A 71029-nucleotide genomic window follows, 5' to 3' on the forward strand; every position below is an offset into this window, starting at 1 on the left:
GTACATTAATTCCAATCAAATTAATCAAACAAAAAATAAGCTCAACTTAACTCGTGTTTTCCAATAAAAACTTATACTGCATTATCAAAAGCATCAACAATGAGTGCAGTTCTAATTCATGCATGAACGATTTCAAGTAGGATAAGTACAAAGTGGGAGTTTGATATTACCTTCTTTTTATATCTTAGGAAATTTCTCCAACAGAAAGTGTGCTTCCTACTCCAGCGGATCATTCCCAGGTCAAACATAAGCATCTTTGATAGGCAAATAGCTATTCACTGATGTCTTAATCTCATATATACTAGTAAAATCTCAACATACAAACTTCTAATACAAACACTGGAATCTTGTTAATTTAATAACACAGATAGCAAAGATAGCATTCCATCACTACTGAACAATACGATTTCAGTTGACCTATACGAAAACAAAGAATGAGACCAGTTGCATACAACTCATAAAAGGAGAAATCCAATTAAATGTGCTACTATTTAAGTATTTGCAGTAACCAACAACAACCAAAAAAATGTAGTTTAACTTTCGTATATTTAGAATGTGCACATATGTGGTTCAGTCTTAATCAATTCATAAAACGCTATAACAAGTTTGAAACAGTATAAGAAGTTTGCAACTAAGTTAAGTTCACATAAAAGTTGACATAAAACTATCATTGAAGATATACCTCTTAGATAATTATATTCATTAACAGATAAAAAAGAGATTAAAATGACAAACTAGTATTGAGACAGAAAGCAAAGGGAGTACAAAGTCATAAACCTGATTGAGTCGCAATAGTCCATAAGTATGCTCCTGAGGCACATGGTTTATAATCACTGATCCCACAATGCACGTAACCACTACAACAAAAGGGGGCAGCAGACACCATTCTGAATAGTGTCCCCTGAGTCTGAACACACTTTCCTTTGGTGTGTATGACCTATAGCTAGCTGAGAAATTGACAAAACAATCTTGTAGTTTAAGTCAAGACACAAGTGTATGAGAAATCAAAATAAGCAAACTAACATAACTGAAAGTCTGAAACTAATAGCCTAACCTGCAGAGTTCAAACATGTACGCACAAATATCTAGTACTCCTCCAGGCCTGAAGAAATGAAATTTAAAAAAAAAAATGCTTATTCCATATTTGCAAATGGATTGAGTTCTGCAGGTCAAGCAAGAGAAAATGAATGAAGAAAGCGGATATCTCGGGAATTTTCAGCATATCATTAATTAAATGTCTGTTCTTCAAGGCATGCAACCCTAGTAAGCGGATATACCATCCCATGCTTGAATAGTTTGAACCTTCGTACCACTGATAGCATATCGTGCATCCTAGTGAGCAACTTTGTCTTTAAATCTCTGACAAGTACCTGGTTTTGGAAGATAAGAACACAAAAAGGAAATTTATATGTGCATATACATATATATATATATATATATATATATATATATATATATATATATACATATATATATATATATACACATATATATATATATAATACATGTTGCATACAGCAGCATAATCCATGTATAATGCAATTTCATACAGCCACTCTTAATCTTAACCTTGTCATCCATTCTGGAAACAACCATCAAGAGAAGGCTCAAATACAAGATAATATGAGCTTACAATCCATAGAATATTTTCTGGCCCTCTTTCATATAAATCAAGACCCTTATCTCTTTTCCTCTATGTTTTTGTAAACCTTTAAACATAACTTTACCCCTAGCTAGCAATCATATATAAGTTTAATTAGTCCAAATCCTAACTTATGTCAATGCGTTTTCATGACAGAGGTTAACCAACTGGACTAGAAGGCAAAGATCAATAAAAAAGAGAGAATAGAGAAGCGAGTACCTTGGAGAGATCTATTGGAGGAGGTATGATTGTGGATCTAATCTTCAATAGACACCTTTCTGACATATCCCTGTCTCTCTTATCAGAGCTAAGAAATCTTCTATATATATATATATATATATATATATATATATATATATATATATATTGGAGGTGCCCATATATGAGACAACTCTCTCATGTTCTCACTCAAAAGAGTTGCTAGCTTAATAACAGCCTGTCATATTGACATAGAACATAAGTACTAAAAACGACATTGTCAACTTTACTGTAACACAGCCACAACCTTACAGCTCATAAAATCAGAAGACTTGTAAAATCAAAACCTCAAATAATGCACGATACTTGCGAAAATTGTTGTAAACTGAGAATGTGATTACTGACTGCACATACCCAAATTTCAACAACCACATGCAACAATGCAAGTTTATAGATGGAAAAGATTATCAAGACCACACGACATTACATACCATATTCACCAAACTCGCGACAGAGGTGGAGGGTAACATGTGCTACTGCTGCTTCGATCAAGTGCTTCCACACGCCGTTCGGAAGAGCCCGACACGAGAAACCCTGTTGTTGAATTTCAAGCATTGAGTTGAATCGGGTTCGACAAGAGACGAGATTGAATTGAGATACCCAAAGCGAATAATCCCTAAATCCAGGTCAACCCAGTGGCCACCAAGTTCTTCGAAACTCAATTTGGTGGGTGACATTGAGATCGGTGATAAAGGGAAGGAGGGGTTGTGGGAGAAAACGAGCGTTTGAGAGAAATAGGCATTTAATCATGAACCAAAGCATATAGATCTGGCCAGAAGAAAAGGCGAGAGACAGATGGAGAAGGAGAGAGAATCACTCACCACGGGTGAGTCAATTTGTTTTCCTCAGAGCTAAAGAATCTGAGCTCCAATTTGGTTCGGTTCATTCGACTAGGAAGAGATGCAGATGAGAGAGAATGAGAGAGCGGTCAACTAAAATGTGAATGTGTGTGGGAAAACGAAAATTGAGAATTTTAACTTTTGGCGAAAAAAAAATGGGCGGGGCTAGCTACTCCTGTTTTCTTCAACTAGAGTCCTCTTAAGATTATTAGGATACTTCAATAAAACTGTGTCCTTATAGGGTGTCCTAGTAGCCCATATTTGTAGTAGTGTGAGTTTTATGATTTTTTTTTTCACCAAGTGTGGGAAAGCACGTGGCCGGGTCTAGGTCTATTAAAAGATAGATAAGTTTTAGTTCAGCCAAAAATAGGTTTTTGTCCACACAAGAAGAAATAATTTCTTCATTTACTCAGACAACAGAATTCTGTTGTCTGAGTTTTCTAAATTACAACAAACTTGAAAAAATTGATCTAGTATTGATTTTGATACTATTTAGACAACAGAAATAGTTAAAACTGTCGTCTGAAGACGTTCAAAAAAATCAGACAACAGAAAAAACCTCTTCTGTCGTCTGAGGGGTATGGTCTGAAGCATTTTTTGGCATAGTGGGTCTTCCCAGACAGTACACTTTTTGTGTTATGTGGTTTGTTTTCTGTGTGTTTGATTACAACACAGCAGTTACATTATGGCTTCTGATAATGCTTCTAGTCTGATGAAAAGCTCCCCTATATAAATCGAGCCCATCGGCTTGCCTGGAATGTCTGGTTCTCATGAAGGAATTAAGGGAGACTTCGTCTCTCTCCTACTAGATGATTTCCAAGATAACCTGCAGATTATCACGTTCGAGTCTCGACATTGGTGGCGGTCCAGTTTCACCGGCGAGAGTAGGAACGGTTGCAGGAAGATTCGATGCGGTTACTCGCATGAAGTAACTGACCCTATTTTGCGGGAGTGGACGAATGTTGCTGGTTACACAGCAGTTGGTACATGACAACTGTCCAAAGCGAGGGAATTTTTTGGGTTGGAAAGAACAAATGGGTCTATTGTTGTCCAGAAGGGTTCTTTGGTCATGAAGCATTTTTAGAGACATCGATCACAAGACCAGTTTGGATTGCTTTCAAGTTTCGGAGGAATACAATTGTGTTCGTGATGTATCCATATGCCATGTTTTCCTTGTCGGTGGTACTCTTTCCTCAGTTCGGAGTTTTTCCCATTGGGTTTTATCCGAACAAGGTTTTAACGAGGCCACCACTGTCTGTGTTCCTTCTGTAGAATCGCTATAAATCTGTATATAATTAGGATTTTATTTAATTAGGATATCCTGCAATTATGGAAAGATTGTTTCCTATTAGAGTTAGACTACTCCTTTGTACTTGTATATATACACCCATTGTGGGATTTCCACTGTGACATCTGTGAACTGGCCAAGAGTCACCGTATTTCATATTCACCAAATCTTAATAAAAGTCCTGTTCCTTTTATGAAGATTCACTCCGATGTCTGGGGTCCTGCGAAAATTCCTTCTCTTTCTGGAGCTCGGTATTTTGTAACGTTTATTGATGATTGCACTCGCATGACATGGGTGTCATTACTGAAGAATAAGAGTGATGTATTTGGAATGTTTACCGAATTTCACAAAATGGTGGCAACTCAGTATCAACAATCCATCAGAGTGTTTCAGTCTGATAATGGTGGAGAGTTTGTGAATGGCCCTATGATTGAATTTTGCCGGTCACATGGAATTCGTCATCAAACCTCCAATTCTTATACTCCTCAACAGAATGGTTTAGCAGAACGGAAAAACAGGCAGTTGATGGAAGTTGTTCGTGCTTCCTTGTTTGGCATGAATGTACCTCGGTCCTATTGGGGCGAAGTAGTAAAATCAGCAGCATATCTTATCAACGGTACTCCTTCACGGGTGATTGAGTTTCAGAATCCTTATCAGAAGCTTCATACACTTTTGACCATCCCTTCTATGCCTAATTTGGAGCCCCAGGTGTTTGGGTGCACAGCTTACGTTCATATTCCCAAGCCTCAACGCAGCAAGCTTGATCCCCGTGCCCGTAAGTGTATATTTGTTGGTTATGCTGACTTCCAGAAGGGCTACAGATGTTATGATCCACTCACTAATACAATACATATATCTCTTGATGTCTCATTCCGTGAATCTGAGCCATATTACTCAGGGGGAGCTTCTCAGTCTTCCCTTCAGGGGGAGAAAGGTTGTGAAGGGAATCCTTGTTCTATTATTGACTTTGATGTCTTTGAAGACTTGGAAAATTTGGAGGAACAATTTGAAGGTAGAAATTCTGGAACAGAGAATGCAACTGCCGAACAGAGTGTTGTGACTTCCGAAACAGAGAATGCGACTGCCGAACAGAGTGTTGTGAATTCCGAAACAGAGAATGCGACTACCGAACAGAGTGTTGTGAATTCCGAAACAGAGAATGCGACTGCCGAACAGAGTGTTGTAACTTTCGAAACAGAGAATGCAACTGCCGAACAGAGCGTTGTGAATTCCGAGATAGAAGAGACGACTTTTCTGGATAGTTTGAATCAAAATCGAGATGTATCTGAAGCTCACACACAAGATATTCCCCTTTCTGCATCACCAACTGAAGATCCCGGTCAGAATGATCCACCTCAGGTACCCCTAAACTTTAATGAGTCTTCTGGGTTAGAAAGTGTCGAACCTAGGAAATCACAAAGGGTTACCAAGGGAATTCCTAAGAAACAATATGAACCAGATATCAAAGCCAAAACTAAATACCCTATAGCTAATTTTATGTCTAACCATAGGATTTCTGGGTCACATGCACTTGTTGTTGATCAATTATCTACTGTATCTATTCCTAGTAACGTGCAGGATGCATTGATGGATCCGAAATGGACAAAGGCGATGAATGAAGAATTGGAAGCTCTTCAAAAGAATGCAACATGGGAGCTAGTATCTATGCTGGCTGAAAAGAAGACTGTAGGATGTCGTTGGGTATTTACTATGAAGCTTAATGCAGATGGAACTATTAATAGATACAAGGCGAGGTTGGTTGCCAAAGGATATACACAACGCTATGGGATTGATTATGAGGAGACTTTTGCACCTATGGCAAAGATTAATATTGTCCAGATTCTAATCTCACTTGCAGCAAACAAAGATTGGCCCTTACACCAGTTTGATGTGAAGAATGCGTTTCTTAATGAGAATTTGGAGGAAAAAGTGTACATGGATGTGCCCCCAGGTGTTAAGAATTACCCAAGTGACGTTGGCAAGGTGTGTAAATTGAAGAAGTCTTTGTATGGCCTGAAGCAGTCTCCAAGAGCTTGGTTTGGAAGATTTTCAAAGTCCATGAAAGCCTTTGGATACAGACAGAGCAATTCTAACCATACCTTGTTTATCAAACGCAAGAATGGTAAGATTACAGCTCTTATTGTGTATGTTGATGACATGATTGTTACAGGGGATGATCCGAAAGAGATGAATGAATTGCAAAAGTATTTGTCAAAGGAGTTTGAAATGAAGGATCTGGGACAACTGAAGTATTTTCTGGGTATTGAAGTTGCGAGGTCTAAGAAGGGGATTTTGCTTTCACAAAGGAAGTATGTCCTTGATTTACTTGCTGAAACGGGGATGCTGGACTGCAGACCAATGGAGACACCTACTGAGATGAATCACAAACTTGCTATTTATCCTGATCAAGTTCCAACTGATAAAGGGAGGTATCAACGTCTTGTAGGAAGGTTGATTTATCTTTCACATACGAGACCTGATATTGCTTATGCTGTGAGTGTTGTTAGTCAATTTATGCATTGTCCTAGTGAAGAGCATATGGATGCAGTCTTTCGTATTTTGAGGTACTTGAAGATGGCACCAGGTAAAGGGTTACTGTTTCAAAAAAAAGATGAATTGGAAGTTGTTGGGTACACAGATGCAGATTGGGCTGGTGATAAAACTGACAGACGTTCTACATCTGGGTACTTCACCGTTGTTGGAGGGAACCTTGTCACTTGGCGTAGCAAAAAGCAGAAAGTTGTTGCCAGATCAAGTGCATAAGCTGAGTTCCGAGGTATGGCACACGGAGTCTGTGAAATGTTGTGGATTCGTAATGTCTTGAAAGACCTGGGTTACAAGCTTAAAAAGCCTATGGATTTGCATTGTGATAATACAGCTGCCATTGAGATTGCACATAATCTAGTTCAGCATGATAGAACAAAGCATGTGGAGGTTGACCGTCATTTTATTAAAGAAAATCTTGACAGAAAGGTTATTCGCTTTCCATTTGTAAACTCAGAGGAGCAATTAGCTGATGTTCTTACTAAAGGAGTGTCCAGGAAGGTATTTGACAGCTCAGTTGACAAGTTGGGCATGATAGACATCTATGCACCAACTTGAGGGGGAGTGTAGAATCGCTGTAAATCTATATATAATTAGGATTTTATTTAATTAGGATATCCTGCAATTATGGAAAGATTGTTTCCTATTAGAGTTAGACTACTCCTTTGTACTTGTATATATACACCCATTGTGGGATGAATAGAATCATTGAATTAACCCTGAATTGAAGTATTCTTTTCTACTCCTTCAACCAATTGACTTCTAGATTAGGTTTAAGAGAAGAAATGAAGACATTTTTCCACTTCTTCCGCTTTCTGGTTATAAGTAAATATTCTTGTGAAAGTTATAGACAGCGTAGCTAGTTAGTAGTGAGTGCGCTTTTGTTTCCTGACTTTCATATTAGGTTGTGGATTGTCATTTTTGACTCTCCCATACTTATATCATATACTTGTATCTCAATTGCGTATAAATGCAATTCATTCTCTAAAAAAAACAGAGATGTGGGCGAAGACGCTTAGAAAAAGAAAAGGAAAAAAAAAAAAAAGATAGATCAAGACCTGAATAGACGAAAAATTTCCATGAAAAAATGATAGATGGCAGCCTCTGTAAAGAAGCTAACAGCTCCAGGTACTATTATTGGGTCAGGGTTAGAATCTCAATTACCATTCTGATATTTTTGAAACTTAAGGTACTAAAATTTATAACGGGCGAAATGCCAAGTACTGTACGGATGATTTTCCTATATATATGGAGCCCTTCGACTAAGAGATCCTGTTTCTTATTAAAAAAAAAAAAAAAGTATACCCTTTTTCAGCCATTTCAAGGGATTTCTTGTGGGATCCATATTTAGTTACACATCGGCATCTTGTGGGCTTTACTTGGTTTGATTCATCTCCTAGTTTCGTTAATCAATTTTGTTTAAGAGATAAGTTGGGTCTCCCTAATTTTCGTTTTAGATGATTTCTTTTGTTTTGGAAGGCAGGATGATGTCTGTCATTCCTCATCAGTAGTATTTTACTTCTGGAAGGTGCAGGATATGTCCTCTCCTCTTACTTGTATTTTCCTTTACTTTTAATAAATATTTTTCCTCGCATTTGTGAGGTTTGATTAAAAAAAAAAAAAGGTCTCAATGAGTAGATCACTTCTGCAAATTTTTCAGCCACATTGATGATCGTTTGGGTGTTCATAATCGTGATTTACCATTATGAACATGAATAGTTTAGGTTGGACAGGTTCGGTTTGTCCATTGATTTGATCTAGTTCGATACCTTAACGTTTATCAATTTGGCTAAAAATTTACAAAAGTTATCTAGTCATGGAGACCTAAAAACTGAACGATCGAGATACCGATATGTGACCAAAAAGTTGGTCTAATAAGTGATCCCTTAAAATGGCAAAAAAAAGGGACCCTTCACTAGAAGGGCCCTCTATATATATTTGGGTTTTCTAATTGATCAATTTCCTAGACTAGGACCGGGCCGACGTTTTTCTTCAACAGTTCAGTCCTCTGATTTACGAGTATTTTTCGTAAAAACTCCACCCTAAATTGGATCACTGGATGGTCCGGTCCAATTTTTTTGTGTTTTCGGATTAAAATGCCCAGCCCTAGTGAAATTTTCATCTACTTGTCTAGCTTTGTGTATTACAATCATATTATAGTTCGTATATGCATTCAAGAATGCATGGCAGGGGAAGATGGGATGCTTGGGGCCTAATTTTGAGTGTTCTCATTTTTTTGCTACTTAGGTTTATGGATATGAGACATAATAGTCCAGTCTATATTAATGCTATTTCCAACTGAAAGCTAAATGTGTAATCTAACTCTTTTCCTTATTCATACTTAAGATTGTCAATTGTAACAAGGATAAACAAGGGTCTCTCTTCTATCTACTCAAAACAATGTCAGAAAAGTGACCACTGTTCCTAGTAAATAGCAGTCAAAAATATAATTAATTACCTAACCTAAAATACTCATAAAATTATGAAATTTACTGGCTTATACTAGACACACGGAAGGACTAGCACACAAATTTTGGTGATTTTTGGATGTCATTTGGTACGGGAATAAAATATGGAGAGAAGGAGGATAGAAAGTAATGAAAACATAAAATAGTTTTTAAGTTGGTTTTGAAATCAATGGGAAAATTAAGCAAGCTAGCTAGGGAGATGCATACAGCCTCAACAATCACGTACAAAACAATTTGTTCAATTCTAATCCAATTAACTTAGATGAAGATGCTCATATTAGCTCAGTACACTTGAACACAATCTATTATATATCCTTTCTTACTTCGTACACTAGGCATAAAGTGCTCTAAATTAACCTAGGCTATTTTCTGACAATGAAACCTAAATGTATTCTTATTAGATTAAACAAGCATAGATCATTAAGGTCTAAAAGGTAAGACTTTCTGAGTTTTAAAAGTTGCTTGTGAAGTTGTGAAAACAAGTAAAAGTAAATAACAAATAATGAAATTGCTTAAGGTTCAAAATCAATAGAAAAAATAAAGTCAGGGAATGTATCCATCACCAATCAATCAAGTATGCAAACCATGTTTAACCTAGTCTTATTTATCTATGGATGAAGATGCTCAAGTTAACCCAACACCTAAATTAACGTATTGTTTTTCCTTACTTGTATGCTAGGTGAGAGACGCTCCACACCTAACATATTTTCTAAAATGCAACCTAGGTTAACGCAACTCTAGGTTTAACATATAGAAATCATTAAATAAGAAAAACGAAACATCACAAGACATCATGAGTGCGACGCGTCTCAATTAATCTAGGAACCTAATCACTTGTTTTATAGACAATTTACTACTCTAGAACTTTCAACAGAACCTTCTTAAAAGGAACAGGCAATGATCATTCATAGCAATAGAATCCTAAACATGCAATCTAAGTTGGCCACCAAAGAAAGCACATAAAGAAATCATCAATGTAAAAATAGTAATTAAGTTCTCACCATTGAATAAACAAAAACTAATTAAATGTCATAGCATGGCATACAATCATGATTAGAGGTTCAACAACCCTCAACTACTAAGAAATTAGGTGCACATAGTTTGAATTGAAATCTCACAAAGGTTCATAAGAAAGAAAATAGAAAAATCCTAAAACCGGAGTCCAAAAATGGGTTCGACTAGTAAAAAATTGCTCTGTTTTGATTCTTGTGCTTTAGTTCTCTGCTTGATTCTCGCGTGTAAGAGACTTCTCGTCATCTTTTCTAGCCTTTTTATAGTGCTCTGGAGTCCTCTCTCTTTCTTTTTTGGTTTGAGATTCCTTGAGGTGTAAAGAAAGCCAACTTCTTGATTCTCTGATTGAATTAGGATTTCTCCACATCACTCTGTCCAATGAGAATAAGCCATGTCATCATCAATATTTATGTGAATATCTCCTTAATTCGCTGCATCATCTTTATGGATTGGGCTCCTCGGTCCATCAAGGTCTCCTACTCGAGTCTAGACTCCAAGATTTTCTTTTTTATGCATCTTTCTTCCATATTATCTCCTTTTTTTTATATTCGCTATGAAAAACCTAATTAATAAACATAAAAATAAAGGGAAAATAAAGCAAACTAACAAAGATTAATATAGGGATTAATAATATAAATGTCGTATAAAATGCTCCTATCACATGCATACGTTGCGTATCAAAGCATACAAACACAGAATTCATCGATGAACAATTAGTAAACAAAAGCCTCATCTTAATTAATTGAAAAAATGAAAATTGAATGTCAAACAATTTTGTGGATCATGTCTAGGGGCTTCAGGCAACACCCTCACTAAGAAAAGTTTAGTTATTCATAGAAAGGAAAATATAAAAAAAATAAAGAAGGGGAGGAAAAAGTAATAGCAAAGGCTACGCATGAGAGAGGAGAGCTGATGCATATGATCCCCTTTTATATGCTTAAAAGTTGCATTCATCTTTCTTGTTGTGTAGAAAATCCAAAACCTAAAAGCATTAGGATTAGCGTGCTTAGGTGAAATTTTCGTATTGGCTCTTAAACTTGATGTCTCATTGCAACCTATCAAACAAATAAACAAAGTAAATAACTAGAAAATACTATAAACTAACAAAGAAATTATAGAGATTAACATTATTAACTTCGCAAATCATGTTCCTATTACAAACTGCTTATTTTTGTTAGCTTCATGGCAAGTTATCTCAGAGTTCATTTAATATGGTATACTGACCATTGTATGTCTTGGCGAGTGTTTATGTGATGAAGTGGTTATGAGAAGTCTAGGATAGCTCAGGTATATGTAATATTCTTGCATTGACCTTGAAGGAAAATTCTACAATATGTTAATATATGACATGCATACAATTTCCTTAAAAGTGGTAAAATGAGTCCTCAAAATAGTAATATTAGTCCTCAAAGTGGTAACATGAGTCCTTAAAGTGGTAAATTTTCTTAGTTACCACATGAGTCCTCAAAATAGTAATATTAGTCCTCAAAGTGGTAGCATGAGTCCTTAAAGTGGTAAATTTTCTTAGTTTACCATATGAGTCCTCAAAATAGTAATATTAGTCCTCAAAGTAGTAACATGAGTCCTTAAAGTGGTAAAAATAGTTGATGTATGAGAAATGTTAACATACCATAGCTTTACCCGACCTTGAAAGGTCATTGAATATATATTTATTTCTCTAAAAAATATTTCATGGCAAATAGTAGCAAAGTCAGACTCTCATGTCAGTTAACTTGTGTATACGTATTCTACTATGTAAAAACTTGTCAACATAAAAAATTAGGATATGTAATTATAAATAATAATAGGTCCCCAAGGCAGAGTTGTGCAATCATCATCGATCACTTGAGAAGAAATGTCAAATCCAACCCCAAATCCCAAAGAAAAAAGACAAGAAGGCCATAGTGGAAGTGATCCAAAAGTGCTTGGAACCAAAAGCCATATGTGTGAACTCACTAAGGTCTCAAACTAACATCAAGAAATTGTACCTAAGTTAGGCCCTAGACCCAAAATGGATCCAAACCACACACTACCCACTGAACTGGCCCCACTTTGAGCAGGTGAACCAGCACCACAAGTATTTAGCACACTTGACCACAGTCTGCACCAACAAGGGGCTGAAGGACATGATGACCACCGATCACCAGTCAAGATGAGCCTGGCTCATGCTCAAGCTCAGTCAATGATTAAGCTCTACAAAACCGAGCTTGAGCTTGGAAAAACACAATCAAACCCAAATGAGTTTCAACTTAAAAACAATAATTCAAGATGACTAATGCTAGGTGAACCACTTTTTTGGGTACCACCAGCATCTCACCTTATGTGATAGATAATGTAGCTTAAAACCCAACCTATTAAATGATGTGGTTGTGTGTGCCACATCAGTTGCCATGTTAGGAGAAATGCAAGTTGTACCCAAAAAAGTGGTTCACCAACCATTATGACCCGAGCCTAGTTCTGATATTGGATATGGTTTTGGCTTCAGGTATTAGCTCTAGTCTCTAGTGGCGTTTGCATGGATTTTGAATCTAGGGCTTGCTCTCTGAATGGTTTAGAATCGGTGGTATGTCTCGTTGTTAGGATGACTTCTCGCTTGGATGATAGTAGTATCTTCAGCGCAGAATGTTGACGAAATATCTCATGTCCATGTAAGCTTTGAATTTGGGTTAGGCTAAGCACATTGTGAGTCAAGTTTTTTATTCCATCTTCGGGACTTATAATTTCATTTGAGGAGTGGATTTCTATTACATATAAAACAACTTATTCATGATGAAGGTATAAATTATTGTTGGGAGTGGGGAGGGGAGAGGGAGGAAAGAAGTGTTGTTATTTTTATTTATCTCATCTTCTAATCTTCTATGAAACGATTAAGCGTCACAGGAGTAATACAATTTGATTTCTCATTTTTAAATATATTAGCATTACTCATGAATGCTCTGTTTTCGTATACCAATCTTGCTTTTAGGATAAAAAATGAAATGATAAAAAGAGCTGGAGGTTACTTGCAGGGTGTAGAGAGATGAGAAAGTTATCTAATAAATAGTTTTGTTTTTGTTATTTACCATAATGCTCTTCATTTGTTCAAATCCACTTATGTAAAGTGTTAGAAATTTTTGTGTCCTACCATAGAACCATGTCAGATTGACACATGGTCTGCCGCTCCAATAGGATAACACCACATGGATTTTTTTGACACCTCATATCATATCAAGATGTAGGGTAATCTACTGCAGTAAAACTACACAACGTGAAAAAAAAAAAAAAACAAAAACAAAACAAAAAAAAACGTGGAGTTAGCAGCTAGCGTTAACTATACAAAGAAACCCTAGAGAATTTTGTTTATCTCATCACCCAAAGATTTCACTGCTTCAATCTTCTTGTTTTTCTATATTGATTGAACTTCCTCTCTCCAATAATGAATATAGATGCAGACGATGATCATAATCAAGGTAAATAAAGGTGTTCAATCATGTTATTTAAAGTCTTATATATAGACACACACACACATGTACTACGTACAAGTTCATGAACTTGCTTATGTGTTTTTTGAATTGGGTTCCAAAGCAGTAAGTCAAAGTTTGCTGCTTTAATAGTACAAGTTCATGTACTTGCTTCTCTTTTTTTTCTTTTTTTTTCGATTTGGGTTTAATCTGTTGCTTCTATTGTTGCAATTTGCTGCCATAGTTTCTTGATTTGCTTGTCTTCTTTTGTTTGTTTTTTCTATCTATTATTTTGGCCTTCTTCCATGTTGTACTTGCTTCTTCTTCTTCTTTTCTTTTTTTTTTTCTTTTTTTTTTCCGAATTGTTATTGACTAGTATGAGTTGCCCCATTATCATGATCGATCTATATGTTTTCAATGAATATGAGATGCCTCCTAAACAATCAGGTTACATGAAAAGGATGTGCTTGTTAAACTTTACACACTCAAAATAGTGTCATATACTGCAAGTCTACAACCAGTCATTTTATAAAGTATCCTACTCCTAGCCCTACATCTTTTAAGTGTTATCTTCTGTTTTTGCTAGTTGCTGCCATAGTTTCTTGCTTTGCTCTTGTTTCCAATGACTGAAAAATCGAAAAAATCGGCGAAGTTTCGCCGAAAATTTTGTTTTTTTTCAAGGCCATATATCCACACCATACCATCACAATTTCGGCCGATATTTTCGATATTTCCCGATATTTAGGGATAGATTCGAAATATGCCCCAAAATTGAGAAAATTCCGGAACATTCCATCCCCTCTCGATCACATGCAAAGTTAACATCCGTGGGCCTATCACGTGGTGGATGAGTGGTTAACTTGAAATTCAATCCAAAAAGCCAACAACACAACACCAAGGATCGAACCTTGGTCTTCCCATTACCCTTTGAGAGGGTTTGCCAACTCGGCTAGACAAGCCTTTGTGTGTTAATCACAACATTCTGATATATATTCATTTGCCTACGAATCTGAAAACTTAGGTACATGTCCAATCAATAACTAACTTCAAACACTCGATTACTATCTTGAATTATTTTTTACTAAATGTTCAAAAAATTTACAACAACATTTCAAATTATAACTTCTATAAATAGTTGAAAATAATCTTCATACCTTGCACCAAAGAAAACTACTAGTTTCTTTCTTCACTTCTCATGGATACTACTTCTTCACTCTAAAATCTTAGTAAGTTAATTTTATTACCATTTAGTTCTTATTATTTATTTTATAGTTCTAATTAATGACATTTAGTCATTTACTGCTTTTACTTTTTGGTGTCTTAAATTAATACATTCCTACATTATCTCAATATACTCTTACATTATATAGGAGATTAATAAAGTATTGAGATATTAACAAAAATAAGTTAATCCAGCAGTTATCGGCGATTCAGCATTTACCGTTTCATCTTAAATTAATTACTATATAACAAGGTTTATTCAAGGTTTTCTTTCTATATATAATAGACAATTGATAAAATAAACATATCTAAAAGCTTCACTTAATTTCCATGTTTTTCTTCAAATTTCCATCATTTTTCTTGATTATTTACCGAAATCGATATATCCTTGATATTTCCGTCGAAATTTCCGTTTCCGGGACCATCGAAATTTCCTCGAAACTCGATATTTTGGTCCTTGGCTTTGCTTGTCTTCTTTTGTTTGTTTTTTTTTTCTATCTATTATTGTGGCATTCTTACAGTTTGCTATTTTAATTTGTTGCTTCTGTTGTTGTAAGTTGCTGCCATAGTTCATGTACTGACGGCCTTCTTCCCCTACAGTAATTGACATAGAAGACTATTGAGAACATAACAGGACAACTGATTTGGGAAAAGATTCAATGATTGTGAATCGTCAAGCTAGTAATGATGATGACTTGTATGGAGTGATTGTGAATAGTGAGGAAGAAGCATACAACCTCTATTGTGAGTATGGTGCTAGAATGGGGTTTAGTGTTCGGATAATGCAAAGGAGGAAAACCAACAATGTTGTGAAGCAAGTTAATTATTGTTGTTCAAAAGAAGGTTTTAAACTAGATAGTGACCCTTCAAAGTGAAAAAGGCTGATAGGCTGGACACTAGAACTGCCTGCACAGCAAAAATTCAATTTGGATTGCAAGATAATAATGTATGGAAAGCGATCCTCTTTTTCCCCGAACACAACCATAAGCTTGCAGAGCCAGAAGAAAGACCATTTTTGCACTCCAATCGAAAAGTTTCATATGCTTATCAAGGGGTGATTAGATCAATGAAAACTATAGGTATGAGTACAGTAAATACATATTCATATTTAGCAGAAGAAGTTGGGGGATCTCAAAATGTTGGATTTACAAAGACTGATTGTTATAATTTTGTAAGCAGAGAAAGAATGATTATGCTTGAAGCAGGGGATGCTCAAATCTTGATCAATTTATTCAAGAGAAAGCGAATTGAAGATCCTATGTTTTTCTACACCATGCAAGTGGATCAAGAATCGAATGACAAACTTTTTTTGGAGAGATGGAAAGCCGAAAACTGACTTTTAATGCTTTGGGGATGTAGTAGTATTGATACTACTTACCGAACCAATAAGTATAACATGATTTGTACTCCTTTCATTGGGGTTAACCACCATTGGAAAATGTATTGCTTGGTTGTGTATTTTTGCTAGATGAGACGACTGCTTCATTTATTTAGTTATTCGAAATATTTTTTAGAAACAATGGAAGGTAAGAGACCCAAGACTATCTTCACTAATTGATGTCAGGCAATAGAAAATGCCATTGAGGAGGTCTTTCCTAAGATACGCCATCGGTTATGTTTGTGGCACATATCAAAGAATACGGTACAAAACTTGTTTGGGATTCTAGTATTTGTTTTATTGGAGTATAATGCTTAGTTGAAATGAGTTTAGTTATGCTCAGTAGAATCCTACTTCTATCCTTTTATTGTTAATCTGTTCCATTAATTACTGATAGCTAAATTTAAAGTTTTGATTTTCCTTATTCTCTTGCAAATATATCGATTGTAGTGTAGAGAAATAAGGGTCTCCCACAGAGGATTAAGTTAAACTAAATGCTTCAACAACAGTCACAAAAACGTGACTGCAGTTCCTACTAAGCAGCAGTTGAAAAATAAACTAAAAACCTAATCAAAACAACCCAGAAAAATATGACATTTGCAGAGACGTACTAGACACACAAGGCGTCTAGCACACAAAATTTGGGAATTTTTGGATTTCGTTTACTATGAAAATAAAATACAGAAAAACAGAGAACAGAGAGAAAAACGAAACTGAAACAGATTTGAGATTGGTTGATATCGAGATGATGAAACTAGCTAGGAAGGAAGTATCCACCCCCAACAATCACACACAACACACTTTGGCCAATTTACTACTAATTAACTTAGTTGAAGACGCTCAGGTTGGCTCGGTACTCTTGAACACAACCTATTACTCTTTCTTACTTTGTACGCTAGGCAGGAAGTGCTCTACACCTAGACTATTCCCAAACAATGCAACCTAAAGGTACGTTTATTAAATTAAACATGCAGAGATCATTAAGTTTGAAAAGAGTTTGAGAAATCACTAGGCATCGCAAATAACTTAGCGCCTCGCTAAACCTAGGGTTTTGTTGACTTGCTAGTGAAAACTACCAATTACTTCTCTAGATAATTTGAGGAATCCAACTATTGATCTAGGCATCAACAATCAAAGTATTAGAACCCTAGCATGCATACTAAGTAGGCCTCCAAAGCATACAAACATAGAATTCATCAATGAGAAATCGGTAAACAAAACCTCAACTTTATTAATTGGAAAACAAATTGAATGTCAAAGCATGTTATGGATCATGTCTAGGGGCTTCAACTGCCCCCTAACTACCGGAAATTTAGTTACACATAATGGGAGTCAAGAACACAAAGGAGTTCATGGGAAAAGAAGACAACAAAAATCAGAAAATTGGGAAATACGGATCAGTGATCGATCTCTGGAAAGCAGCGATCGATCGTTTCTAGAGTGTGGTTTTGCAGTCTTGCTTCTTCTTGAGCTCTGGTGCGTCTCTGCTTCTTCGTATGTGAGATGGTAGGTTTCTTGAACGTCCAAGGAGAGATTTTATTCAGTTTGTAACACTTTTCTTCTTTCCTTTTGGGACTCTAACTCCTTGGCTTCAACGGAAAGCTCCTTGGTTAATGTTCTGATTGATTTAGGATTCATTGACATCATTCTATCCAATAGGAGCAGCTAAGAGAATTAATTGTTGAATATCTTTTTCTTCTTGTTGCCTTAAGCTTCCTTGATTCATCAAGAGTCCACAATTCTCCATCATTAGCACATATCTCCTTCATTTTTCTCTTATTTCTTTCCTTGCTTCGGAAAACCTAATAAACATAAAACAACTAAATTAACCAGAAAATAAGATAAACTAACAAAGTAAATATGAGAATTAACAACATTATTATCGCATAATTATGCTCCTATCAATTACCTTAAAAAAAAAAAAAAAAAAAAAAAAGAGAGAGAGAGAGAGATCATGAACAAACAGCAAATTTCAATACCCAAAACAAAATGAGATGCAATTCAGCATTAATTTCAATTTCATGAATTTAAAAATCAAATCACGGATTTATATGAAAAGCTAAAAATAGCATTTGCTAAAGAGAAGATGGTACCTGAGACGATTGGGTGTTGGTGTTGGTGTGCCTCCATCTGACTATTAAACTATAGCATACTCCTCACTTGGGTGTCGAAATCAAATCCCAGGAATGAAATACACAAGAAGGGAGATTTATACAAGTTTAATCAGTTTCATATTCTATTACGGAACTAATCGAAATCGTTCAATCGAATGATACTCACCTTTGTCATGGTGGGCTAGATTGCTCGATCCCTGCGAATTTTGTTTCTCTTTCTATTTATATGAATTTGGTTCTCCCATTCTCTCTGTGTTTACAGAGGTGTTTATAAGGATTTGGGTTGGAAATACGGATGTAAAACTAACGCTCAAGAGCACTTCGGACCTAGTCTCATCCATCGAATCACCCATCTAAACACATAATCTATCCAAAAGAGAATTGATAAACTGAAGGGGAAAATCGCAGGGTTAGCAAGAGTTCGGTATAATTTAAATTGACTCTAGCCATCTGTAAAATAAAAAATAAAATTAAAAAATTCAAGTCCTTATGGTCAAATAAAAATCTCAAGTCCTTATGGTCGATGGTCAACAATTTGGAAAACTACATTAAGCAGAGTGGGCCCTGACCCCCTCCAATTATTTTCAAAAATGCTATGATGTTATTGGTTGACTTGTACGTTTTTCATAATTTAAATGTTTGGCCGAAATCTTGGCTTATCGACAATTCAGCTCGGCTGAGCCGTACCGATGGCTCGTCTTCGGCTTAGCTACAGTATGAGATATTGCATACCGTCGGTATACAGTACACAATACCTCATACCGAATAATTAAACAAAATATATAAAACCTTGGAAGAGGTAAGGTTCAAACCCCCCACCTCTTTCACAACAGCTCAACTCCCTACCACTGGAGTACGAGCTACCCTCAATATAATACGTATAAACTTTATATTTATACCTTCTTAGGTGATAGATTAAACACAAAACAAAATCTCTCTCTCTCTCTCTCTCTCTCGTTCGTCACTTTTGGTCTTCAACCTTTCTTCTTCTTCTTCTGCATTTAGTTCTGCTTCATCTATTCTTCTTCTCATCTTTTTTCTTCCTCCCCAATCCCATCAAATTAACACAGATCATCATCAGGCCATCTAGTTACAATAAATTCCATCATCAGATCTTCTAATTACAACATATTCCATCATCAGATCATCCTCATCTCCAACATCAATGAATCTCCGCCAGCAAATCCACCCAAAACCGAAGGATACTTGCCGACAATCGGTATACCGATTATGTCGGATCGGTAGCAGTTTGAAAAAACTGATACCGACGGAGGTCGGTTCGGCAACGGTTTGAACAAAAATGAATCGGTTTAGTACTGAATCCATCCCTACTAATCATTCTTGCAAAAAGAAAATTATAATAATTACCTTGATGCATGCTTGATATATGGCTTCGAAAATGAAGAGAAAAAAAAAGTTTTTCTTTTCTTTTCTGTTATTCAATATTTGTTTGTATTTGAATTTTATAATAAATATTTATTGTAAAAAAATTAAACAATTGGCCCCTCCCCCCTCCAAAAGAGAAGTTTTCGATTGCGTCACTGTTCGCCACATCAAGAACCTAGCCTTAATCGCGTCCTCCTTCAACTTCTGTGCGGGTTCCACCACCTCAATCTTTATATTTTTGTTTGAAACGACACCACATCAATCTTAGCCAACCAAAGAAAACACAGGTTATACAATTCTTTTCCTCCTTTTCGGCTTTGACCTTTTTAACATGCACGTGGTGGCGAGTCGTCGATGACCGTGGCGCTTACGTAAATAACTACCACGCACACCAAGGCTCGTCGACTCCCAGAATTCAACCGGCACATTACTAATGATTCACTGAGAAAACCAATGTGAATTTGGTTTCTAGTTTTCATGGAAAAATATTTAAGATTCTTGTTGTGTTGAGGTGGTTTAAGATTTACAAATTTTCTTTTTTGGCTACTGCTCGGTTTTATTGTTGCATAGGATTTCCTCAATAGCCAAACATGGTTCCTAATTTTATTGCGGTTTGTTTTCCCTTTTTCTGGGGGCCTGCTTCTTTGTGTGAATAATGGATTTATTTTGGGGTACAGTGAACCTAGACAGGATTTGGGCTTCTTCTTCGATCTTCTACTTGTTCAAGGATTTCACCTTTTACGTATATAAATTGGGTTTCCCCCTGGCCTTTTATATTTTTAGCATTTTCTTCTTCTCTGAAACATTGAGGACCATCGAGTGTGGGAAGAAAGAGAAGGTGGAAACTCATTGCTGGGTTATGTCTTTTTCGTGTATATAAATATTAGTATTGCGCCCTTTTTGTGTGTCATTTAATTATTTATTTTGTTCTTTTTGCCTTCTGTGTACAGGAGCTTTGAGCTCAAGTGGAGATTTTCAGAAAGGGGAGACTTTTTGTTTAGGTGTGTAGATTGACAGATCGTACTTCCCACTATCAGTGGCTTTCATGAGAAGCATATGTAGGAGGTGAGAGCTAGACTCTTCTTTAGACTTTATTCTCTTCTCTGCCTCTCGACCAAACACATGTTAATGCAATTTGGATATGACCCATTTACCAGAAAAAACAGAAGAAAGACAAATATCTCTTGGTCTTTGCTTGTGCATATCAACATCATCACCATCTGTTCCTGATTTTATTCTTTTGCTTAATCTGTTGAACTGGCTTCAAGTGAAAGTGGAATTGTATACTGGGGGTGATGTTAATGCTAAAACCAAATAGTTTAAAGATTATGCATTTCAATTTGAATTGGTCAAGTTGGCTTCTATTCTTCTAAGGTATTTCAAAAAGGGCTTTTATGCAGAGGTTTAGATTTTAAGTGTGCTTTTAATCCTTTTTTGGGAATAGCATATTTTTGTGTGACACTAGTTCTAAAGCTAAAGCCTTCGATGCTGCTATTTCAGCATCAATCAACATTGTAAAACCTCAACGTTTAGCGTCTCCAACAAGGTGTTGCTTTATTTTTACAACTTGACCTCTTCTGTAATGAAAAATGGATACCCTTAATTTCCACTCCCTCATTCTGCTTCATTTTGTTTTTGGTCAATTAAATTTGGTTGTGGTCCTCGCATAATTCTTCGCATTAGGTGAAAAGCAAGTTAGGCTATAGGTTTCTGTTTCGGAATAAAAGAGGTCTATGTCAAATTGGGACCTTAAGTAAGAATTGTATTCCATGTTTTTTTGTTTCTTTCATTTCAGACACCAGTTAAAAACCAAAACTTGTACTTCTAGATAGACTTCACTGGTGTCTGGTTGAGAAGGACTTAAGGTTTGAAAAATGAGGCTAATGAATAATTATTTGAGACTGTAGAAGTTAGAAAGAGAGGATATATTATAGATATATAAATTCTTCTGGTTTTCTGGTTGCTACCATCTGCTCTAGCTTAGAAGTCAACACCATCTCTCTTTAACATATTATACTCCTAAGCACTGTAGTTAAGGAAGAGACGATGTGCACTTCGCTGACCTCAACTACCAGAGATTGAATAATCAATTCATGGGTCGGCTGGTTTGTGATTGAACTTTCTGCTTGATTTCTTATTAATCATGTACATGACTTGTAATATATCCAGATTCACACCTTAATAACTATGCTTTTTTATGCTTCTCTCTTTCATGTTGAAAAGCTTGACTAGAATTCCTTTTGAGGTGCTTATATAAGAGCTTCCTAGCTTCCTTCAGCATTCACGTAAGCCTCAAAGAATTGTTTGTGCAAACCTTCTCAAGCATCCCTTCGTTTTATTCGGTTAGATTCAGTCTCTACAACTATCACTTTTCGCTGAAAAGTTGTATTATGTTATCTTATTTGAACTGAATGCATGTTCACTCAGACCAATATCCCTATCTACTAGTTGATTAGTGAACCTTAAATCTTTGAAGGTAGATGGTGTGGAAATACATTCTGTATGAAATTATAGCCTACTCATGGTCGTTTATTTCTGTTTTATCACTCATTTTGTAATAAGAATCAGTTTGTTCTGGTAAGTCAGGTGACTGATTTGTTTTGCCTTTTCATGCATTACAGGTGACTATACATGGCTTCAGTTCATTCAAGCAACGAGGACCTTGATACTAAAGAGATGGATGATTCACAGGGTGGAACGTATATTCACAAAGTGGGAGTTCCCCCAAAGCAAAAGCTCTTTAAGGAGTTCATGAACACTGTGAAAGAAACATTCTTTTCTGACGATCCTCTACGGTCCTTCAAGCATCAACCAAAGTCACGGAAGCTTGTCCTTGGCATGCAGGCCATTTTCCCCATACTTGAATGGGGGAGAAATTACAACCTATCAAAGTTTAGGGGGGACTTAATTGCTGGACTGACTATTGCTAGTCTCTGCATTCCTCAGGTAACGTAGCAGCTTATTAGATCATGCATGGATAGAAAGTTAAATAGATGTATAGGACATTTATGTGTTCATAGCTCTTATCATTTTCTCAATTGGAAAATCAGGATATCGGATATGCAAAGCTTGCAAATTTGGCTCCCCAATATGGACTCTGTAAGTATCTATGCTACTCAACAGTACCTTCATTGGTTATAACTGCTTTTGTTCGATCTTGTGGTTAGACTGAGACTTGTCATCTGTTGGTCTAAACCTTTTCAGACTCCAGCTTCGTTCCACCTTTGATCTATGCTGTAATGGGTAGCTCAAGAGATATTGCCATCGGACCTGTGGCAGTGGTGTCTCTCCTGTTGGGTACCCTGCTCCGGAATGAGATTGACTACACTACTAACCCAGAAGATTACCTGCGTCTGGCATTCACGGCTACCTTTTTTGCAGGGATCACCCAAGCCACCCTTGGAATTTTGAGGTAATTGATTACTTTTCTTAAATGGTTTTACCGTAAGTCTTATTCTACCTCAGGGTATTTTATCTTTCTGTTCCATGTATTAACAATGAACTATTTTTTTAATTTTTTTTTTTGGCTATCAGGTTGGGATTCTTGATTGATTTCCTATCTCATGCTGCCATTGTTGGTTTTATGGGTGGAGCTGCCATCACAATTGCCCTCCAACAGCTCAAAGGTTTTCTCGGAATAAAAAAGTTCACAAAGAAAACTGATATAATCTCTGTATTAAACTCAGTTTTTGACTCAGCTCATCATGGAGTAAGTTATATGTACCTCTCCATCTCATTTGTCCATGTGCTTTTCCTCCACTTGTGTCTATTTCTTCTATATTGGGTCTGAAACCTGCAATATCAAAATACTGATTCACGTATTTCAAAAATTTTGCAGTGGAACTGGCAGACAATAGTCATCGGAGCATCATTTTTAACATTTTTGATAGTTGCCAAATATATTGTAAGAATCCCCAACACCTTACCATTACTTCCCAACTATGATTTACGCATGTTGATTCTTGTCTGACTGTTACATGATTTGGGGAACAGGGAAAGAAGAACAAGAAGTTCTTTTGGGTTCCGGCAATTGCACCGCTGATATCCGTTGTTCTTTCCACTTTCTTTGTATACATAACTCGTGCAGACAAGCAAGGGGTTGAGATTGTAAGCACTTTATGTTATGATATTTTCTTTATCCTGTTTTCTACTACTATAGTACTTTTAAATGAGGTTGTAAAGGGTGATAGCAGCTATCAGCAGAAGTACTAACTGCTTGTCTATGTATGAAGGTGAGGTATATAGAAAAAGGAATCAATCCTTCATCTGTGAAGCAAATATTTTTCACTGGTGACTATGTCGCAAAGGGTTTTAAGATTGGCGTTGTGGCTGGCATGATAGCATTGACAGTAAGTAATCTTACAACCCGTTTCTTCTTATCCAGTTTAGAATTAATATCACTTACATGCATCTAAACCCTTTGTAAATTCTACTTCTCTCTTATTGATGTGAATTATCAGGAAGCTATAGCAATTGGAAGAACTTTTGCTGGCATGAAGGACTACCAACTAGATGGAAACAAAGAAATGGTGGCTATGGGAACAATGAATATATTTGGCTCATTCACTTCCTGCTATGTGGCGACAGGTGAGAAGAAAAGAGCATATTATTTGAACAATGATGTGCAACAGTAGTTAGAAATAAACATTTTATGCTAGATAATGATCTATTCCCGTAGTTAGCAGCCATGGAGCTTATTTTTTTGGCAAAAGATGGACAATCAAATGTCCATTTGTACCTAAAGATCTTAATAAAAATTTGAGGATAGATTAGAATTACTGCATAATTACATGCCAAGATTAAAACCTATCAACTTGGTGGTTAGGTACTTAGGTGACACTCTTCGGGGTCTTAGGGTTTAGGGATTAGGGACATCTGACTTATAACATGAAAGAAAACTAATTATATTTGCTCATATTTGTAGGTTCATTCTCTCGCTCGGCAGTCAACTACATGGCTGGTTGCCAAACTGCAGTCTCTAACATCATTATGTCCATTGTTGTTTTCCTAACCTTGCAATTCATTACTCCTCTTTTCAAGTATACCCCAAATGCCATTCTTGCTGCCATCATTATATCTGCTGTGATCAACCTAATCGACTTCCAAGCAGCAATCCTCATATGGAAGATTGATAAATTTGATTTTGTCGCTTGCATGGGGGCCTTCTTTGGAGTGATCTTTGTATCTGTTGAGATAGGCCTCTTAATTGCGGTATAAATCCTGATTGTCAACTACTACCTTACATTCCAATACTATCATGTAGAGATCAGTAACCTAACTTATGTTTCCATCCAGGTCTCAATATCCTTTGCTAAAATTCTCTTACAAGTCACCAGGCCACGGACTGCATTGCTCGGGAAGATTCCTAGCACAACTGTGTATAGAAACATCCAACAATATCCAGAAGCAACCAAGGTTCCGGGTGTTATGATTGTACGAGTGGATTCTGCGATTTACTTCTCCAACTCCAATTACATTAAGGAGAGGTACAGATGCTCTCTAATTTCCTTAAATCGATAGCTGACCATTACTATGAGAACAAATTATGATTGAGAGGATTTAGATGTATGGTAATTCTACTGGTGGAAAGCCAACTGTACAGAAGAAGATGAGAAACAGTTGACTCTATAAGTAACTAATTGTGTTAGTTTCTAGTAGTCTATATGGCCTCATGCCTAGAAATAAGCTGATTTGTTTCTTAGTCCTAACTCAAGTTTTACTTCCTTGCAGGATATTGAGATGGCTGGCGGATGAGGAAGAGCAGCTAAAAGCAGCCTACCTACCAAACATTGAGTTTTTAATAGTTGAAATGTCACGTAAGCAGTTCTTTTACCAACACTTCAAAACCAGATTGCCAACTGATTCAGTACTTTTGATCTCATCTAAACTCATTGATCATGCTGTCTTGTGTTTGTTGCAGCCGTGACTGACATCGACACAAGTGGCATTCATGCCCTGGAAGAGTTGCATAGGAGTCTCCAAAAGAGAGACATTCAGGTATATACATTCACGCTTAATGGCAATTTCCTCTCAGTCACCACTCACCAGATATGTGGCATGTTAATTGTTAGACTGTCAATCTGGGAGCACAAACTTTTAGAGAAAATTCGACCTAATCTAAACCTCTAAGGTCTACATTCACGGTGTGGAAACTTGCAAGAGAACATTTCTGTCCATGCTGAAAAGATATCTTATATCTTCAACTTCTCTTAACGAAAAAAAAAAAACAATGCTATTGTATGTGATAATTGAAATTCTTCAAAGTTTCTTACCTCCAAGTTTCATGCGCAGCTTGTTCTTGCAAATCCCGGTCCAGTGGTGATCAATAAGCTTCATGCATCCCATGTTGCAAACTTGATCGGTGAAGACAGAATTTTTCTCACGGTTGCAGAAGCTGTCTCATCCTGTTCACCAAAATTGGTGGAAGAAGCTTGAGGATGAACACTATTGGAAATGGTTGTATTGAGAGAAATGGGATTGCCAAAACAAGTATGCAGCATTGTTGAAAATAGAAAGGGACCTGCATAACAGGTCCAGTTTAATCAGTTGGTGATGGTGGGGAAGCCAATTATGAAAGTGGTTTAAGTGAGAGCGCATGCCTCCTGGGTCCAGTCCAAGTAAAAAAGAAAAGAGGACATAAAAAGATGCGCAATGGTGCGCACTATGATAACTGTAAGGGTGTTTAAATTACAGATATGTGCATAGAATGAGAATTTAACTCTCGACTCTCTCTCTCTCTCTTAAGAAGACATAAAAAGATGCACAATGGTGCGCACTATGATAACTGTAAGGGTGTTTAAATTACAGATATATGCATAGAATGAGAATTTAACTTCTCTCTCTCTCTCTCTCTCTCTCTCTCTATAAACTAGTAACCTCAACTGTATTACCATATTTCTCTGTATAAGTAGTTTTCAACATCCCAAAAGCTTGTTTTGTATCCATGACGAAATGCAGAATTTTGTATTTTTAGTTGATAAATGCAGTTTTGTGGTTTTACTTGGAAAGCATAGATCATAGATGTATATGAAATTGTTTTGTTTTTCTCTGTTATACAATCTCTGGACTCCAAGACTTTGTGTGTGTGTGTGTGTGTGTGTTATTTATACACGTGTGTACATGTATGAGAGAATATTACTTTACTAAGCACAAGCTACATATCAAAGCTAGAACAACAAAAAGGAAAACGGAAAAGATATTTCTTCTTAGTACCACCGCCTGAACCCTTGATACGGAAGTCGGGTAGAAGACTTGAGGAGAGTATTGTGAGCATGCAGAAAGATTGAAGCAAGATAACACAAAAAATATATCATTTTTCCAAATGTATAATCTTCTTATTCTAATTCTATGTAGCTAGTTGAAAGGAAACGTACCTACCCTCCGAAATTGGATCCCTTTGAGCTAAACAAAATTGCGAGCTTTACCTGCAGAGTTGTTTGCTGCAAAAAATCTGCTGATCGTCCTCACAGTTGTAGAAGCTGCAGCTGGCTCTGTCATCCTACAACCAAATTGGTAGAAGAAGCTTGATGAAAATGAAAAGGGGTTGTAAATGTGTGAGAAAGAAGTGTAAGAGTATATAAAAGGTGGAAGAGAATGGAGACTTGGAAGTTGGAATGGAAAACCGAATAAGAAAGAGGAATAAGTCCAGCTTCATTGGTGAATGAATGGGGTTAAGGACTGACGACTAAATGCATGATTGCCATTTTAAAAAGCGGGCACGTTAGTGGGATCCTCATCCGAAACCAGTACCAGAAAGTTGAAGCAATTATTTTAATAAAGTATCAATTACCAGAAAGAGGCAGATCCATTGAGCACTAATTTGTTAAGAGATAAGATGGTGGCCTAAAAGTATAAGAATCCATATATGCTGACAGTGCACCCTGGAAGATATATATTGTCCAAGGTGTATATATGATGTTATTGGGAAAGTTTTATGGTAAGTAGACTAGGTTTCACAGAGAGATAGACTGACTCTATTTATTAATAAATTTTAGCTCGATCTCGAGTCCTGAAATTAATTCTATATTAAGTTAGCCTATTTTAGTATCAAATCTAGTTTACTTGATGTATCGAAACATTAATATGCCGTATATACACTCATACTATTGACTCCATAATCATGTATAAGAAATGTTTCTACTTTGCCAAAATCTAAAATTTCAAGGATATTGGAGAAATTTCCAAACTTTGAAAATACCCATCAAACAGATATATACATTGTACAAATTAAGTTGATATCTAGCTATCAACATAGCTTGCGCAGTATCATTTGATCTAGTTGCATTAGTCGTTCCTTTAATTTGTAAGTGGGAGATTGTGAGTTTGACTCACAAAAAATTAATTATTGTAATTTGAGTTTGTTGAAAGAAGAGACGATCTCCTTCCAACACCATATACCAAAACTGCCAGTATACGTGTAGGGGCAGACTCTCCATTACATTGACAACGAGAAAACATCAAAATTAAAAACAACTAGTCTCTGAAGATGACACCATAACAATGGCATAACAACTAGACCAAACCAAACAACCCTAGTTCAAAACGAGTAGGGAGTTAGGGACTGATTAAACCTAAACCAAAATAAAACCCTAATAAAAAAAAAAAACCAAGTAGCCGCGAACCACCTCGCTTCCCGAAAGAGCCGACATCTGACCGTGAATAGCGATCACTGGAAACTCGAGCAAATGCCAAAAAGACATCAACCATCTCTCCTTGGCACTACCATTCCAGCAAACCCACTGAGAGCATATGCAACCCCATTCCATCGCTACAAGTGCAATCCACCGATCCAAACATCGCCCCTGACCTCCACCATCCAAAGTTAGAAAATCCATGTCCTTTTGAACCCCAAGCACAGCCTCCAAGGAACCCAATCCAGATCATCAGAGGGAGAGAAGCGATCTCTGGCAAGATCTCATAGAACTCTGTCGAAGATCCCGAGCAACTTATCTGCACTTCGTCGAAGATCCTGAGCAACCAAATCCATCTGCACTCCAGATGGCAAAAACACAGCCCGTACCAGACTTCAATCCGAGAAGAAAAAGAACGCAACCACCTTCTGCACTAGCCTACATATACATCGTCTGGGGAAACAAACCATCCCGGTTGGTCACACACTCACACCCAAGCCACAACGACGGAGCTGGAGGCCAACACCAGCGTAGAGGCGCCGCAGGACAAGCAATGGAACCAAAGTGTTAACTACTTTGCTCTTTTCCCTTTTTTTGCGCAGCTCTCGAATCGATTTGAAGGTTTTTCGTACGTAGCCTATAATGTAACGCTCCAAACTACACCTCATCCATTTGAGCACGTTACAGTGCTGCGTGTCTTTAAAACATAAACCGAATGTTCAGTTTACATCCTAAAAACCCGCAAGGCATTTTTGTTAAATACCTTTTCGTAAAACGCGTAGCGAAAACGTCGAAATACTTTTTTAGATGAAAATTTTTTTAAAAAAATTCTATATCGAACTAGTCCGTTTAGAGTGATTTTGATTTAAGCTAAAGAAAAATCAGAAAATTATTTGTCAAATTATTTATCGAACTAGTTCGTAAAATTATTTATCCATTTTCTTTGGTACAGATTCGAAAATGGGGTGGCCTGCATATACATGTGTCTTCTTTTGGGCAAAGCCCAAATTTTTTTTCCAATACATGTTATATACAAATGTAAGAAGTATCATGTTGTATTGTCGTCAGCGGAGGCTGGGAGGCGAGAGTATTTGGAAGATAACAAGTGGTGGCTGATTGGCTGTAAAAACAAGAGTGAGAAACCTGAATGAAGAGAAAAACGAGGGCTCTATCACTATTGAGTGATGGAAATGAGACTTGAGACCGATCCCTAATTATTTTCGGGTGGGCTTCAACATCAAGACGACGATGTTTTGATGACACTATACATAGAAGGTTTTTTTTTTTTCCTCCAAATTTTTCGGGAAGTATGTGGATCTGTCGGTGGGTTCACTAGAGACATACTGGAAACAGAATGAGCTGCGCCAAAAGGTAGATCTCAACGTAGGCACACATGTGATAAAGTAATAGGTTTATCAACCAAAACCAATTGACAATAAAAATGGAATTTACCTATATCCTTATAAACTCATAGACAAGATCCTCATTTTCCCATCAAGAATTCATATTCTCAATAACATGAACCATGACTTGCCTAGAAGCCAACTAGACAACACCCCAAATCAAGAGATTGACTTGTCAAAAAATGACCAGAATCTGGAGCCTGGAAACAAGTATGGGAGCCACTGCCCAACTTGCATCCTAAAACTAATCAAGAAAGAAGCATGCCGTCAAGACGATCGCCAGGGCCCGGCACCAATGTCGGTGGAACAAATGACCGTCAAAGGACGACGTTGCAATCTACAAGAAACCGTAGGTTTCTATTGCGTAGAGAGGCACATGAGCCGCGTTCTCTTATGTTGGACTTAACTGGTTACTTCACCCTTTCTTTTGATTATTGCAGTTCCTTATAAGTTCAAAATGGAAGATGAAGCTGGTGTTTGGCTGCCAAGAAGGTATTGCAAACTATCAGTATCATGGGGTGCAAGTTGTTGGGTAGTCCCTGGCCTGACTTCTATGATCAAGCTTGTGGATAGGAAGAGTACCAACCCTGTCACAAGGCTCTTCTATTGCCTTATGAGAATAAGGACTTTTGGGTTGGTCTTTGGCGTCACAAAGATCAATACCTAATGTTGTACATTAGGCAGAGCTTTCAATGGAAGCAAAAGAAATACAAGTTATGCTAAGGACAGACCTTAGCTTCTCGGGTTTGTTAAGGCAGACCTTAACTTCTCAAGGGTTCAACCATAGTTGAGATAATTGCTCCAGGAAGACTTTTGTATCTAAATAGATGATAAGTTGTGTTCTTGGATTTCGCGTTAGCCTCTTTATATATAGGCTACTTACTTGATTTCCAAGCAACCTCAACATGATCAATTTCACCCGGAATATATCTCCTAATTCCGCCAAGATTTGCTTTCCATTAAGGGTGAAATGGCCTCCTCAAAAGAATAAAAATAAGTTATATTTTAGATCACAGGTATTGGCCTAGCTTAATTAATCAAGACACTAATTCAGTCTTGATAAGATATCAAAGGCAATGATTAATTGCCTCTATGACAGTTATCTTCTAGGCAATATAATTGCCTCTTGAATGCCTCTTAGATATGCACGTATTGCATTCATATAAATCTGGCCGGTACTGAGGAAAATGAAGGATGATTATAGCTTCCTTAATTGATCAACTCCAATATATGATAAGTTTGACAATAACCGGAACCATTGTTCCTTCTACAATGTGAACCAATGATTTCCAATAGTTGCAGCTTGCATGTCAAAATCTTCCCATCTTGCACAATCTTCTTGATAAATAATAGTAAATCAATCATTATCAAGATTTGTCTCAAGAGTGCTTGATCTTTAAGTAGGCTTTATTTAGCTTTCTAAATAAAATATTCCGAACTTGTCGATAATATATGATTTGGGCCATAGACATTGACCTAGATTCTTTCAAGACACCCATGTCAGAAAAATGTTAACTTGGGCTTAAAGAGCTGGGTTACTGAAACCTCTGGTTCCATTACATTTGATTGTTAAATATTGCACCAAATAATTTTTAGAGATATTTGCCATTAACTACAATTTGCTACATTTTCTTCCCATACGCAGGGGCTAGAGACACGTTGTCCTTGCGGTCATTTTACAGCTAGCTACAGTAACGGTTCATTTGCATTAAAGACATAAAGGATAGTCAAATTTCTAAGGAATTATGAAAATTTTCACTCACTATCTCGATACATTAGCTCTCTCTCTCTCTCTCTCACAAATCAATTTCTCCCCAAAATCAAAACCTCTATTTCAGTGGCGAAGCAACAAAGCGAGGTTCCGGCAGTGAAGCAACGAATTGAGGCTCTGGCGGCGACTCAACGAATTGAGGCTCCGGCGGTGAGGCAACAGATCTAGAATTCGACGGCAAAGCTAGCGGCGAAGAGGAACTATTGAGGCTAGTTGACCCCCAAAATGAAGCCCCAGGTCTCTTCCGACGAAGCCCTATTCAATTCCGAGGAGGAGGAGCCGATCAACGACAAAGAGGACGAGGAAGAGTTAGAGGTCGTCGCTCGCTCCGCAGACTCCGACGACGAAGACGCCGTCGATGACAACTCCCACGGCTCTGATGACTAGGCCGAGCCGGCCAAGAACGACGATGACTTTGAAGAAGAGGTATATTTTCGATTAGGAGAGAATCCGATTTGTTTTGGTTGGATCTGAGCTTTAGGTGTTGGCATTTGTGTGCCCTAGAGTTGTTTTCTTTTGTAATTTGTGGAGTTTGTTGCGTTGGGGAGTCGTGGTTTAGGGATTGGTTAGGTTTGCCTGTTGTAATAGCGAGGGAGATAGAACAATGCCAGGATTGGGGATTTTTTGACTAATTTTTTCTACATGTTCCATTTTCGGAAGCTAGAAATGAGAAGAGGAGAACCCAGGCTAGTATACTACTGGGGGTCAGTACACTACTGAGGGTCAGTATACTACTGGGGCTAGTATACTACTAAGGGTCAGTATACTACTAACAGTCAGTACTCATATTTGCATTTGTCATATACACAGATCAATCATAATGGAAAATAGGAAGGCTGCTGCAATAAAAGAAGAGGACGCAATGTTAATTTGCTACTATATGTAATATGCTTGCAGCAATGTACCTGTAAGGTTTCTTTTTACTTACCTTACTGAATGTCAGTAGCTTTAACTAAACGAATACCTTCACTTAGATTTCTATATCATTTTGTAGTTTGACTGTGGAGCATATATATCCTAAACTATATACAGCAAGTTGCAAATAACCAAGCTGGAGTCAGGGACAGAAGTGTTTACGTAGACAATGTGCTACAAATTGAAAAGGAAATCAAAGAGAGCCTCAAGCACATGAGGAAATCCTGCTGGAGAAACTTCTTCACCATGAGAAGAGGTGAAATTCAAAGCAACTAGCTTGTATGTGAAAGCAGCAAAGCCATAGATAAATGATATAGTGTTCAAGTTTTATATTGTAATATGTATAAATAATTTTTGGGATTATTAAATAAATGAATTGTTTCTAAGAAAAACAAAGAAGAAATGTAGAAATATTCTTTCTTCATAATGCTACTGACATTCAGCAATGTTAATTCACATTATCCAAACCACAATGACAGTTTCGTAATTTACTTGTCAGTAGAAACAATTCAAAAACAGAAGGAATTTGACCGCAATGTATAATATCTTACGCATGGGTCTTGCACAGTACCGCATGAGAATTCAAAAAAACAGGCCTGCTAATAGTAATTTATGGGTTAAAAGTGTAGGTAATGGTAATTTGCTATAATTTTTATATGAGTGATGCAAAAATATAATTACCTGTTCATTCGTTTTATTCATAAATAATTTAATGATCTTAAAACTAAATTGATCTACTTTTCATTGAAACAGCTGACAGTTTTCTAAAATGAATCGAGCAAGATATTGATGCAATTATAAACATGAAGATACAAGTATAATTAATTCGGAACTCGTGCTACATGCGTTGGGCAAAATGCCACTCTTACAAGTTACAACTGTGTAATAACTGAAATCTCGCACTCATACAGATGCAGCACATTCACTATTGAAATACGTACGATGAATAGAAATATGAATAACTAGAAAGAAATATTCACCCACAAGATCCAGATTAAAGCTCATCTGAAACCTCAAATCGCCATTGACTTGGTTTACTCGGCCTTGACTCGCAGGTGATCTAAACAAGGCATCATGTACGCCGCGGGGCTTGCCTGAAGTTCCATGAACTCTTCATATGACATTCCGATGTATTTTGGTGCTTCGCCACCCAACAACTCCGGGATTGGCAGAGCAGCAGTCTCAAGTGCAGGTCCATGTGGTACTGCTATGGAGATCCTTGTAGCTCTGTTGTTCACAACTGCCCGATGCCATACGCTCTTGTACTTATCATTAGTCAAGATCTGCATTTGGTCACCAATGTTAACAACAAAAGCACCCGGAGCACAATCAACGAGGACCCATTTGCCGTTGTGCTGCACTTCAAGGCCACCCATGTCATTCTGAATAAGGAGAGTGACAAGTCCGTGATCGGTGTGAGGGGGAATTCCAATGGCTAGATCGGGCTGGGGACACGCCGGATAATAGTTAGCGGCGAGGATTTGTAGGCCCCGGTCCCAGTTCATGGCCTTGGCTATGTACTCGGCCTCCAACCCCAAGCTCTCTGATATTCCGCTCAACAATTCGGTAGCAACCTGTCGAGTTTGTTTGCTGAACTCCAATGAAACCTCACTGTAATCAGCGGGTTTGTGGAGTGAGTGGAACTCCGGGTGTGCTATGACCTTGAGGAAATCCCTCCACAGACGAACTTTGTCGATCGCAACGTTAAAGCTTGTCCCGCACTTGATTGGCTCCAACAGCTTCCTTGATTGGAACTCCTTCTTCTCCTCCTCAGGAAGATCAAAGAACTTGTGGCATACCTCGATCATCGATTTCAACAGGCTCTCAGGCACACCGTGGTTGATCACCTAATAATTAACCACAACAAAAATCCTTATTAGCTACATCTTCATTTATTTTGCTACATATTCACACATATTACTTGCTCTAATGGTACGCCATTTTTCTTCAACAAAATATATGTATACCTGAAAGAAGCCCCATTCCTGGCAAGCTCTGCCTAGCTCTTCAATGGCTTTGGACCGGAGTTCGGGGGAGCTGGAGGTGAGTTGGGCGAAATCGATGGTGGGGATTGAGTGTTCTGGGTCGCTTGCATCAGCTTGATCGTTGGGGTTCTTGACGTAGGTGTACTCCGACGGTACTGAGTTGAGTTCGGAGCCCGTAAGTGTCTTGATGTTTGCTACTTTGGCTTCGTCGGCAACGTTGGCTGTTGTGGGTGCCATTTGGGAGAGTGAAAGTTTTGGAATCAAAAGAGAATTGAAATCTGAGAAAGAAGGGATCAAGTTTGGTAGTGTGGTCAGATGAATGACTGGGTTGCTATTTATAGCCAACGAAGAAGGGAAGCTCAAATTCTCCACGTGGAGAATTGTTTAGGTTAGTTATATTTTAGTACGTAGTGCCGAGCCCTACACGGTGGGTAGCCAAAGCTGACCAAGTTTCCAACATCAAGTTTTTGTTAATGATATTAATCAGGTACATGCAGATGTCAGCAGAAGACCAATACATGTGGAATTTGATACCACCTTTTAACTTGTAACCCTTCCATCATTTTCAATTTTCTTTGGTTTTTGGTCTCTGTTTCTTGGAAGATCAATATGTCAATCACACATGTAGCCCCATATCGTGGTATAAAACTGGAAGAGGAAAGCAAAAATAAGTATATATGAAGATTATTCACATGCACTAGCTGTTTTTTGGAATCATGCATATTTACAAGATGACATATATGTAGGACACCTACGTACTAGTACTTCGTGCTTTAATTTGTATTTTTATTGGGGTAATTAACGTAATTTCTGTCAATAAAGTTCTCCGTCTGTATAAGTTGTGACTCAAAATTGAGGTCGCGCGTAAAGGGCATGCAAGAATGTGAAGTTGTACGCCAATTAATTTAGATTTGAATATCCAGATTTCTTCATTCTGGTTACTATTATGGTCTTGGTCTCTTCTTTGAAGGGTTCTTCGATTCTACACAGAGCATGCAGTCATCACCTCAAGTCTTTTCCTGGGTACGCTTACCTAAGAGTTTTACTTGGGGAGGAAAAACAATAAATAAAACAAAATATCAATGAGAAATATATCTGTGTTTAGAGATAAGGTATGGTACTGAGACAAACATATGGTTGATACAGGTACGTATGTAGTTCTTAGTCTTTGCCAATTGTTAGTCAAGATTTCAGACGCTTATCATTGAGTGATGCAAATTTGACCGACTGATCAAAATAGCAGCTAAACAAGTTCCAGATATATGTAGAATCTATTTTTATAAAGCTCTTCAGGATCTCCATCTCTCCCCAAAGAATACATTATTCCAAAAGATTACATTATAGCAAAGCGAATAGATCTGCATAACTACTTGATTGTTATATTAAAAAGTAGGCACCTCTGTACAAAGGAAGTATTGTCCTCTACCGGGCATGGAGTCAAGAATAGCGCTCCCACCGGTGCAGACCCACAGTGGATAACATAGTGTACAATAACGTACGTCAAATTGCGCATCATTTTGTATTAAGATAACTTTGATCAAAAAAATTCAAAACAAGCCAGCCAAAGAAAAGCATATATAGAGACCAGAGAATTGATGTAAAACCACTAGTTTACCTGATCGATCGACAGGTTGTTGCTAGGTTGGAGCATAAGTAATTGTCATTGCGCATTTGAAGCTCTAATATGTGATTGAAGTCCTTATCGATATAGACTTTGAGTAGATAAAGGATTACAAACCTAGCATATATGGTTGTCAAGCAAGCCAAGTTAGGGTTGGTCTCTAACCTCGATCATGACTAGTCTATATACATAGTATTCGGATCGTATACTCTTTGAAAATATCTAAGTAATTCAGTATCTTGCTTGATAAAAAGACTAACTGCTTACCTTGCATGTCACCTGAGATTAAGTAAGAGATTGTATTTTATGTGAAATCCATTCATGTGGCCTTTTTTGGTGTGTACACCTTCATTAATTATTTGCTTCTTTTGAGTCACTCTTTCAATTGCTCTAGTTTGCACATGCATGTTGCCCTGATAATCTGATATCACTATTTCAACTATTACGTAAAAAAAAAGGTCTCAACCTCCACGCGCCCAACTAAAATAGAACGGGGGCCCAGCAAAAAACACAAACAGAGAGCTAGAGAGTCCTCTCTCCCGGCCGAACACTGTCGGCGACATCGCCACGATGTCTCGGTCCAGGAGAGGAAGTGGTTTTTGATGGAGTGCTCGCCCCTTTTTGTTTGTCTTCATCGTTCTGTTCTTTCGTCCTGGTTGGGTGGCTGAGTAGGAAGGAAGGGAATGGTTGGGTCGGGTTATGTCGAGTTGTCTCAGGGGGTTCCCCTCGAGTTTGGTGCGGTGGAGCCGCGGATCTGAAGGTGGCGGTCTCGATGAAGTCTGTGGTCCGGGCTAGTGTGGTGGCCTCGATCTGTTGCTCGTTGCAAGGCGGCGGAGGTTCTGACGGAATGGCCGCTGTTCGGACGGAAGCAGGTGGTGAAGCGGTCCTGGGCCTGGGCTAGGGTGGGCTTCGGATATGGGGGAGCTTATCTGGGCCTATTTTTAGCTGTGGGCCGGGTTGTGGTGGTCATGACTGGGCTGATGCATCTCCTGTTGTTTGTTTTTCTGTTTTGTTTTAGCTTGTTCTGTTTCTTGTTTTGCTTTCTTGTTTGGATTACTGTTGACCCTCTGTTGTCTTGTTGGTGCCTCACTACTAAACACAACTGACCGAGTGATGACGTTGTTCACCCACACTTATCACGAGTATTCACTTCTCAGGTTGCGGAGTTGACTCAAGTATTTGTTATTCCTTCTTGGGTTAGAGCCACTACCCAAGTAGTACGCCGACATTTCCTTACCAACGATGTTGGCACTTCGTCGGATTTTGAGTCTTCTTCGTAGGTATGACCATTTTCTGTCCCTTATGGTGTACTGGAGATCTGGTAGCTCTATTTGGAAGTAGTGTTCAGACCTTGTTATAAGTGGTCCATTAGTGGCCTTGTTTGTAGTATTCATACCGTTTGTAACTTCTTCCGTATGAATGCAATTATTTGATAAAAAAAAAAAAAAAAAAAACTATTACGTAAAACTTACCCTGAGTTCCAAGGTTTTTATAATATTTGGCTGACCCTTGTAAGAATAGGTGCAGTTACTTGAATAATAATAAACTCTTTTTGTCGTAGCCCTAGGGTGGTCCATTGTGTGGAATTTCACCTTTTTTTTTTCTTTGGTAAGATGGAATTTCACTTTTCAAGCTAGTAAAACAGACCCTTTACTCAAATTAAAGTCTCAACTGTGAGCTATTTTCTTTGCGCTTTGGTGGAAATTATTTTATGCACCGACGATGCAAATGACCCAACACTTATAAGATGATCTCAACCCTTGATATTTATAATTAATATTTTTATTAATAACCTAAGAGTGTATTTAATATAATCTAATCATCTATTTATGTCGGTGCAAGTGCACGTTGATGCACTGAATCCTCCCCCGCGCTTTGGTAGTAAATCAGTGAACTTGATGTTCTCTGTATTTTTTTCTGTGTTTATGCTTATGCTTTTTGGGAGTTTCTTTCCTTGCTAGTGATTTTTAGTTTTTGCGTGTTAGGGCTCTTGTACTTGGAATGCTAGAATATATGTTCTTCGATACTTTCTATTTTTTCTATTACTTATTTATGACATTGTCTTTGAATCAAAAAAATTTTTTTTACGGTTTTCATAAAAATTAACATCTTTAAAATTAACGTCTATTTGTTTGAGACATTCAATTGATTAATTAATCTCCTATTTGAATAGTTTTTTATAGAGATGATTTAAAAGATGATTAACGGTTCCATTCGCATTCTGTTAGTGTACGTTACATTTAATAATCTCCACAACCCAGAGTCATGTTTAATGGTAATATCACTACTAGAAAAACAGGTCCTTTCACACGGATGGATTATGTGTAAATACATTAAAATACACACGGAAATCTGTGTGTATAGGTAGTTTCACACAGTACAGCCACGGATTCACAATTTGTACGTGTTGCGAGCGTTTCTAAATTACTTTCACACGGAAAACTTGTCTGTGTGAGCTATATTAAATGGTCTCATATGAATCAATTATATAAATTTTTGTTCAAGTCAATCCAAGAATATGTGTCTGGCCCAAACTCGAGATTACTTACTCTAGTTGAAATATGGTTTATATTAGAGATATTCTCGGAGAATCTTAAGAGATATCTAATCAATGTACGATTATGTTTCCATGTACAACTCTATCTCTATGCTTGTAATCCTCTATATAAAGAGGCCCCTATTATCAATGAAAGTACAACTCAATTCTCTCCCAATTCAGTTTTCCTTAAACACGTTATCAGCACGAAGCCCTAACCCTGAAACAAATAGCCAAACCCTGATTCAAGAAGCTAAAAACCTTAAATCCGAATACAAAACCTTGAAGCCTTTTCTGCCTCCACCTCACACCTTGAAGCATTTGATCCCAGGAGTCCAGAACCGGTGGCACCACCCAAAGAACCGGCCGGAAACCTACCGACCCGGCCACCGGAAGCTCCATCTAACCCGCAGCAAATATTCCACCGGTTCACCATCTTCCGGGCACCCAATTTCAACAAAATTTTGTCAGTGGACACCACTCAATCTGAAGATTCAGGAACCGGAAGAAAAAGAACAAAAACCGGCCTCAAAGTGTGTGAACTGGCCAACTGAAAATTCTGCAGAAAATTGGCAGAAAAGAGAAGAAAAGAAAAAAAAAAGGAGGGGAGAGACTGACGCAGCCCATCCACCGAGCCCAAAAGTCTTCGGCCCAGAGGCCCACTAACCCAGGCCCATAAGCCCGCTGACGTCATCCCAGCAGCCCACTGACGTCAGCCTAGCAGAACCTGACAAGTCATCATCCACGTCAGCAGCGGACCCAGCACCACGTCAGCTCCAGACCAGGGCCACGTCAGCACGGTCATCCCGCCGGTCAACGCCTTTGACCGTTTCCGGTCAACTTCCTGTCACTATTCCGGCCGCCGCCGGCCACTTTTCTGGGCACTTTTCCGGCGACTTTTTTCCGGCCAAATTTCCCGGCGACCTATTTCAAGGTATTTTTTACTAAACGTTCCCGTTTTTTTAGAGTTTTTAATTCAATTTCTCTTCTTTTTCGGGGACTTGCAAACTCCCTTCTTCTACCCCCCTTTCTTCATCATAGGGGAGACCTAATTAAGCCGAACTATGGGGGTTCGTGCTCACTCCAAGCTTGGAGCTTGTTGAGATCTCCAAACTTAGAGTTTGTAGAGAATTTATGATCGACCACTTACGTCATTGTTTCGATCTAATCCAATACCTCTTGGAATTTAATTTCTTGGAAGCGATTATGCTCAGAAATTCCTAATTTCTTGGAAGCGGTTATGCTCAGGAATTTTATATGTTTTCATGGTAGCCTTTTACACTCCGAAACTAACCATTTTCCTTGTTCTCTTTCAGGATGAGTAACCTGAACAAATTGGACTTTGCTCCATTGGGAACAACTAGCTCTGGATATCACAGATGGGTTCGTGATGTCCGCCAGCATCTCAAGGTCGATGGAATCCTGGATATGATTCTCGAGCCTAGCCAGGACGTGCTAACTGTTGAGTAAGCTCAAGCTTTGGAAGCAAATAGAGCAGCCTTAGAGACAAATAAGGCGAAAGCCATCATCCTAATGACTCGTCATATGGATGATTCGCTCCAGTACGAGTGTATGAATGAAGAAGACCCCAGAAGGATGTGGGTCTCACTCGAAGAAAGATTTGGCCGTCCATGACTCCCTGCTTTTGTGATTTCAAGGTCAGGACCTAGAAGTGAGATGGCATAACCTCTGCTTTTGTGATTTCAAGTCAGTTCTTGACTACAATTCGGAAGCACTTCGCATTAAATCCTTAATGGAATTTTGTAGTAAAGAGATCACAAATGCGATGTTGATTGAGAAGACTCTCTCTACCTTCCCCGTCTCTGCATTGATGGTTGGTAAGAACTATCGAATCGATGTTATTGCAAGTCGAATCACAAGATTTTATGAGCTAATTGGAGCTATGAATGTCACTGAAAAGCATGACAACATCCTTGTGAAGAACTATAATTCGAGATCCGTGGGAACAGAGCATATTCCGAAATCCAATTATAGTCGCGCCCCAAAGAGAGGGCGCCAAGAGCGAAACCCTAATCTTAGGGATACATTTGAACATTCTGGTCCATATAATCGCTCTACTTAGGAAGGTAACCGCCAAAATAGGCAAACACGGAACCGAAGAGGTCAACGTGGAAAGAGAGAGGGAGGCAACGCCTCTGGCCATGTTGGTGGCGCCACCAACACTAAGAGCCATCTAAATGACGCTTTCAAAGCGCCTCAATCAATGGAGTTCGAGCAAAGAGATGTATGTTCTCGATGTGGAGTGTCTGATCATTGAGCACACATTTGTAGAGCTCGTGAAGAACTTGTCACCGCCTACAAAGCATATTGTGAAGCAAGAGAAGCTCACTATGTGGAACAAGAAGATCAAGAAGATGATCTAGAGTGAAGGGTTGAAGACTACAAATCTGGCTGGGATCAATAGAGAGAGTCGTGTAGCATAAGCAGCATTACAAGTGGACAATGGCACAACACGTGACCAGCGTGTTTGCGTGTCAACCAACATCATGAGATATTTAAACGTCCGCAAGTTGGTTGAATCAGTCCATAGAATCCCCATGGGTTATATGTAAGAACAAAATGAGTATTTTCATATCCTTTGCATAGGACGGTCTCAGTCCTAATTTCCCTAAGGAACGGGCTTTGTAAAACGAGCGAGAGGCTTTAGAAGCAACCAATGAGAATTTTGGTTAGGCTTGAGCGTCTGAAACGCTATTTGAAGCAAGTTGGTGATTGCAGCATCACCTAGGGCGCCATCACCATGATGGACGCCATCCATGGCGTCATGGATAGGGACTGCGCCAGCCAGCCCTAGGCTGGTGATGGACGGAGGTGGTGCCCTAGGCAGCTGCGTCGGTCACACTCAGTCCAGAAATCAACTTTTGATTCATGCTTCATTTCTCTCGAAAGAAATGATGTCCATGTGATGTCCAGAAACGTGTTGTGTCATTGTCCACTTGTAATGCTGCTTATGCTACACTCCTAGCACATATCATATGACAACGGGCTCACTCCCTGAATCATCCTATTCAGTCAATTGTATTTGACTATGCTAGAGAGTTTACATAAAAAACTTTCGATGGTTATTGCATTGGGACTGATGTTGGACATCATATTCCCATGAACACACCCAAATGGTCTCGCGGAAACGACTACGATGGTAGTCCGGACATTGGTAATGCGCACCAATCTCCTTACATCCGCTTGGGGTGATGCAATATCACATGCAGCTATGCTCATTCGTCTACGACCTACCGCCACTCAATCTACCTCTGCGTTACAGCTAGTGACTGGGTACAAGTATCGTACATATGCATATTTGAGTGTGCCATTTATGTGCCAATTGCGCTGCCACAACACTCTATGATGGGTCCTCACAGATGAATGGGCAACTACGTTGGATTTGAAACTCCAACAATCGTTCGCCACTTCATGCCCTTGCTAGGCGACCTCCTTACCGCTAGCTTTGCGGATGTCACTTTGATGAGACTGTCTTCCAGTCGTTAGGGGGAGATAAGAACACGGATGTTCAGCAGGAACGACAGGAATTGTCGTGGCCTGTCCCCACTATGTCTCATCTCGATCCCTGTTAAAGTGACGAGATCACACAAATATGCTGCAAACATGCCTGCAAGGAAGTATGTCCCTACGAGAGGACGTAGCGCCACCCTACACGAAGGTAGGCATGGTGCCAACGCCAAAGAGAGTGGTACTCTGGCGTTACAGGCCATGACCCCAGCTAGAATCTGTGGGAGGCCCGTGGGTTCGAATGACACTTTGGCACATTCCAATCCTTTGATCATCAATACTCAAAATCCATCTCATGAGAATCTTCCGGGTTAGGGTTATCGTTGGGGGACGCCTTAACGTTAGAACCTATTCCTGAGAATATAGAGCTCTATGAAAATTACACTAGTGTACATGAGATGTGGGATAGAAACTCCATCATAATTGATGATGTAGTTGCGCATTTCGTTGCGCATGAGATTGTTGAGTCAGATGATATCGAACTACGCTCCGTTGATGAATGAATGCCAACGTAGAGAGATTTGGCCTAAATGGAAAGATGTGATCCAGGCTAAGTTGGATTCTCTAACAAAGATGAAGGTTTATGAGCCAGTGATGCCAACACCTCCTAACATAAAACCTATTGACTAATGGGTCTTCGTTAGAAAGCGTGATGAGAAAAAGAGATGGCAATCTCGCCTTATGGCGCAAGGCTTCTCGCAAAACGCCCTGAAATCGACTACGATGAGACAGTTTGGTAGTTTCTGAATAACTGATCATGCAGCTTACGAATGTGGTCACTACGTATCTATATAGGGATCTAGATACGGAATGTACATGAAGGTTCATGGTGAACTTTATTTACCCAAGTCAAGTGGCTCTAGACCACGGAGCGCGTTTACAATAAGGTTAAAATGCTCACTAAGATGACTACTTTATTGGGAAGGGATATGCCCGCGCGTTTCCATAACAAGTTTCGGATTCTATCGCGGTTCATGTTGGACATGATCTTCATAAAAAGCCCTTAAAGAGTTAAGGGAAACCGCTGAACACTTGAAATCCGAGTTTGAGATGAAGGATTTTGGGAGAACACGATTATGTCTCGGTTTGGAACTTGAGCATCGTGTTGATAGATGCTTACGCATTTTGACAAAGTCAAACCTTCAAGCATCCCCATTATCGTTCGTAGTCTTGATCCTGAAAAGGATCCTCTTCGTTCGAAGGATGATAATGAAGATGTGCTAGAGGCAGGAGTGCCTTACTTGAGTACAATAGGCGCATTATTGTACTTAGCTCAATGCACAAGACCGGACATCTCATTTGCCATGAGCTTGTTAGCTAGATATACCTCTGCGCCAACGCAACACCATTGGATTGGTGTACAAGATATCTTTCAATACTTGAGATGTATGATTGATATGGGCTTGTTCTATCCCTACAGAAAGATGATGGATTCGGACCCATCACACACCAGGAACGCCGCCAACACTGGTCTGCGTCCATTATCCCCATCCCAAAACGACATGTGTTTTGGAAGGTTTTGCTGATATTGGGTATCTCTCTGACCCATACAAAGGTCATTCCCAAACTGGTTAAGTGTTCACCATGGGTAAAGACCATGATATCTTGGAGGTCTACAGAACAGACCCTAGTCGCTATATCTTCGAACAATGCAGAGATCATTGCTCTTCATGAAGTGGTTCGTGAATGTATATGGATTGGATCCATAATTACGCATGTTCGAAAAATTGTGGTTTGAAGTCTACCACAGATGAGCCTACGAGCATTTAGGATAATGCTGCTTGTTTTGAACAAATGAAGCAAGGCTACATCAAAAGTGACAACACCAAACAAAATCAGCAACAACAGACTCTCCTCAAGATCAAAGTGAATTAGGTTTGATCCGAGGACAGTGTGGCAGACTTGCTCACTAAGTCATTGCTTAAATTCCACTTTCGAGAAACATGTTGGTAGCATCGTTTGAGGAAGTTATCCGAACTCCCATGACCGTAGTCATCATGGGGAGATGCAGACATCAGGGGGAGATGTCTACATGTATGGTCTCGAAACGTGAAGGATGTGTTGTGCTCTTTTTCCCCTTCGACCGAGGTTATTTTGTCCAACTGGGTTTTTGTTACTCGACAAGGTTTTTAATGAGGCAACGAGATGAGCACCACGTTTGGGCGACACAAAGGGGAGTGTTCAAGTCAATCCAGAATATGTGTCTGGCCCAAACTTGAGGTTACTTGCTCTAGTTGAAATAGGGTTTATATTAGAGATATTCTCGGAGAATCTTAGGAGATATCCAATCAATGTACGCTTATGTTTCCATGTACAACTCTATCTCTATGCTTGTAATCCTCTATATAAATAGGCCTCTATTATCCATGAAAGTACAACTCAATTCTCTCCCAATTCAGTTTTCCTTAAACAATTTTCAAATTTACAAACATTTAATCATTAATTCGCAATTTCTAGGTTAAATATAATTCATCAATTTATTATATTATTCAAATGTTTTGATATTTGTTTTTAGCTCCTCCATTTATTTTCATGTTGTTTTGGGTCCTTCATTGAGATTTGGCAAATCTGGGATCTTTCCTTCATCGTTCTTCATTGAGATTCTGCAAATCTGGGATCTTTTCTTCATCGTTCTTCATTGAGGGATCTTTTCTTCATCGTTCTTCATTGAGATTTTGCAAATCTGGGATTTTTTTCTTCATCATTCTTCATTGAGATTTGCAAATCTGGGATCTTATGGCAATAAATCATACACAAGTGTTGTTGTAAATAAGATCCACTTTCAGAATTCATCTCGGCTACTCAATCGATCTCTGACGCAATATGGATCAGTAAGTTTGAATCCAAATAAACAACAAACCAAAAGTGATTATATATACCTTTATGAATCTCGATCTATTTGCCGAGGTCGATAGTGTCGATCTATTTGCCGAGGTCGATGGTGTCGATCTGTCTGCGGCGAGAAAGAATCACAAGAACAGCAAAGTGAGGAAACTGTATTTCATATTTGAGAATAGCAAATTATTACATGATAGGCCATCTCTTCATCGATAGGTTCAGTGTTTTGAATAAGAAATCATCTGAATCAGGAAGAGAACAAAATTGCAGAGACATCAATTCCATTACATTGTAAAGCTTCTAACTTTAAGCACTAATCAAACCCATAACTCAAACATTAGCTTTCAACTTTCAGCACCAATCAATGATAGAGAGAGGACTGGGTATTAACCGGGTTCTTTTCCTGTACTGTAGATGTAAGATCCATGAACTAGCGAAGGTAAGATGCTGCTTTTGTTGCGAGAGGAATGAGTATTTAACTTAATATCCTAGCTAGCTATCTATTTTGAGAGAGAAAATCGGAGAGAGATCTGTGAGAAAGAGAGAGAGATGGAGAGAATAAGACACACATTTATGTGTGAAAAAAAAAAAGGTTTCACACGGTAGTCTGTGTGTAATCTTATGCTTTTACATATTCACACGGAATACTGTGGGTAAATTAAACTTACACTTATTTGACATGACTAAAAACTTGTACTGGAATCTTATTATTCATATTTTTACATAGATATCCGTGTGAAATAATATTTCACACAGAAAACAGTGTGAATTTCTAATTTACTTTATTTCACACGGACTCAGTGTGTAAATTGACTTGAAAAATATTGGGTCTCAGTTTGAACCTTATGTGGCCACAATAGTCTATGTGGAAAATATATACACACGGATTTCCGTGTGTACTATAGCACTTTATACACGGATAATTGTTCGTGTGAACCTCTGTGACAACATTATCCGTGTGAAAGGACCTGTTTTTCTAGTAGTATATTTTGTACTCTTGAAACCCTAGAAGGATGGAGTGTTGGACCTAATATGTTGATCTCACCTCATCACACTTCAAAGGTATGTATTGCATGCATGTATATCTGTTCAAAATTTGTTTTAGGATTGAACTATCATGTATACCAAAATTTAGAATTGCGTGAGCTAGCATGTTTTTCGATCCAAAAATATTTTGTAAGTAAAAAAAAAAAAATTGAGTCCACGAATGAATATGTCTTAAAGGTGATTTATGTGCAGGTTATTTGTCCCATGAATTCACATGGTTCGCGTCTGCATTTGGTGTATGTTAGCCACACTCGCCTCTGAGAATTTTTGTGAGGTGTGAACTATCAAATTGTTCAAAAATTTCTCCTATAGTTTTGGGTTCAAGCCAGTGCAAATGCTTCCATATATATGTCGAGTGTATGGCTTGTGACCTGAGATGATTTACAACCGAGTCCAAGGTTGTGTTATGTCTATATTAACAAAGGTGAATATTAAATCCACGCTTTAGATTTTTTTTTTCTTTTTTGAAGAATATCATGTCGATATATTAATACTCAGGCCAGAAATGACCATTACATATCCTCCCTCTACCATCTATGGGTAGATAAAGAGTTTGTGGTAAACCACAACGATACATAGATTAAGTCCGATCATTTGACGGTACCCATACTCGCTTATTTAAGAAAGCCTAGAAACTATGCTACCAAAGGCAAGTAAATAGGCTATAGAAAAAAAACTCTAAATAAGACCCAGCCCTAGAAGGCTGACCCACTCCTCGTAAGGCCCAAAGACCTCATCTCAGCCCCAGAAGGAGAAAGCTAGCCCAACATGCCCAGGCAAGCTTGAAGCCGAGCAGTTGCAACCCAGTAGCGACCAACATCACACCACCACCAGAAGCTGCGCTGCTGTACCTCTGTGTCACCGGCACCGCTAAGACCTTGTCGAGAGGCACTGTGCCATCCCGTGGAACGCCGACTAGCTGCACCATCTTCGAGGAGCCGACCTCCAATGCAATCTTCCATACCCCAACACCACGCTCCAAAACTGATCGAGATTAGTATATCAAGGAGTGTCTCGATTTGAGGTTGATTGATCTTGTTCCTTCCTTCACCGGAGAAGACTAGGTTCCCCAGATCAGGTAAAGCAATAGGCAAAGGGCAATTAGGTTTCTCTGTGTTTCTTGGTGTTGAGTCGGAACCCTTACCATCACATTCCATCCTTTGTTTCTGTGTAACAGCCAGAGTCATGGCTGGCATAGAGATCGACTGTTGGTGGCCGGAGGTAGATGGCCTAGCCTCGGTGGGCTAGGGTTGAGGGAGAGCGGCGCTGCTCTAATAGTTTTTTCCTTGTCCCAACTTTTTGTGTATAATATACCTCTCACTGCAATCCACTCTTTAGATAAAGATGAAAAGACAAGAAGGAATAGAGTCAGAAATTTTTATTTGAGAAAAAAAAAAATAGAAAAATCGAAATTTCAACAATATATAAAACAAGAAATTTAACATTCACAATATGCTAAAAAAATGATGAAACTGAATTATGTATGTTTTGGCACGTTTAGTACAAAATGTAAAAAATATATTCTCTACAAAGTTTTATCATATGTAGGTGGATATAAAAACCTCGGTCATTTCTTACTAACACAAAAGACATACAATAATTTTATTGTAGGGCACTATTAGGGAGCCTCAATGAAGCTTAAGATTTGTGGCATCAATCATTCAATCCTAAGTGTCATGTCATGTAAGCAAATACAAATTTTTATTTTTAATTCCACATAATAAATTTTGTCAAATCATAATCTTGCAACATCAGTTTTACCCTTTTATATTTCGATCCTTTTAGATTGTGAGAGAAAAAAATTAGTGAAAATAAATTATTACTGGATCCACTTCTTTTTTTTTAATCAATCGATCAATGGTTGTCTTTAATAAACTCAAGCCAGAATGGTTATTACATACCCCTCTGCTACCATTCAAAGATAGACAAGATGTTGTGTAGGTTCACATGATACATATATATGACTAGACCATTCATTAAACATCCAGTGCTCACTTATTCAAGTAAGCCTATTAACTACGATATACTAGGACATGTTATAAGCTAATGCAAAAGAATAGTACACTTTTTCCTTGCCCTTTACGCTAGGGCTAGGAGGTTTTCCCAAGTACAGGACACTCATAACATCTTCAGCTGGTATCTTTTTGGCTTTAGATGGGTTCTTGTTCTTTGATACAAGAGGCCTACCCTTCTTCTTCTTATGCTCCACCATGACAGCATCTTTCGGAACAGTAGCTAGAGGCATCATGACCCCTTTTGGAACCAACATTCCCCCTGGGGTTTCAACTAGACCCAATGACTTGGCAGAGAATTTTGTGTGAAACTCTGGCACATTTGCCTTCTTGGTGATCATGTCATGCATCTTGCCATCTTGTTGTGCATCAAAGGATAGTTTTAGCTTTTTTAGGGACGAGAAAGGTGAGTTTGGGCGTCCCCTCTTTGTGCTATGCATTTCTTCAACCGGCACAAGCGCCAGCTCCTCATTTTCTTTGCTTGAGCCTTCAGTACTGTTGCTCGACATGATACTACTACTAGGCATATTACTATGTTCTTCTGCTACAAGTTTGATGAGCAAGGGTCGACGACTTTTATGAGGACCACCGTTGCCAAACAAGTTTCTTGCCATAGAGGGCAACACTGGTGTTTGTAGGCCCTGAAACTGAAAGACCCCATTAGTGAAATAGGGTTCTTTGAAACCTGTGAAAGTTCTTACCAATCCAACGCCGGTAGCTAACTTGTCCTCAACAGGAGTTTGAGTTTGTTCAGTTCCGGCAGCAGGGCATGGTTTTTGTCATGGAAAATGAGGTTGCATGCCTTGCAACGCCCAATCAGGTTCTCGAAGAAGAAGGAGATTTCTTCAATTACACCCGATGCAAGCTTCAGTGTTTGTTTGAGACAGAATGGTTTCCGGATATCATGTTCGACATGAACCCTAATCAGACCCTGGTTATCAAACAGCTTCTGATCAATCTCCAGGAACTTACCGGCTATAGAAGCCACATTCATGATTGTTTCTTTCACCTCTAGGGTTGGTGGCATATTTGTGATCCTCACCCAGAAGAAGAGCTCATGCATAGGGATGGTATGAGGAGCAATTAGACCATCAAATTTCTGAAGGATCACCGGAGCCTTGTTAAAGTACCACGGGCCTCCTTTGATCACTTTGTTACGATCCTTCCGAAGGTCGAAAGCAAAAGCATACTAGTGCTGTGGTCGTTCTTGCACCTTAAAGTCCCTATCCAAGACCCCAGATCCTCTTGAAATGCCATTGTTAATCTGCAACAGCATAGGGTTTGGCTGTTAGAGGGTGAGTGAGCAAATAGACCTGCGAGCCGCGCTGGACTCCGGTTCCGTTCATGTGCGACAGGTCCACCACTGCATTGCCGGCAAGGGCCAGTGAGGCAGTGAAACTGGCGGTGACATCATCGATCAACATTAGACTTACAAGGAACGATCAAGCAGCGATCGTTCGTTAGGGTTTCGGGAGGCGGCAGCAGTCGCTTAGGGTTTTTTGCAAAGCTTATTAGATCCACTCTTAACTCTTTCTTACCATGTTTTTTCATCATATATTAAGAGAGTTTAATATGACTTCAATTACCATATTTCATGTGTTAAAATTACGATTTCAATATATTCTCTTTTCATTTTTGTGGATCCAAGTTAATTTTTGACTTTTTTTAATTAACATGTTAGTGTGAGGATGATTAGTTACTTTCCTTTTTACACCACAACAGTAACTATATATATGTAAATTTTAACTAAGATAAAAACAAATAGAATTTTCTCTCGTGCTGAGAAAACCCTAAGGCCTACTTTTCCCATCTCTGTGAAATCACTCCTGTCCGGTGGCGCCCGAACGTCTTGGTTGGCCTTTGACCTCGCCGACGTGTTGCGGTTTGCTGCTGGACGGGTGATTGATGTTATTGCCTGGGAGAGTTCATGGGAGAACTGTGGTTTTGCTCGAGGTGTTAGCAGGGTGTTTCGGCGGAGGTAACTCGGCGTTGTTTCTGGAACACGGTGGTCATCTTGTACTGTGGTCGGCGCTTCGTTGGAAGTTTCCAAGATTGATGCGAGGTGTTTAGATCGGGGAGCTTTGGACTGTAGGGCGCTGCATCGCTGCTAGCTTCATAGCGGCGCGGGCCAAGGCTGCTTAGGTAAAAGCGGTGTGGGCCGAGGCGGCATGAGTCGTGGCGGTACGGGTCACCGAGGCTGTGGCAGCAGGGGTCGTAGCAGTACGGGTCGTGGTGGCTATGGCGGCGTGGTTGGGCAGCGATGCACCAGAACTATACATGGATCTATCAGGTGAAAGGGATGTTGCCTAGTGTTAGGTCGGGCCAGTTCTGTTGGGCCTTGAGTTAAGCATTTTTCTCTTTGGGATTGGTAATTTGGGCTGGGTGTTTTTCCTTAAGCCTATAGTATGAATTTAGCTTAATCTTTTTTCAGTAATTTCCTTTTTTAGGAACCTATGCACTTTTGTGCACCCTATGTACCTCTAACGCCTCTCGAGTAGTACCGAAAGAGGTTTCTCGCTATGTCTACGTATTTAATTGTCTAATGAGTGAGTCTATAGCTATGTATTTAGGCCCCGTTTGGGATTGCTTCGGTTTAAAAAAAATCAGTTTTTGTTCAAAATTTTAGATTTTATTGTGTTTGGTAAGTAAATAAAAAGTAGCTTTAAATGAAAGTTATAGGTCACTGGCAGCAGATTTTAGAAGTAGCCCAGAGGTTGCTTTTAGAAGCTGCTAAGGATCAAAACACGCTTTGCAGTTGTTTTATGTACAGACAGCACTTTTAAAAATATTATTTACCAAACACGAAACTGTTTTAATTCATAGCTGATTATTCTCATAGTACAAGAGCAGCAGTTTTTTTTTAAAAGTCACAGCAATCCCAAACTAGGCCTTAATTCTGTAAAGAAATTAATTTCTACAAGAGCAAAGAATTCTGACAGCAAAAGCAGGGATGATAAATCATTAATGCGCGCATACTTGTATTTTGTTTTAGGGTGTGGCTATTGCCACCCTACCATTTTCTTTGTTCACCATACTTGCTCATTACACCCTATATTTTAATTTCAATTATTAAATTTACTTATCTAACCCATTCATCTTTCCAAAAATATCCTTATATAACATATCCAATTAAAAAAAATTAACTAAAATCTCTCATTTAATTTATACCAATAAAAAACTAAAATATGCTAAAGTTTCCTAATAAAATCATAATCTGATTTACTTTCATTAAAAAAAAAAAATTTCAAGTATCATCGTTCGTCTATTTCCACCTATATTAAAAGATTAGTAATTTAACAACTATAAGCAAAAAAGAAGAGATTTTTTGTTTCTTTTTTGTTTTTTGTTTTTAAAATTTTTACTTTCGGTGTTCACAAAGGGTATTGCAAATATTTTGATGAAATTAATATTAATAGTTTTGTCAATTGAATAACGAACTCGATGAGGAGGCAAGTAGGCAACAAAGAGACAAAAAAAAAAGTAATTAATAAATTCAAATTTGGATGAAGAAGATGAAGATTAATGTTATCCAATGAGAAATTAAGTAGTCTTTGTATTTATTTAATTGGTTATGTATATAGTTTTCCTTATAGATTTGGGTTTTAGAAAATTAGTGTACTTATTAGTCATTTTGCACTGGGTTATATAGTATTTCAATAATTCAAATGATTGTAGGGTGAACTAAGAAAATGGAATGGTGGCAATAGCCGCACCCTTTGTTTTATCTTTACCGTCATTATCTTCTTCTAGTCTAGATCTGATCAGTATCTTACCCCACAATTATCTTCGTCTTCTTCCAATCTACCATCATCGTCATCATCTTCTTCTACGACACCTTCGTCGTCAACCACCATCTTTTACTGTCTTCATGTCAAACACTCACTAGATCGGAATCAAAACTGATCCGAATCGAAGCCAAATACTGAGCACATCAGGGCACTCATCTTCTTCTCCCTATCAATTGAATTTCAATTTGAATTTGGTCATGGAGGAAAGTAACTTGATTATCACAAAGTTAATTTTGGTCTTCAAACAGTTACCAGGGGGCCAAGAACTGTTCATACACACAATTATACCATAGAGTAGAAATCAATGGGGTGCCAGGGCCACTGCAGGCCCTCTACTAGCTCCACCCCCGAAGACGAGATGCTAGTAAAAGTTTAATAAGTTGTGTTTGTGTTATATTTTTTCTTCTACTATTATTTGTATAGTGCATTATCTAGTGACATGCCTGGTGCGCACACTTGTTTACCCAATTAGTGGATTTTATTTCAACATATCTTGTGTTGTGTTTTGTGTGATTAATTTATTTGTGCTATTCATTTATATTTGTTAATAAATAATCATAAACAGTATGAAACGGCACAATGCATGCAGTTGTACACTATGAAGATACGAGTATAATTAATTCAAACTCGTGTTACATCTGTTGTATTACATATATAATTTGATACAAATCCCGCGTTTAATGCTGAATAAAAGATAGAATCCGACAACAAGATCACTAGAGATCCACAAAGGGAATAAAAATAATGGACAACACTGATCTGCTACACCGTTGAAGCCCAAAGCTCATACAGGAGCATTATTACTGTTGTGAGATAGAGAAATAGATGGAGCTGTGAGTTGGATGGAAAGGGCAAGCCATTGACTTGGTTCAGTTATCGGCTTTGACTCTCAGGTGATCTAAGCAAGGCATCATGTAAGCCGCAGGGCTAGCCTGAAGTTCCATGAATGCTTCATAGGACATTCCGATGTATTTTGGTGCTTCGCCACCCAACAACTCCGGGATTGGCAGAGCAGCAGTCTCAAGTGCAGGTCCATGTGGTACGGCTATGGAGATCCTTGTAGCTCTGTTGTTCACAACTGCTCGATGCCAGACGCTCTTGTACTTATCATTAGTCAAGATCTGCATTTGGTCACCGATGTTAACAACAAAAGCACCCGGAGCACAATCAACGAGCACCCACTTACCATTGTGCTGGACTTCAAGGCCACCCATGTCATTCTGAATAAGGAGAGTGACAAGTCCGTGATCGGTGTGAGGGGGAATTCCAATGGCTAGATCGGGCTGTGGACACGCCGGATAATAGTTAGCGGCGAGGATTTGTAGGCCCCGGTCCCAGTTCATGGCCTTGGCTATGTACTCGGCCTCCAACCCCAAGCTCTCTGATATTCCGCTCAACAATTCGGTTGCGACTTGTCGAGTTTGTTTGCTGAACTCCAATGAAACGTCGCTGTACTCAGCGGGTTTGTGGAGTGAGTGGAACTCGGGATGTGCTATGACCTTGAGGTAATCCCTCCACAGACGAACTTTGTCGATCGCAACGTTAAAGCTTGTCCCGCACTTGATTGGTTCCAATAGTTTCCTTGATTGGAACTCCTTCTTCTCCTCCTCAGGAAGCTGAAAAAACTTGTGGCACGCCTCTATCATCGATTTCATCAGGCTCTCAGGTACACCATGGTTGATAACCTAATTAACAGAACACTTTTAGCATATTTCTACATATATAACTTGCTTCAGTACTAGTAAGAAAATTTCTCTTCCACAAAACATATATATGCATGTATGTATGTATATACGTATGTGTATATATACCTGAAAGAAGCCCCATTCCTCGCAAGCTTTGCCAAGCTTTTCAATGGCCTTGGACCGGAGATCGGGGGAGCTGGAGGTGAGATGGGCGAAATCGATGGTGGGGATAGAGTGCTCTGGGTCACTGGCATCAGCTTGATCGTTGGGGTCCTTGACATACGTGTACTCCGATGGTACGGAGTTGAGTTCAGCACCGGCGTCGGTAAGTGTCTTGATGCTTGCTACTTTGGCTTCGTCGGCAACGGTGGTTGTTGTAGGTGCCATTTGGGAGAGAAAAAAGAGAATTGTAAGTGTGTTTGTTAAGGAATAAGGAATGAGAGAGAGAGAGATATGAGTTTGTTGTGTTGGTCTGATGAAGGAATGGGAGTTGTTATTTATAGGCCCGGATGGGAAGCTCAAATTTTCAACGTGGAGAATGTTTTGTAATTATTTAAAACTAGTGTCGAACTCCGTAAGTAAGTGGTTGTAGGCCGGAGGCCAGAGCTGACCATGTTAATTTGCATTTACATTGTCAAAGAAAGCCAGCCAAGTAAAAGCTTACATGGATCAGGGGTGAGTGGTACAAGATGCTTTTAGTGCCAATCCATACTAATTAATGAATGTTAATATTCCGTAATGATAATTAAATTGACCTAGCTTGGGTTGGCTTCCAAGACTGGGACATATTTACTGGAAATTCCTATAATTAATTCCCAGAATTTGAGTTGACATTCCTAGCAGGTTCCTGATGATGTGCTTCATTAATTAGAATTATGCTACTAATTTCTTATTCTTGTTATATGTCATTAGATTTTTTTTTTCATTATGAAATAGAGTCGACTTAATTATTAGAAAATTCTTCAGAATATTTAATACAACTCAATTGAACTCAGAATTTCTACCAACACTTGATTAATTGGAGAAATATGTCTTGAGGATTGGACAACAATACTTGGTTTTGAGTCCTCCGATCTTGGCCAAGGAAAAAATATATGCCGAGAAGTCCTAAGGTCACTAACTGTACGTTGAGTAAACTGACTAAACTTTGGGTTGTAGAGTCAAAGTACGCAGCTGTAGAATTGTATCCTCAGAATTAGCCAAGCGATTAAAGCCAATTCACAATTAGCCAAGCGATTGAAGCCAAGCCAATTCTCAAGCAATATATATATATATATATATATATATATATATATATATATATATATCCATGGCCGGCCTTGAGGACTGCCTCAGGCCACCAGTCTCCGGCCGGCCTCCGACAATTTTTTCTTTGTATATATTTGTAGTCCAACGAATGTTTATATATATTTTTTGCCATAACTATGCCATGATGCTACTTTAGCATAGTGGTAAGTCTATAATGTGGACTTCTAACTGCAATGCCAGGAAGTTTCATTTTATATTCCCTTTTTTTCGTCCTTGGTTTCTTCTAGTATTAAACACGTTTCGTTTTTTTTTATGACTACTAATGGCATTTCTAATTTAACTATTTAAGAGTACAATATAGATTTTTTGTTTTTGGTTTTGTTTTTTTTTTTTTTCATCGCTACTAGTGTTTTTGAATTTAATTTATTTTAGAAAAAAAATTTCATATGAATATTTGCCTCAGGCCTCTAAAAAGTCATGACCGACCCTGTATATATCAATTCAATAATGTCAATCACGTCCATGCACGTCTTTCTTTGTTCCTCAGAAGACCATATATATTGCAATAACACTAGACGACGATCGAGGAAACCAACACAAACTATGAAAAGTAGGCTTGGGTATTTTAGCCCAAAAACCTGAAAACCCGGATCGGACCGATCCCGACTGCCGGGTCCGGGCCGGGCTTTGAAATAAAAATTGCACAAAAATACTAGGCCCGGACCGTTTAGAAATTTATGGGCCGGTCCCGGCCCTGTAATCTACATATTTTAAAGCCCGAAAAGCCCGATATAGTCATAGAGTTGTCTATTTCCAGGATTCATTTATTCCCCATTTCCCCGATCCCTTTCAGTTTTTTCAATTTTTTTTCCCTGAGTCTTTTTTCTTAGTCTCCAGCCTCTGTTCTTCGAACAAGAACCCAATTCCTTAATTCCAAATTTCCCAATTCGAAGAGAAAGAAGAACCCAGCCTTCTAAATTCTCAATTCTAAACCCCTTCATCCTAAACCCCAAGCTGAAAACTCAGAATCCAAAATGGAAACCGAAGCTCCATCATTTTGAGAAGTTTGATTGTCCAATTACAGAAGTTGTAGATGGGAAGGAGGTTGAAGTCGGCCACCCCAGAGGTTGAAGGAGGTTAAGTTAACCCATGCCCGACCTTTTCTCCTTTTCTATTTTCTACCCACCCGATTCTGCCTTTCTCTGTGTTCTTCGAAGAGGAAAAACCCTAGAACCGATTTCCAGATTTCATTATTTGAATTCCCTTCACCATTTCTGCCCTCAATCCCCTTCTTTACTAACTTGAAACCCAACAATGATTTCTCTATTCTCTCTCACTCTCTTCGAACAAGAACCGGGTTCATCAGTTGAGATTCTATATTTCTAGATTTCATATTTGGGATTCCCAACCTCTATTCCTAAAGCAAGCCTTCATCAGTTCTTCAAAACCCATTTTGAAACCCCAATCCTAATTCCTAGTTCATCAATTTGGCAAACAATGGAACCCGAAGCTCCAGTCTGAGTCAGAGGTGCAATTTACAGAGGGGAAGAGGTGTCAAGGAGGATAGGATTTTGGGTTGGATATTAAAATTGTTTGTGTTTGGGACGGGATAGTCTTTGATTGATGTTTTGGGACAATGGGTCTGGAATGAGGGATTGATTTTCACTTTTTCAGATGGCTAAGCTTTGTTGCTTGGTTTATTTCTTATCTTCTTACTATGCTTATTTCTCATATCCTTCTTCTTCTAGTCAAGTTTGCAAAATGCAGGGATTTGCATAGCACTGATATTCTCAGATCTGTCAAAATATCCCAAAAATGGTGATCGGCCCGAAAAAACCCGAGGACCGGTCCCTTTTTTTTTTTTTTTTTTTTTTTTTTTTCCTGTCCGGGCCTTCCCGGTCCCTAAAACTTGAAAACGAAATTTGAGCCCGACCCGAACAATTCGGGCTCTGTCCCGGGCCTCACAAATTATGTACCGGGCTGGGACCGTGCCCAGGCCTAATGAAAAGTATCGGTCACACCGCTATTCCATTTGTTGGATCTTTATAGAGGTGTCTTTTTGTTACCATGGTCTTGGTCTTTCTTCCCTACAGGAAATGCAAAGATGCCCACTCACCTTGAGACTTTTCCTACACTTACCAAATTTCTCTTAGAGCAAGTTTACCTGTTAGGTCATTGGATCAAATCACTCAGTCACTGGGTTATTGAGTCAAACATTGTTCACTGTTTTTTATGTTTGTTTCCAACTGTTGGATCTAGGTCACAACTGGGTTAGTTCCTAAACTGACTTGGGTGACTCTAGGTCAGTTTGTAGGTAAGAAAACTAACCCAGGTCAGTTTAGAAACTGATCCAGATCCAATGAGTGGAAATAAATGTAAAAAAACAATAAACACTGGATCAGACCCTGTCACCTAGTGACATGCATATGACAGTGACCTAACGGATGAACTTGCTCTTAGAAATCTCTGTAGTAAGCAATGACCGTTCCAAGTAAGCAATGGCCGTTCCAAGACAACCGATTATTTCTTTTACCTTCATAAAATGTGGTACTCGTTTCCATAGAAATCTTTGTGGTCCGCAGGCCGTTCCACGACAACCAAATTTCTTTTATCTTTAAGAAGTCGGTACCTATTTCCAGTACGGCAGTACTATATATATTTCAGGGTTTTCATGCAAGACTATAGTTGGGTTTTTGGATCAAGGGAATGTGTGTGAAAACTTGAAAAGACAAACAAATGGTTGGTAGACAGTAGCTCGATGTTGTTCGATCTGCTTGTAAACAATATTGGAAGTCCATGTTAACTAGTCAAGAGTTCAGACAATGTGAGTGATGCAAATTTGACTCTCGAGCTCACTCATTTACATCGATCGTGTCTCACTATCACATATATATATGCAGCTAGCAGCCCCAGAACCAGTTCACACACAAAACTGATCGAGTGAGCTAGGAGACCCCCGTGTCCGGTAAGGTCAATAATTTTCCGTCGTTTCGTAATGATTAATGCCACTTTGATTCAAAATATTCAAACCAAGCCAGCCAACTGACCAAGGAAAAGCATATATGGATCTAACAAACACTATCGAATATCTATCTTCAAAAATCACGAGATACCAATCAAACTTTTGTGAAGAGTCATGTTCCCCTGGTCAGCTGCTGACCAGGGATTTCATGGTCAATCACCGTCCGATTGAAATCGGACGGTTGACAGCTTTTATCTTTTAAAAAATTAGAGAGTTGTCAACCGTCCGATTTCAATCGGACGGTGATTGATCATAAAATCCCTGGTCAGTTGCTGATCAGGGGAACATCTCTGCTTTTGTGAATACTATGGATCTCGAGATCCAAAAAACACTATGGATCTTAACTTTTGTGAATACTTAATTTACTAGTACGCAGTGCCCTCTTACTTAATTACGGGTTGGTGAAGATGCTCGTAGTACGTGCCAACTACCAAGAGATACCAATCAAATCAATGATATATTATGATTATTTAAATTGATTTTGACGTAACAAGCATTAATATAACCAGTAAAGCATGGTTTGTTTGAATTTCAAGAGTCAAGCTCCCGAATTCCGACGGATGTGGAAATTCTTGATTTCAATTCCCCGAATTATAATATTCTTTCCGATGATGAAGAAAATTCGTATGATTGAATGAAAGACTGAATCAAACTATTTTTTTTAAGAGAAATACGACAAATTTTATTGATAGGACTAAGTAGTACGCGAAGTAGAAAAGACTGAATCAAATTTGAGACTTGATTAATTTTTTGGTTTGAGATTAAAATAGAAACAAAACTGTGGGTGGCAAGTAGTTTCAAGAATTTAGAGATAATGTAATAATCCTTGAATGGAAATGTGATGGTTTAATTCCTTTCTTGACTATGTTAGTCTTCCCACACGTTTCTAATTTGTTTTGTCTAGTCACCCCAAGTTCGGTCAGTTTGATTTTCTTTTCTATACAATACAATACATTACAAATTAAAGAAGAGTCTGGAGTGCTCTTTGAGTTAGCACAGTGGTGAGGGAGAGTTTGAGAATTGGATCAGGTAGAATAAGGGGTTGGAGTTCGATTCCCTTCCAATGTCAACAAAAAACAAAAAAATAAAAAAAATCGAGAATGAGAATAACACTTTGAGAAGTAAATCAACTTGGTCGAAAATCATATTTGCCTTGTTAATTATGAATATGATCATGGACAAAAATGTTGAAGTTGGAACTTAAATATGTTATATTTTTTTTATCAAATAAACAACTCAGATGCTACAACTAGTCTTACGAATGGGAGACTATGCCACTAGACCAAAATATGTTATATTTTGAATGATTTTTTTTTTTTCGAGATCATACGATGTCCTCAAAAGCTTCATGCGCATTATATTTTGAATAATAGATGAATTTAAATTCTTGATATTTAATCACCTGATCCATTTAGAAGATTTTGTAACTGAAGCCTCTTTACACACTAAAAACCAAAACGAAGGCCAATTAGCAACCTCTATTTGAAGAACAGAAGCAAACTCATAAGACTAAAACAATTAATAAGAATAAAACCAAACTTGATCTCTAATCACTAACCCGATTGCAGCTCTTCCTATATAAGCAACTCAACCATCACAATTCAATTTTAGAAATATTATTAATATGTAAATATGAATGTGTAATTAATGTATTGTATAAAAAATATCTTGAAAGCTCTACAACAATATAAATACTACATTTGAAATGTTCCCAACAGAATTAAAAGACCGCTGCATGAAAAGTTGAAAACAATCAGTTAAGTGTCGATAAGAATTGTAGTCGCGATAAATAAAGTAATTGTAAGTTTACGTTGTCATCTTGATCGATATAAATTATTATGAATCAAGTCTTTAAACTAAATATACGAAGTTGCAGATTTATTCTACTGTTATAAAATTCTCCTTCTACTTCCAAAAAAAAAAAAAAAAATCTCCTTCAATTGGTTACATCACAGCATTTGCTATGTTGAACCTACGTACGTATTATATGTTATGTCTATATTCTTTCTTCCAATTATACATCATTATATAGAATAAAATCTTATAAATCGATCCCTTCAGTTGATTATAATTTGTTCACCCACCATTACTCCAAATTTGGAGCAGATCAACTTTGTTCAACATCACGTAAAAGCCACCTGACGACTAATGTGACGTGTTCACATTATCATCGATCCAACTTTCCACCCGATCAAATTCTATGCTACATTCAATAAGTTTGAGGTGGTACCCAAAACAAACATTACCCATGGTCCCATGCTAATAACTAATTATGATGATGATGATATTCTTACTATGCAGGTAGTTCTGTGTAATTTTGATCATTTATAAATATAAGTGGCATCATTTGCCGTATAAAACAAAAAAGAAAAGAATAGATGCACTTATTTAAACTGAGTAGTGGTGTTCTTTCATTACCTTTTGGGTGGGTCATTATCTTTACTTTTTTTTCTTCAAAATAAAGAGTTATTTTTTTAAACAAGAAGATTACAAAATGTTAGAATGACTAGTTATAGCTTCAACACTACGACACACATTTCTATAATATTCATATATAGTTATAAGTCTGTCATTATTAATAACATCATAATATTTGAAAAATCTCTAATCCTAACTAAATTTTACGACCATACACGCGAGCTACAATGGAAGTTAATTAATCCGAAGTACACTATGCGACCTTACCACCAACATTAATTGAGACAAAACACTTCACCACCATCCCGCATCGTGTCCGGATACCATCAAACCACATGTAAGGATAATTCACCATAACGTTGATATCTAAAGAACACTAAAATTAGAGCATGTAGTTCCTTGAAATAGCGCCAAAATAATGACACACCGCATAATAACCAAGACTCTTAAACCCTAACTCAATAGAGTAGGGACACTTATCTAACCAAATGAAAAATAAAAAACAAAAACCGTTACAAACATAATTACAATATTTTCCACGACCAATAATCCTCTCCAAGATCGCCGATTACAACCTTCGGGTGACGGCCATAGCTCCAATGCACAAACATTGGGTGGCCATGAATCATCAACCACCGCCCATTCCAACAAAATCACTTACAATAAAGCCTACTAGAGAATATTCTTATGCATTAGTCTAGCCCTATAGCCCAATCTAACACGTCAAATCACCCGCTGCCTCCTACTACAGTTGACAAAAGAATAATTGACCTTGCCGACCCTTATACCAAAATCAACGTACCATGTCCCGCGGCCGTGAACTTTGCGCTTTGAATTACATCCCACTTTGACATCTTTGTAAGGAATTGAAATTCACACTCCTTATTTTACAATTCAAACTCTATGTTTTTTTTTTTTAGTATCTCAATATCACATTTTTACCATCTACACTACAAAAAGACAAAAATTAATATATTAAAAAAAAAGAAACATAGAGTGTAAATTGTAAAAGAAATAGTGAATTTCACTCTCCTATTTCTGACATCTCACTATCCATAACTCTCACATAAAAAATAGTCAAATTTTTACCATCAACATTCAGCTTGAAACATCTCATTCCAAGCTTGCATAAACTTTTCATTTTGAGGTTTACTGCTTAACCTGCATTGGCATTATTAATCCTTAGTACTCTTTATATTTTTTATTTTATTCGTAGTGAAAGACATTAGAAATTTCATTAATAGTGAAGATTACAGCAATTTAATGACCATCCAAGAAACAACTTTTTATTGGAAAAACAGAAACCTCATTTAGGTTAGGAAACACAAAACGAAGTTGGCTACTTGTCTGACGGCTCTCAGGCGCTAGTAGTGATGGCACCATGCCTTGCTACTTGCTAGTGTGTGTCGAGGGCAGCCAGACAGGCTTCTGATTTGCTTGTGCTCTTGTTTTTCTGTCATAGTTACTATCGTGGCTAGCTTCTTTTGGTGTTGTGGGTTTTCTTCCTTTGGTGGTGGCTGTGGCGTCAGTGGCGATATCAGGGGCTGGGTTGTGTGAATCTATTTGTAGTAGGAGGATGGTTCTTCGATTATGGACTAATTGATACTGGGAGAGTAATAAGGGATACTAATGGTGAGCGGATCAGTGGTTTCAAGGTGAACATTGGGACAAGTGAGGTGCTTCCAGCTGAAGCTTGATAGACTACAACTTGTTGTAACTTTGTATATTAGCAAATTAGAAATTGATTCAGATTTTGCAAATTTGGTGACACTTTTGAATATTGAGATTGTAGATTTACATCTTCTGGGAACTATTAAGAGGGTGATGAGTTTATTTGATATTCTGCTCCTTAAGCAATATAAAGAGAGGGTAATGTGGTTGCAGATATCATTGCCAAAAAGAGTGTTCAACATACTTGTGAGATCGATTTCCACTTTTCAAAATCCCTATAATTTAGCTAATGCTCTCAGGCGACATTTAAACTTTTTCTTTGGGGTGTCAGGGGTTCTTCCATCACCCTGCTTCACCCAAAAAAAAAAAAAACAAAAGGTATTATTTAAGACATAATTTTTAATTTGTTACCCTGTGTTTCATTTTAATGTCAATTTCCTACCCTATATTTTATTTAGCCAATTTGCTATCTTAGATTTCAAAATTAGCTAAATTGCTATCCTTGGATTTACTATTAAACCAAATTGGCATTATGATAAAATCGAATGCAGCAAATCGGCTATTAAACATTACTTAATGATATTCTAGGTGTTACTAGATCTATGCAAGTCTGTGGGCTAGGGTTTAGGCTCTTGGGCCAAACCTATGTTTCTAGTTTTTTTTCTAATTACAATAAATTTCCTTGTATCAGGAACCTAACGAGTGTAGTTTGGCTTGTCTATTCGCTATGTTTTTTCCATAGGTTATAGGCTCGCTTTTAAGTGAGCGATAAGTTCAAATATAGTTGGTCTATCCTATGTGTCACTGTGGCTCCTCCACGAAACCTTATCCTGGCCATTATTATGTGTAAGCGGGTGGGTATGATACGTATACCCGAGAAAATCAGTATTGGGTTCTGGGATTAATATGACAATATCCGAAACCGACCCAACCCAACCCAACCCAACCCAAATGCTACCCATAGCTCATGGGTTTAAGCCTTTGTACACTTCTCAGGCCCAGACCAGAGTTTACTGATAAACAAAGATACATAACTCTTCTCGGCGGTGACAGAAAATCAAAAACATCAATGGCCTCTCTTCTCTCACCTCTCCGCTTTCGCCATTTTCTATACAGAAGGCCTAAACTTAAACCCCCTTATCCACTCTCCTCCATACCTTCTTCCGCTTCTTTCAAACCCCTCCTCAAACTGCGCCCTCGCTTCCCTCCCTATTTACACTCCTGCCACTGCTCCTTCACCGCCTCTTCCCCACTCGCAGACTCCGACTACAAAACCCAGACGCTGCTGCTTCTCGGCAAAGACGAGCGAGCAGCAGTAGTGACTGGGTCCCAGCCGCAGCCGGAGAGCGCGAGCACAATCGCCGCCATTGTGACGTCAGTTGGGGGCCCACCCGGCGCGGTTGGGATCGTGCGGCTGTCCGGTCCGTCCGCGGTGGCCGTCGTCGGCCGCGTGTTCCGTCCGAGCAAGAAAAAGAGAAAGAGCAAGAGCTCTGGTGCTGAGCCGTGGCGACCCACTAGTCATGTGATCGAATACGGCGTCGTTTTGGACCCCAACGGCAATGTCGTCGACGAGGTACTTCAAAGTCTCTAGCTTTAGGGTTTAGGGTTTAAAGTCTCTTACTTTTAAGGTTTAGAATTTAGGGTTTAAAGTCTATTACTTTTAGTGAATGAGTATTGGTTATAGGATTGATATGTGATGTGGGTTATATCTGGATTAATGGGGTAGGTTTTAGCTGTGCCAATGTTGGCCCCGAGATCATATACACGTGAAGATGTGGTGGAGCTTCAATGCCATGGGACTCAAGTGTGTCTGAACCGGGTTCTCAGAGCTTGTTTAGAAGCTGGAGCAAGGCTTGCGGAACCAGGTGACTTCATTTATTACTCACACATTTAGCTTAGCTGAAATGAAATGGAACTTTTAGCTTCGAAATGTGCCACTTTTGTGATAAGATTTTAAGTAAATACAAAAGAGTTACTTATCACATGTAACACGACATTTTTTATTGTTCCTATCAGGTGAGTTTACTTTGCGTGCTTTTCTCAATGGCCGCTTGGACCTGACCCAAGCTGAAAATGTTGACAAACTCATTTCGGCCAAGTCTGTGGCTGCAGCAGATGCAGCACTGGCCGCGATTCAGGCATGTCTCTGTTTTTTCCTGCAATTATCCAACCCCTTTGTTTGAGAAAATGATAAACCAACATTGTAAACTTTTCTATATTGGCAGGGTGGCTTTTCTTCCATGGTAAAATCTGTAAGATTTCAGTGCATTGAGTTGCTTACTGAAATTGAAGCCCGGTTAGATTTTGATGATGAGATGCCACCGCTTGATATCAATGAAGTTGTAAATAAAATACATTCCATGTCACAAGATGTTGAGAGTGCTCTAGAGACGGCCAATTATGACCAACTTCTGCAATCTGGATTACAGGTACAATTTCTGACCTTTTTTTTTCATACTTTTGTACTACGGCTATATTCATACGTCATATGAACAGTTATGTTGTTTGTATATCTGGTTTAAAGCAAGTCATTATTCTATGCATGCCCTTATGTGCACAATTTTGAATACTTTAGCTAAAGTTTAGGACGTCGATATGATAGTGATAAGTTTGTTTAGTTATGGTAAGTAAATGATGGGGTTTTCAGTTTTCTTGAAAAGAAGTCTATGTGGTGCCTTAGTTATTAGTTCCCAAGATATAGTTCTCTTTTTTTATTAAACTCTACTTTATTTCTTGAGGGGGACTGCTCATTGTGTTTTATGGTAGTCTGGCTACGTAGTTGCTGTACCCTTTTATATCTTTAACGTTTTGAATGTAGATACCTTGTATGTTTCCATTATCTGCAATTCTGAAATGCTTCTGATTTGTGGTGCTCTTTTGAATATATTGCAGATAGCAATTCTGGGCCGTCCAAATGTTGGGAAATCAAGCCTCCTCAATGCATGGAGCAAAGTATGTGGTGGCGGTTTATATATAATATATTTTTTTTCCTGTTATTGTGTGTGATTGCCATAATTTCACATGCTTGCTTATATTTGTAGATATATGTGAGTATCACTATCACACATTGAATATTTTGAAATCTCATAAATCTTAATTCTTGGAAAGACTCTGCATAAATGGTTTTGTAGAATGTGAAGCCTCTTTGAAGAATGTGATATGTAAACTACTGAAGTTATCTCCACCTAATTATGTCCAAAAACATGCAAGCTAAATGGAAGATTTGGGTTTTACAGATACCTCTATAAATATTGAATCACATAAGCAGTGAAACAGTTGGTATAAATCATGTGAGGCTAGATTTGTCAATGAATAAGCACTCCGTTTAGCTAACGGGCTAAACCTGAGTGGATGCTATTATTTTTGAGTCTTCAGACTTTCTATATTAACTTTGTTGGCTTTTATTGTGGGTGTGTGATAATGTTAGAAGAAACAATTATATTGCAAGAGGAAGGAAATTTATAGTGAAAGACCATGGGTGTTTTACTAATGTGGTGTTTCCTCTTTGATTGTTCTTTTTATCTGTTTAGCAATTTCTGGAAGCATGAGATGTTATTGAATGCTGCTTCTTTATTTTAGCGTGCAGACTGAGAGAGCTATAGTTACAGAAGTTGCTGGGACCACTCGGGATGTGGTTGAAGCCAGTATTACAGTTAGTGGTATTCCTGTAACCCTTCTTGATACAGCAGGCATCAGGGAAACCGCTGACATAGTGGAGAAAATTGGTAAACTCTCTCTCTTTGCTCAATATCAGGCTTGATATCCTCATGTTGATGTCATACATGATGGAACATGAAACCAACATAGTTAATTTTTTTTTTTTTCAAAAAAGAACAAGAAGCCAAGTTTGGCTCTACTGGACTTCTATTTTAGTAACATAAGATTCCGGTTGTTTTCATTATAGACCAATTTAAACTGGTAGGCTATTGGGCATCCTATGAAGAGTGAGATACTTCACTGTAATCCATGTTGGGTGTTTTGTCTTTGCTGCTTAGAAGGTCCCCAAGAAAATTTTTGAGTTTCAATTTTATAGTGCAAACTAGGATAGCACCTAAGTTTGATTGTTCAGTTCGATCCACAATTGCATTTATTCCGAGTTTTCGTGATGTAATTACCGATCAGTTGACAAGTGTAATGCTGCTAATTTGATATCTATTGCTGACAGCCAATGATATCCGGTTTTGTGTATGCTTCTTTTATTATGGCACTGTGGGTATTGCTATTGCATATCTAAATTCCTTAATCTCCTTTATATCACAGGGGTGGAGAGGTCTGAAGCAGTTGCTATGGGTGCTGATGTCATTATTATGGCAATAAGTGCTCTTGATGGCTGGAGTCCAGAAGACTCTGAACTTCTTGACAGAATCCAATCTAACAAGGTTCTCTCTCATTCCTCTTGTCATATGAATATGCCTGTATCTGCATTTGTTGATCCTTGTCTTTGATTATGCAAACTGTTACTCAGAATGTACAATTCTCTTCTGTTGTGGTTCACAGAAATCGACTGGATCTTCAACCCCAATGATCCTTGTAATTAACAAAATAGATTGTGTTGCATCTGATTGCTTGGAGCGGGTTCAAAAAAATGTCGGTTCTTTCAATAAGCGTGTCTTGACATCTGCCATCACTGGTCAAGGAATCCAAGATTTGGAGAAGGCAATATTAGATATTGTTGGTCTCAACAAATTTCCTGCAGGGAGTCGAAGGTGGACTGTGAACCAGGTTAGGAATTCGTTAAATTTATATATTATGGTGTCTGTGTTCTGTACCGTTTCTTACGCACCAAACTTGAAAGCATTTGCTGGTAACTAAGATTCTGATTGTTGTATTAAATTTTGATGACTCATCAGAGACAATGCGAGCAGCTTGTCCGAACCAAAGAGGCTCTTGCAAGGTTGAAATCCTCTATAGAGGAGGAAATTCCTTTTGACTTCTGGACGATTGATTTGAGGGAAGCTGCAATGGCCCTTGGCCAAATAAGTGGAGAAGACATTTCGGAGGAGGTTTTGACCAATATTTTTGGCAAGTTCTGCATTGGTAAATAGAAGAGCTAGAAAATGTATTGATCTGTAGAAAGTTTTGTACTATGTTAGATACTTAGATATTAAGGGATAGACGATTCTTTATCATGAACAATAAAGTTCATAAGAAATTTTTGATGGAATTACAATGTCATGAATTCTCTTTTGTTTTATTCCGGGGTTTATCTCTAAATACAGTAGTTTTCACACTTTTAGTGACATGGTAGGGTATGAGATCTCAGAAAAATGGCCTTGTGGTGGCTTAATGCAATATGGAAATGCCCCCACCAAATGTTCTTTGGACGGCAATGTATAGATGACAAGAAAAGCATTGTATGGCAAGAAAAACAAAAGAGACGGCTGCCACTTAAATTCAACCCAGATAGTACAAAACAAAGGCATGATATATATATTCATTCATTCTTCAGAAAAGTAAAGCAAAATGTGTTTCAAAATAGGAAAAGAACTGACAAAGCAGGAACTCAAGGAGAGGGAAAAGGTAAGGAAAGCCAAGGAGAAGGAGAAGAGGAAAAGAATAGAACAGGAGAAAGAGAAGGAGAAGAAGAGGCTGGAACAAGAGATGAAAAAGAAGCAAGAGAAAGAGAAGAAGAAACGCGAAGAGTTGAAACGAAAAGAAAAGGAGAAGGCGAAGATGAAGATGAAGCACAAGATGAAGAAATGAGCAACTGAACTGGATTTCTACACTGTTAAAATAGTCTTAAGTTACAGTATTATTTTCTTTTTCAACTTAATTTTTGGCCAAGTCATTCTTGCCTATGGAAATAAAGAAGCATGATAGATGGCAATTCTAGTAGTTTCATTAAGCTTTGTGTCCCTTAAAAGTTGAGTTGAATCATCTCCTTCTCCTGATACTCTCATGGATATACACATCGGTGACGCTTTCTACATCGGCAAAAATGTAATAATATACTGAGAACATCTTTGCTAACGACTAATTTGAGAAATTTTATTATGTACTGTGATTCTGTGAATACCATTTCCGACGAGTGATGACATTTCGTTTGCTGGAAAGACGTTTGGCGACGACGGATACACCGGGAGAGGTGCTATTATATACTAGAGAACACATTTGCCGACGGTTGTTCGTCGGCAAGAATGTCATTACATATTGGGAATACTATTGCCGATGATCTATTCGGGCATTAAACATTTCCCGACGACTTTTTCATCGGAAATGGTTTTATTATTATTGGGAATACCATTGGTTTCTTAAGACTTAAGAGTAATAATATTGGCTTGACCGCTAGGATACCGGGAACACTACAAAGAAATGATAACATGATTCTTAGAGTTCGAGTGATCTATTCAAACAGTTCAGTATGCTTAAGACAGAGAAAAACGAACGAGGCAACATGAATTAATAATTATAAACGGGAATAATGAACAATTCTTACAGGATATTACAAACTATATCATAACTTTATTTTCAAGCATTAATCAGCCATGTAGGAAAATAATGAAACAGAACCTGCAAATGCTGGTTGTTTTCTTCTTTAAGCTATCTATTCCCCTTATATTTTACTTGTGGTTGTGACAAACAAAATTTACAATTTGGAGAGAGACTACTCCCTAAAACCCTCTGCCTTAATATACAATGAAGCTTTCTCTAACAGCCAACTAGATCATTGATGCGTCTGATATGCAAGCAGCCATTGTTTTCTTACAGCAACTAATTGAAATGCAGCTATCTATGATTCAGGCACATACAGCACAACAATTTGCAGGACTCTGGTCACGCATGCCATCAACCAAGCACCTTCCGGAGTTCCTCAACCAACAATGATCTGCTTGATGGCTCAACCTGCATTATATTTTGATCATTAGCTCCAGGTGGCTACAGATACATGTGATGATATTTGTAAAAAAGAATAAACATGATGATTTACCTTGCTTAGAAGGGCAGCAAGACCTTGAGGTAGGGCTTGCAAATCAGATGCTGAGTTGCCAATGGTTGCCAATTGAAGCAATACCTTCTGGACCCGCAATTCTTTTAGTTTACCCTCATAATTAGTTTGATCATCCTTCCATCTAAAGAAAGTTTCATCATCCTCCCACGCATTTTCCCTGCCTCTTGAAATATCAGAACTCAAAAACCAGCCCTTGATCAAATCCATTGCAGATCTATGTGACAGCTGTTCACCAGCAGCATCTCTCACTATCTTGATGAGTGAGTCATCGGCAATTCTCCGACACAATCTCTTGTAGAAGAAAGATCGAGAGCTGGCCCACTCCAAAACTCCTCTGATTACCCCTTTTGCAGCCATCCTCAGAGACGTATCATGAAGTTCTGCAAATTTGGTAGCTATCTGAGTGTAGACGGGCAAAAGCTGTTTTTCTCGGGATCGTATCTGAAACTGTAGGGATTCAACGTTCTCATTCACCCGACAGCTTCTGGCTTCCTGAAGCCTAGTCTTTAGTTGGATCAGCTGTTGGTCAAGCCTACCCATGCACTCCAGCAATTCCTTGTTCCTAAACTTGATCTCGATCATCCCCTCTGGCTCAAGCACATTTCCTCTAGCCGTTCGATCAGCATACATTTCAATATGGTCCGGATTTATCCGGCTATCAACGACCACCCATGCTCCACCGCGGAGCTCACCCATCATTGGGATGAATACAAAAATGGGCTGTTTGTAAGTCCTTAGGTTCTCCACAATGGTTGATCCAGCCTGAAGGATCCCTTCGAAAAGGTCTCTCTGCCCACCAGAAAAGCCTCTCCAGTTGGCAAGAATGAAAAGTGGGAGTCCTTCTCTGTTGAAATCTAATAATGCTTGGGCAGTCTTAGTTGCAGAATCAGGAAACCATACTTGTCCAGCCTGAGGAACAACCCTCTCATGGGAATCAAGCTGGCCTGGATCAGCAGGAATAATTTGCATCACCGTCTGTGTCTCAACAGCAACAATTCCCACAGGGATTCCTCCAAGCTTCGCCCTTCCAGTAACAACCGTCCTTGCCCAGCCTTCTAGCGTCTCAACAAAGCTGTCTTTGTCAAATATACCCCCCATCCAGTTCCCATTACCATTCAGAGCACCCGAAATCGCAGCACGAGGATCACATGAATTCTCGGGGCAGTACTCCACACGCCTTTCTGGAGGATCCAAGGGAATTGAAATGGGGAGTGGACCACCAACATGGGGAGGAACATAGCTCAGCCACTTTAGAATAGCAGATATTCCTTCAAGATCATCAGCTACCGTTAGATGTACAACCCCATTAGTTCCCATAATTTTAGGTCCTCCAAGCTGCATATGGGAGCTGTAAACCTCCCGGCCAAGTAGTTTGTTTAATGCAGAGAAACCAGTTAAAATGATGGGCTGATCAAGCCTCTGGATGCACCGCATCCCAAGTCTTGCAAGATAAGCACCTATCCCTACAGTTCTGCCCGTCACATATGTTAAGGTAAAGGTTTCCATATATGCCCTCGAATATGCACCAGCAATTGCCCCACTTCCAGTCAAGCTCTCAACCCCCAAGCCGTCCTCCTTTCCAACAATGGTATCTATCACCCATCTGGTTTCGCCATTTGCTAGGTTTAATTCATGCGCTATCACAGATGATCCAATCCGAGCATAATCCTCAGAGGTTAAATACACATATTGAAAACCACGTTCGGGGCTTGATTCATCAGACCAGCCCACTTTAAAACAGGATTTGACTTCTTCAGCAACCCCAATACGGGCACCTGAGTTTGCTGCCAAGTATATTAGAGGCAATTTCTCAGCACAAGCAAGCTCAGTTACTGCAAAGAAGAATGCATCCTCCCTTGGGCCAAAAGATCCAGCTTTGTAGGTGACATCATTTGCAACAACAAATATCCTCCTTCCAGAAGGGAACTCAGGGGTAGACATCTCCATAAACCAGGCTATCATACCAACATCATTGAGTCCAGGTGGACGCTCTACGGTATTGAGAGGAGTACCCCAGCTGCCTTTTTGGTCAGCGAATTTGAGCTCTGTGACCTTGAGAATTTTACCCTTCGGTTTGTCAACACCTGGTGACTGGGATGCCCATGACTGGTCCAAGGCCGTCTCAAATGCCTATGAAAAACATATCAACTCAAGTTAGTTTTTACTTTTTACCATATCTGTAAATTGTGGAGAACATAAAATTATTTATTGAAAAAGAAAAAAAAATTTATCCGATATCTCACCAGAGGAAAATCATAGCAGTAAGTGGTGTTGGTTCTCCTGGCCAACAGACGTTTTCGGTCTATAATTCCCAAAGGCTGATAGTGCGCATTCACTGGTACACCATGCAGGGGACCCTGTACAGAGACTGAA

At 38.5% G+C, this 71029-nt stretch overlaps 5 protein-coding genes and 2 long non-coding RNA genes across 14 annotated transcripts in view; 2 read left to right on the forward strand and 5 right to left on the reverse strand.

Annotated features, from left to right (window-relative positions):
* Positions 1–17375: 17375 nt before the first annotated feature.
* LOC133743336 (uncharacterized) lies at positions 17376–19858 on the reverse strand. Its single transcript, XR_009863068.1, has 3 exons — positions 18370–19858; positions 18183–18248; positions 17376–17891 (listed from the first exon to the last, which is right to left on the reverse strand). It is a non-coding gene; the product is annotated as an uncharacterized LOC133743336 (long non-coding RNA).
* A 426-nt stretch (positions 19859–20284) lies between these two features.
* On the forward strand, positions 20285–26429 carry LOC133743333 (sulfate transporter 1.3-like). 5 transcript variants are annotated; one of them, XM_062171217.1, is made up of 16 exons: positions 20285–20427; positions 20540–20654; positions 21813–21931; positions 22211–22535; positions 22640–22688; positions 22794–23001; positions 23124–23298; positions 23428–23493; positions 23583–23696; positions 23822–23938; positions 24050–24176; positions 24514–24800; positions 24885–25075; positions 25320–25405; positions 25510–25586; positions 25881–26429. In XM_062171217.1, exons 4-16 carry the CDS (start codon positions 22221–22223, stop codon positions 26022–26024), a joined length of 1956 nt encoding a protein of 651 aa, XP_062027201.1. In that variant the 5' UTR covers positions 20285–20427; positions 20540–20654; positions 21813–21931; positions 22211–22220; the 3' UTR covers positions 26025–26429. The 5 variants fall into 5 exon arrangements, with proteins under 5 accessions (XP_062027201.1, XP_062027202.1, XP_062027203.1 ...); XM_062171218.1 differs by lacking the exon at positions 21813–21931; XM_062171216.1 differs by lacking the exons at positions 20285–20427; positions 20540–20654 and adding an exon at positions 21442–21694.
* Positions 23246–27298, reverse strand: LOC133743335 (uncharacterized). Of its 3 annotated transcripts, none has more exons than XR_009863065.1 (3): positions 26967–27298; positions 25862–26109; positions 23246–23382 (listed from the first exon to the last, which is right to left on the reverse strand). It is a non-coding gene; the product is annotated as an uncharacterized LOC133743335 (long non-coding RNA). The 3 variants fall into 3 exon arrangements; XR_009863067.1 differs by having other exon boundaries at positions 26963–27298; XR_009863066.1 differs by having other exon boundaries at positions 27014–27297.
* A 5780-nt stretch (positions 27299–33078) lies between these two features.
* LOC133745651 (2-oxoglutarate-dependent dioxygenase 19-like) lies at positions 33079–34608 on the reverse strand. Its single transcript, XM_062173758.1, has 2 exons — positions 34276–34608; positions 33079–34155 (listed from the first exon to the last, which is right to left on the reverse strand). The coding sequence occupies exons 1-2, from the start codon at positions 34528–34530 to the stop codon at positions 33343–33345; spliced, it is 1068 nt and encodes a 355-aa protein (XP_062029742.1). The 5' UTR covers positions 34531–34608; the 3' UTR covers positions 33079–33342.
* Positions 34609–52252: 17644 nt separating this feature from the next.
* Positions 52253–53830, reverse strand: LOC133745872 (2-oxoglutarate-dependent dioxygenase 19-like). The gene is made up of 2 exons (XM_062174034.1): positions 53475–53830; positions 52253–53348 (listed from the first exon to the last, which is right to left on the reverse strand). The coding sequence occupies exons 1-2, from the start codon at positions 53733–53735 to the stop codon at positions 52533–52535; spliced, it is 1077 nt and encodes a 358-aa protein (XP_062030018.1). The 5' UTR covers positions 53736–53830; the 3' UTR covers positions 52253–52532.
* An 8911-nt stretch (positions 53831–62741) lies between these two features.
* Positions 62742–66901, forward strand: LOC133707264 (uncharacterized). The gene is made up of 9 exons (XM_062132822.1): positions 62742–63280; positions 63434–63572; positions 63724–63845; positions 63933–64136; positions 64600–64659; positions 65294–65432; positions 65968–66086; positions 66205–66429; positions 66558–66901. Exons 1-9 carry the CDS (start codon positions 62777–62779, stop codon positions 66750–66752), a joined length of 1707 nt encoding a protein of 568 aa, XP_061988806.1. The 5' UTR covers positions 62742–62776; the 3' UTR covers positions 66753–66901.
* Positions 66902–68084: 1183 nt separating this feature from the next.
* The window catches only part of LOC133743517 (acetyl-CoA carboxylase 1-like), a 13958-nt gene continuing 11013 nt past the window's right edge, over positions 68085–71029 (reverse strand). For both annotated transcript variants that reach the window (XM_062171489.1, XM_062171488.1), the window contains exons 30-32: positions 70900–71029; positions 68636–70786; positions 68085–68550 (exon numbers count right to left, since the gene is read on the reverse strand). The exon at positions 70900–71029 is cut by the window's right edge and continues 47 nt beyond it. In XM_062171489.1, coding sequence (XP_062027473.1) covers positions 68494–68550; positions 68636–70786; positions 70900–71029 — 2338 coding nt within the window. In that variant the 3' untranslated portion in view covers positions 68085–68493. The remainder of the gene's footprint in view (positions 68551–68635; positions 70787–70899) is intronic.

Source organism: Rosa rugosa, chromosome 4 (genome assembly GCF_958449725.1).
Source record: "Rosa rugosa chromosome 4, drRosRugo1.1, whole genome shotgun sequence".
Lineage (NCBI taxonomy): Eukaryota > Viridiplantae > Streptophyta > Magnoliopsida > Rosales > Rosaceae > Rosa > Rosa rugosa.

Excerpts from the sequence above, each read along its gene's own strand:
- LOC133743333 (XM_062171217.1), top strand. The coding sequence starts at position 22,221 with ATGGCTTCAGTTCATTCAAGCAACGAGGACCTTGATACTAAAGAGATG. Across the intron at positions 25,076-25,319 it reads TCCAATTACATTAAGGAGAG|GATATTGAGATGGCTGGCGG; the intron begins GTACAGATGCTC and ends ACTTCCTTGCAG. Across the intron at positions 25,587-25,880 it reads TCCAAAAGAGAGACATTCAG|CTTGTTCTTGCAAATCCCGG; the intron begins GTATATACATTC and ends TTTCATGCGCAG.
- LOC133745651 (XM_062173758.1), bottom strand. The coding sequence starts at position 34,530 with ATGGCACCCACAACAGCCAACGTTGCCGACGAAGCCAAAGTAGCAAAC. Across the intron at positions 34,156-34,275 it reads AGGAATGGGGCTTCTTTCAG|GTGATCAACCACGGTGTGCC; the intron begins GTATACATATAT and ends GTTAATTATTAG.
- LOC133745872 (XM_062174034.1), bottom strand. The coding sequence starts at position 53,735 with ATGGCACCTACAACAACCACCGTTGCCGACGAAGCCAAAGTAGCAAGC. Across the intron at positions 53,349-53,474 it reads AGGAATGGGGCTTCTTTCAG|GTTATCAACCATGGTGTACC; the intron begins GTATATATACAC and ends TCTGTTAATTAG.
- LOC133707264 (XM_062132822.1), top strand. The coding sequence starts at position 62,777 with ATGGCCTCTCTTCTCTCACCTCTCCGCTTTCGCCATTTTCTATACAGA. Across the intron at positions 64,660-65,293 it reads TCCTCAATGCATGGAGCAAA|ACTGAGAGAGCTATAGTTAC; the intron begins GTATGTGGTGGC and ends TTTAGCGTGCAG. Across the intron at positions 66,430-66,557 it reads GAAGGTGGACTGTGAACCAG|AGACAATGCGAGCAGCTTGT; the intron begins GTTAGGAATTCG and ends ATGACTCATCAG.